At 55.9% G+C, this 67,135-nt stretch overlaps 4 protein-coding genes and 1 non-coding gene across 8 annotated transcripts in view; 3 read left to right on the top strand and 2 right to left on the bottom strand.

The window, feature by feature from the left end:
- PIP4K2B (phosphatidylinositol-5-phosphate 4-kinase type 2 beta) overlaps window positions 1-13,425 on the top strand; it is a 25,927-nt gene extending 12,502 nt beyond the window's left edge. For both annotated transcript variants that reach the window (XM_030294764.1, XM_030294765.2), the window contains exons 3-10: window positions 754-850; window positions 3,103-3,255; window positions 4,153-4,299; window positions 5,276-5,314; window positions 5,829-5,942; window positions 8,250-8,508; window positions 8,605-8,708; window positions 9,291-13,425. In XM_030294764.1, coding sequence (XP_030150624.1) covers window positions 754-850; window positions 3,103-3,255; window positions 4,153-4,299; window positions 5,276-5,314; window positions 5,829-5,942; window positions 8,250-8,508; window positions 8,605-8,708; window positions 9,291-9,371 — 994 coding nt within the window. In that variant the 3' untranslated portion in view covers window positions 9,372-13,425. The remainder of the gene's footprint in view (window positions 1-753; window positions 851-3,102; window positions 3,256-4,152; window positions 4,300-5,275; window positions 5,315-5,828; window positions 5,943-8,249; window positions 8,509-8,604; window positions 8,709-9,290) is intronic.
- Window positions 13,426-15,325: 1,900 nt separating this feature from the next.
- PSMB3 (proteasome 20S subunit beta 3) lies at window positions 15,326-24,362 on the bottom strand. The gene is made up of 6 exons (XM_030296097.1): window positions 24,246-24,362; window positions 23,753-23,937; window positions 21,891-21,998; window positions 17,912-18,089; window positions 16,354-16,448; window positions 15,326-15,440 (listed from the first exon to the last, which is right to left on the bottom strand). Exons 1-6 carry the CDS (start codon window positions 24,246-24,248, stop codon window positions 15,392-15,394), a joined length of 618 nt encoding a protein of 205 aa, XP_030151957.1. The 5' UTR covers window positions 24,249-24,362; the 3' UTR covers window positions 15,326-15,391.
- An 839-nt stretch (window positions 24,363-25,201) lies between these two features.
- On the top strand, window positions 25,202-25,275 carry TRNAN-GUU. The gene has a single exon. It is a non-coding gene; the product is annotated as a tRNA-Asn (tRNA).
- Window positions 25,276-34,830: 9,555 nt separating this feature from the next.
- On the top strand, window positions 34,831-40,496 carry PCGF2 (polycomb group ring finger 2). The gene is given in 11 exon segments (XM_030297035.1): window positions 34,831-34,934; window positions 34,936-34,996; window positions 35,612-35,708; window positions 36,009-36,037; window positions 36,040-36,063; window positions 36,147-36,197; window positions 36,396-36,504; window positions 36,678-36,731; window positions 36,828-36,918; window positions 38,184-38,264; window positions 38,806-40,496. Coding segments are annotated over 11 exon segments (1,029 nt in total). The 5' UTR covers window positions 34,831-34,880; the 3' UTR covers window positions 39,184-40,496.
- Window positions 40,497-40,714: 218 nt separating this feature from the next.
- Window positions 40,715-66,894, bottom strand: MLLT6 (MLLT6, PHD finger containing). 3 transcript variants are annotated; one of them, XM_030297034.1, is made up of 22 exons: window positions 66,690-66,894; window positions 65,402-65,481; window positions 64,875-64,929; window positions 64,535-64,644; window positions 63,454-63,557; window positions 63,131-63,224; window positions 60,673-60,831; window positions 59,907-60,005; window positions 57,242-57,467; window positions 56,113-56,727; window positions 55,482-55,669; window positions 55,160-55,268; window positions 53,895-53,961; window positions 53,550-53,695; window positions 52,835-53,032; window positions 52,643-52,731; window positions 51,180-51,529; window positions 50,652-50,742; window positions 49,285-49,635; window positions 43,724-43,780; window positions 43,039-43,158; window positions 40,715-41,105 (listed from the first exon to the last, which is right to left on the bottom strand). In XM_030297034.1, the coding sequence occupies exons 1-22, from the start codon at window positions 66,796-66,798 to the stop codon at window positions 40,926-40,928; spliced, it is 3,597 nt and encodes a 1,198-aa protein (XP_030152894.1). In that variant the 5' UTR covers window positions 66,799-66,894; the 3' UTR covers window positions 40,715-40,925. The 3 variants fall into 3 exon arrangements, with proteins under 3 accessions (XP_030152894.1, XP_030152893.1, XP_032447110.1); XM_030297033.1 differs by lacking the exons at window positions 40,715-41,105; window positions 43,039-43,158; window positions 43,724-43,780 and adding an exon at window positions 44,770-48,668; XM_032591219.1 differs by lacking the exons at window positions 40,715-41,105; window positions 43,039-43,158; window positions 43,724-43,780 and adding an exon at window positions 44,770-48,668 and having other exon boundaries at window positions 57,329-57,467.
- Between the last annotated feature and the right edge of the window lie 241 nt (window positions 66,895-67,135).

Below are 67,135 nucleotides of genomic sequence, written 5' to 3'. Positions count from 1 at the left end.
GGGACTTCCCCAAGGAAGGTGGCCATTTTAACGACGGAGGATTTGGAGGAGGCATCCCTTCAAGGCGATTCTCTACCCTCCTGGGAGTCTGAGTTTTTGACCAAGGAGTGGGAAGGGTTGAGGTTGGTGCCAGCAGCCCACAGACAAGGCTTCCTGAAAAGAGAGGATTCCAGTCATTTGAGATCTCTTTAATCCGAAGCACCCTTGTCCTCTGTCCCGGGGGAAGCCCAAGGCAGGGCCTCAGGATGTGTTGGTAGCAGCGTCCCCGAGGAGAGGGTCCCTTGGTGGAGAAAGTCCGCTCCCTTTAGCAGTCAGACTGCTGTCTGCCTCACAACTGCTGTTCCCATGCAGCCATTGACAGGTAGCAAGTACAGCTCTCGTGCAGGAAGGGCCTGCACTCCGTCTCACTTCTTGGCAGCTAAGGTTTTTTCCCTTTAATGTCGATTTCGTCTAAAGATAACACACAGGAAAAGTACACAGATTGTAAGTACACAGCTCGACTAATTTTTACCAAGTCAACACAAGGGATGTAAAGTTTTAAAACTCTTACATGCTCAGAATCACCAGGAGTATTTGTTAAAAATGCAGTTTCCAGACTCCTCTCCAGAATTTCTGGGGCCTAGAAACCTCCATTCTAAGCGCCACAAATTGTTCCGATTCTGATGACCTGTGGACCAAACCCACAGAAGTTCTGATGTAAGGATTAGATGGGCAAGGAGAGGCTCACAAAGACATTTCTCTGCTTTGCCCTAGGGAGAACCTTCCCAGCCGTTTTAAGTTTAAGGAGTACTGCCCCATGGTGTTCCGGAATCTCCGGGAGAGGTTTGGGATTGATGATCAGGATTACCAGGTACCGGGTGTCTTTGCAAAGTCGGAGGGGTCAGGGAGTGAAGTGGGGCCAGGAAGCCACAGGACGAGGAGAGGCAAGACTGGTCCACCGTTCTTATGCTACATCTTCCTGTCCTGTCCTGCTCCCGCCCACCCGGCGGTCTTTCCCCCGGTGCTGGCAGGCTTCTGGAGGGGTGAGGGCCCTGGAAGTGGTTCTGAAACTGCCTCGAAGGTTCAGGCTGTCTCCCTGGGAGGGAGAGGCGCGGGAGGGAGAGGGCTGCGGAAGCTGCTTCATCTCAGTCTGACATTCCCAGTCTAGGCCGAAGAACCCTTCTCCTTCGTAGTTTGACTTAAAAGAGAATTGTTGCCAGCGGGAGATGAGGCCTCTTAAAGCAGATAAGACAGAGTAGAAAAGGAAGACTTCAAGGGTAGTGTAACCTTGCCAGGTATGAGTGCCACCTCCTAAACTTGTCCCCTGTCCTCTGTTGGGAGGGGGGGATTGGCGAGACTGGTGACTGCCCCCTCCAGGGGCTGATAATGCCATAGAGGCCTTTGGCCTGCTGAAAGGAATCAGTCCCAGTATCAGGGACGTTACAGTCTGACTCCTAGTGTGTGGTTTCTGTTACTGCTCCGCCTAGCACCTTCCTTGGACCTTCTCCCCCTGGCAGATAGCCTGCTGGTGATGGTGGGAGAATTTTCCACTTCACTTTGGTAGCAGTTAAGAAATACAACTGACTTTCAGTTGTCTGGGGGGGCGGGGGGGAAGAAAAAAAAGGAGTGTACAGCCTACTGAAATCGAAAATGGACGCCCGAATCTTTTTAGAGACCATAACACCTCCCGGCCTGGTCCCAGTAAGCCCTTCATAGCGTAGTTCCTGAGGAGCAGAACGCGCCTCGGTGAGTCCCCCTGCCCTCCCCCTCCGCTCTGGAGGGCCTCCTGCAAAGACGCCATCCCCGAGAGGAGGGCACGGGGATGTGGGAGGAGGAGATGCCAGGCCCGGAACGGTCAAGAATGGCTGTGTCTAGGAGGTACTGGGAGGTCCCTCCAGCCCCGTCTGTTCGGACTGAGCCCTGAGCTGAATCACGACCTGATTGGAGCTGGAGGTTTTCTGAAAACTCTTGCCACTACTGCAACCCCACGTTGCTCGGACGTCTTCCTTCCGCCGTGGCCCCTTCCCTTCCCCTCGGTATTCTAACCACATCCTCTCGGTGTCTGCATTTTTCCTCTAATAACCTTGTGGGCGAATGATTGTGCTCACAACTGACAGAGGCAGGGCGGGCGTAGTTCAGAGAGGGGACTCGAAGGATTTGGAGTCAGAAAGCGCTGCCTGCAGACAAGGCAGCAGTGGAACCTTCCTTCGCACCTGGGCTGGAGGCCTGCATGTCTGACTGGGAGAAGGACCAGGCTGGGAGGGTGAGGCCCTCAGCTGTGTAGCCTACTCAACATTTCTGGGTCGGGGACACCCTGCTTTGGGGATGCCCTTTTAATTCAGTGAGCATCTCACCATGTCACATTTCAGTCTCCCCATGACGGTGGTGCTCCCTCCTTCCCCCGGGGTCCCGTGAGGAGGCATTCAGTGAGGGGAAAGCGTCGAATTCTACGTAAGAGCTGAGGAAAGGGCTTGGAGAGGAGGCGTTTCTGTGAGCAGATCCCCACACGTGTGCTTGGGAACGGGGACATCTGGGACCTCCCTCTCTGCCTCGCCTTGCAAAGGTCTGCTTGGTGAACACATCCCTTCGGTTGACTCACGTGTCCCCCGCCACCCCCTCTAGAGGCTTCTACTGCTCTCTGATCCTAATGGGAGTAGGGCCTCAAGGAGGAGCAGTGGCACTAAGCTTTGTCTTTGTCGCCCCAGGAAACTGGGAAAATCATCTCCGTCTGCCTCGTGTTCCAGGTCAGGGAATTCAGGAGTGGACAAGTTAAATGGCTCACCCAAGGTCATGTTACCCGTGAGCGTCAGGATTCAAGCTCAGCCCCAACGTCTGAGGCAGAGATTTAGTTTACAGGGCAGTTCTAGGGGGTCAGAATGAGAGGAAGTGTCTCATAGTCAGCCCTCTTCCCACCCAGTCAGGGATTAGGAGCTGGTGGAAAGGAACAGCTCTTGTCACTGTGCAGGAGGACTTTCGGGAGAGAGGTGAACTTCCGGTGAGGCAAGGGGTGGGTAAGTCCCTGCCTGTCTTGGCGTGGCTGGCTTCAGAGCAGTCTGGCCCAAGTAAAGGTCAGAGTCTTTGTTCCCCTCCCAAGACCAGCCCGCTTTTGTCTTGGTCCGTCAGAATTCGGTGACGCGCAGCGCCCCTATCAACAGTGACAGCCAGGGCCGATGTGGCACACGTTTCCTCACCACCTACGACCGGCGCTTTGTCATCAAGACCGTGTCAAGTGAGGATGTGGCTGAGATGCACAACATCTTAAAGAAATACCACCAGGTATGGTGAGTCCCGAGTCTGGGCGGTAGAGGAAGGATGGCAAGAGGGAGAAGAGAGCCCCTGGGGAGGGACGGGTCCTCTCACAGCGGCCCACACCTCCTGAGAACCAAGCACTTGGCCCTTCCCGGTGCCATGTGTCTGTGAGCTGAAATGCCTACTGGAAAAAAGGGAAAGAGGAGACATGAAGGCGTGTTACCGATTCAGTCCCATCGAACAGCTGCTTCTTGTCAGAGTCGGGAAGTTTCACACTCGGGCACCTGCCGCGTGTCTTCTAAAAGAGGCCCTGTGGGCTCGGCAGGCTCGCTGCTTTTCCCCTTCTGACTCCCCGCTCATCAGGAACCGGTCCCGGAGAAAAGCAGGGGGCGGTGCGGCGGCCTGCTTGCGTCTTCAGAGAAAGCTGGCTTGTCTCTGGGGCCCCTGAGAAGTGGTGAAAGGGACTCCTGGTCTTTGGGGGGACAACGAAAACCCTGCCCGTGGCATGGCTAAGGCCTCCCGGTGCAGGGCCGTTCATTTTTCCCGGACAGCCGGACGGCAGCCCCGCCTCTGCACGCCCCATGCCCTCCGGCTTGCCCGTTCAGGCCGGCGGAGGAGAGGCCAGACCCGTCTGAGGTGCTGACACATCTCTGAAATGGAAGACACGTTCAGTGGCGTCCCAGTAGTGCGAAACCAGAAGGGCTCTGGAACTGCCCCAGCCTCTCCCTCTGCCATGCCCGCTGGGGGCGGGGGTGGCCGTGGCCCGCTGTATGTCCAGGAAACCCCTGTGACTTCACAGGACCCCTTTGAAACTGACCGGTCTGGGAGCTAGACTCCCTGGGAGCGTCTGAGCCTGGGGCGAGCCCCGTCCGTCCTGGCACCTTCACACGTTCCTCAGCACCCGCCTTCCTCCCTTCGCTCTAGTTCATCGTGGAGTGTCACGGCAACACCCTTTTGCCGCAGTTCCTGGGCATGTACCGCTTGACCGTGGATGGCGTGGAGACCTACATGGTGGTCACCAGGAACGTGTTCAGCCATCGGCTCACTGTGCACCGCAAGTATGACCTCAAGGTAAAGGGCTCTGTGGCCGCCCTCCCACGTGTCGGGAGAGCCGGGGCACGGTTTTGGCGTGGACGGGAGACTCGGGAGTTGATGTGCCTAATTCTTACGGGTCAAAGGCTGTTTGAGGTCCAGATGACAGTGACAAGGGGTTATTTATCGTACCATATTTATGGCACGGTCGATGTGCTTCAACTCCTGTCAGTGGGACATGCACGCCGAGGGCAGCGCTTTAGGGACAGGCTGTGCTGATACACGCACTCAGGCATGTGTCCGGGCCCCGTGGACTGACAGCACAAGCACGGTTCTGGACATGGAGAGGAACACGCTTGTGACTGTGAGCCACCGTGCTCCACTGTTCTCGAAGCTGGCTTCCTGACGTGTCCCCTCACACCTCTCTCTCCCTGCTACAGCCACGAGGGTTTCTTTCCATTCCAGTGCCCGTGCTCTCCTCCTCCAGCAGCTCGCGCGGGCTGCCTGGCCTGAGTTCCCTCCCTGCCCTTTTCTCTGCCTCCACCAGCTCCCACCTCATTGCTTCCTGCTTTCCCTTCTGGGCTCAGCTCAGATATCACTTCTTGCAGGAAGCCGGCCTTGGCCTCCACCGCTGTCCCTCCCCAGTCTGGACCCGCCCTGTGCTAGTGCTCTTGGTGTCCTCCTCCCTCGTACCACCTAGTACTGTTGTAACTAACGGATTAATCGCATAACTGCTTCTTACTGCCTGTCTCCCCTGTTGGAAGGAGAGTCCCCTAAGGGCAGCGACCGGGTCTTGGTTCGGGGCTGTTGGCCGAGCACGTGCCTAGTGTCCGATCAGGGCTCGGTCAGTGGTCCGTGACACGGGAAGTGAACAAGTTGCTGCCTCCTGGCCTCTAGGACTCTAACCAGCCTCCTTCAGTTCACCTGCTGCCTCTCCCCAAAGACTGGTGCATGTTTTCTCACTCAAAGGACTTTGCCTCAGCTGGACCTCTCCTGACGGCTCTTATCCTTTCAGGGCTCCACTGTTGCCAGAGAAGCGAGCGACAAGGAGAAGGTATGCCGGGACCTGTACTGAGCGAGTGTGGAATGGGCTGCTTGGAATCAGAAACACCTTCTGTCGGTCACCCTGTCCCTTCCTCCACCACAGCCCCCAGCCCCGTTCCCAGACGTGTGGCCTGTCGGTGCTGTGTCACCAAGCTCCCGCCCGTCCTCATCTCGGCCCCGGCCTCTCTTTCCAGCCTTTAATCTCTACCCTTGCTGGGTTGGTCATCGTCCTACAGGGCTGGCGATCTCTGTCTCATAGTCCAGCCTGAAGTGGGGAGTGGCTGCCTGAGCCCCGAGGTAGTTCCGGCTCAGCAGGAAGACGTGCTTTGGTCAGTCCTCAGTGTCTGACGTATGTCAGATATTTGCCATCCCTGCCTGCCCGAGGCCTGGGACTGTAGCCTCCTGCACTGAACCTATTGATTGGGCAGGCGACCATCTGTGCTCTAAGGACCCTTCCCTTTTCTGTACCATCACCTCTGGGGGTGAATGGTACCCAGCCTAACACACTGCTGTTGCTCTCCCAGGCCAAGGACTTGCCGACATTCAAAGACAATGACTTCCTCAATGAGGGGCAGAAGCTGCATGTGGGAGAGGAGAGTAAAAAGAACTTCCTGGAAAAACTGAAACGGGACGTGGAGGTACTTACTAACCCTCGTTTTCACCTTGGTTGAGGAGGCCCCCTCTTGTCCTCAGAGCAGGAGCCTGTTCAGCCTTAAGAAAAATTGAATTCACTACTTTCCAGGAGTGTGGACAAAAGGAAGCCTGGTGATTTGAACAGTGTGGGTGCGAATGAGTATTCCATTGCGGGGGAGACATTTGTGCCGGTAGAAGCTTTGTAACTCAAGTTGGAATGCTTTCCTTCACCTCTTCACTAATCTATTCCAGCACCTTTTTCAAACGCCCCAAAACTTTCTTTCTGGAGGTGTCCCTGTAGTGGAGAGGGTGGCAACGAGTTGCTGAGATCCACCAAGCAGGCCCTTCTTTGGCTCCCATTCTCCACTTACCCAGCAGCCTTCTGGTGGAACGGGGCTTCCTGTGGAGAAGTTCTTCCAGGGCGGGCAGGTGCTAAGTAGTGAATGCGTTACTGGACCGCTTGATAACTCAGTGTTTCCTATTTTAACAAATTGGGAGCCTGCTCATTAAAACGAAACCCTACAAACTTTTAATATGTTTACTTTTTTTTATTATTGTGGCAAAATACGCATAAGATAAAATTTGCTGTCTTAACCATTTGTGAGTATATCGTTGAGTGACATTAAGTACATTCACGCTGTTGTGCAGCCGTCATCACCATTCATCTCCAGAAGTTTTCATCTTCCCAAACCGAAACTCTGTACTCATTAAACACTAATTCCCCGTTTCTCCTTCTGCCTAGCCCCTGGCAGCTGTCACGCTGCTTTCTGTCTCTGTGAATCAGACTTTTTTTTTAATGTTTATTTATTTATTTTTTGGGGGGGGCAGGAAATGTGATTGGGGGAGGGACAAAGGGAGAGGGAGAATCTCAAGCAGGCTCCATGCTGTCAGCGCAGAGCCCAACATGGGGTGTGATCCCATGAACCACAAGGTCATGACTTGAGCCAAAATCAAGGGTCATATGCTCAACTGACTGAGCCACCCAGGCGCCCCGTGAATCGGGCTATTTTAAGTGCTTTATATGTAAATGGATTCATACAGTTTTTGTCTTTTGCATCAGGCTTATTTCACTTACCATCATGTCTTCAAGGTTCATGCATGTTATATATAACACATGTCAAAGTGGCCTTCCTTTTTAGGGCCGAATAATATTCCACTGTATGTTTATACCACATTTCGTTTACCTGTTCATCCATCAGAGGGCAATTGGTTAAGGTTCTCCAGAGAAATAGACTAGGGTGCCGACAGATAGATAGACAGACAGACAGACAGATGTTTATTGTAAGGAATCAGCTCACAGCTGTAGCTGGCACGTTAGAGACCCAGGAGAGTGGGTGGTTGAGAGTGTCGCCTGGCTGTGGCTTTCTTTTTTTTTTTTTAATTTTTTAAATTTTTAAAATTTGAGACAGAGAGAGAGAGAGAATGAGCGGGGCAGGGGCAGAGAGAGATGGAGACAGAATCTGAAGCAGGCTCCAGGCTCTGAGCTGACAGCTCAGAGCCGGATGCGGGGCTCAAACTCATCAGCTGTGAGATAGTGACCTGAGCCAAAGTCCGACACTTAACCAATAGAGCCACCCAGGCAGGCGCCCCGGCTCTGGCTTTCTTATGGGGTGTTTGTTCCCTTTTCTTTTCCTCCTCATTTTCATCCTGACTGTTAAAGGAGCTGAATTACATAGTTTTTCAAGCTTTGCCTGTGCCCCTCAATTAGAAGTACATTTTACCTCACAGCCCAACACGCACAACTGAAACACTGCCTGCCTACGTCGTGTTACATATGTTTTCTATCCTGTTCCATAGTATTTAATAATAAAAACTGCCTAGTCCCAGCCAACTAAATTGGATTTCCGGCTCCCAGTGGGTTGAGACCTGTGGCTTGAAAGCCACTGCCCCGTCACACCCACCTCTCCAGCCTCCGTGCAGTGTGGGACTCCTTTCTTCGCTGGGACTCACCACAGCGTCTCTCGGGCGGTTTCCTCTTCCCTCAGTGTTCTACGTCCTCCCGCAGCTTCTGCCTGCCTGTCTGCTCCTCCTCCGTCAGGCCGCCTGGGCTCCTCTCCCCAGAGAGGCCCCTCTCCTTGCTGCCCTGGCTCCCGCAGCTACTTCCCTTGAGGGACGGCCTCGTCCCTCGAGGGACAGCCGTCTTCCCCACTGGGCACTGAGCTCACTGAAGGCGGAGACTGATGTTTTATTCTCACCCGGGGCTCAGAATCGGAGAATGGACTTGAAGGGAGTGCCTTTTCTCCTCTTTCCAGATGCCACTGGGGTGTCCCTGTAACCTCTCCCTCCCATCTCTCCCTCCTCACCCTCCCTAGTTCCTGGCCCAGCTGAAGATCATGGACTACAGCCTGCTGGTGGGCATCCACGACGTGGACCGGGCGGAGCAGGAGGAGATGGAGGTGGAGGAGCGGGCAGAGGACGAGGAGTGCGAGAATGACGGGCTGGGTGGCAACCTGCTGTGCTCCTACGGCACGCCTCCGGACAGCCCCGGCAACCTCCTCAGCTTCCCCCGCTTCTTTGGTCCTGGGGAGTTCGACCCCTCTGTTGACGTCTATGCCATGAAAAGCCATGAAAGTAAGTGGGAGCCGCGTCTGTCTGGCCACGGGGCCAGCTGCTTACTGCCCTCCTCCCTGCCGCCTCTTCTTCCTTTCCTGCTTCCCTCCCCTGCAGGTGCCCCCAAGAAAGAGGTCTATTTCATGGCCATCATCGACATCCTCACGCCATATGATGCTAAAAAGAAAGCCGCGCACGCTGCCAAAACAGTGAAGCACGGGGTGAGTCCTCCCTGCCACGTCGAGGCCCGGGGCGGGCAGCCTTGGGCCTCCTGCTCTGAGCCGCTCCCCACCCCGCCCCCACAGGGAGCAGGCCCCCTCCCAGCCTCCCGGTTCTCCCTGCCGCCCACCCCTGTGCTCTCCCCACCAGCTGATCTGCCCAGCCCAGTGGCCCCTACTTCTCAGCTTATTGGTTCCGTTCCCAGAGCTGCTGGGCAAGTTGTGTGTCCTGTTGCCTGCAGGGAATAGCTCTGTGTACACGCCCACGCTGCTCCCCAGAGGCCCTTTTCCCCATGGTCTTGAAGTTACTGTCTCCAAACATGGACCCCGCCCAGAGATCCAGTCGCTCCACCACCTCCCCACCACCTTGCCGCTACTCAGTGGGTTTAGGCGGGGGCTTGTGAGTCAAAGGAGCAAGGCCACGGTGGTTCTGAGACGGGAACTGCTCCTCGAGGGCCTGCCCAGGCGGGGGTACAGGATTCAGTTCAAACGCTGGGCCAGAGACTTCCGGATACCCAGGCTCCTCCCGGCTGTAGGCTCTCAGGGCCAGGGAGCTCGACCTGAGTCAGCCTCTGTGTGTTACAGGCGGGGGCCGAGATCTCGACTGTGAACCCTGAGCAGTACTCCAAACGCTTCAACGAGTTCATGTCCAACATCCTGACGTAGTTACCTTCTACCTTCAGCCAGAGCCGGAGAGCCGGATGTGGGGTCGGGCCAGAAAAGGGAGAGGGTGTATTTGGACTAGATGGGAGGGTGGGGAGCGTGGGGAGCAGTGTAGGGGGAGGGGAGGGCTTCAGTGATGAGACTGCAGCCTGTGACATTGAAAGACTCTAGCTGGGGAGGAGGGGATGTGCTGTGTGAGCACGTACCCACAGGGTGTAGCCTTGATCTTTCCCCCATTTGACCCAGGTTGAAAAGGGGTTTCCTTTTTGTTCCCTTGTAACCTTTTTAACAATACGTTGGGGCTAGAGATGACTTTGTGGGTTTATGTGGGTTTTGTTTCTGAAATCTCATTGCTCCAGGTTTGCTATTTATAATGATGTGTGTCATCACCCCATCACCCTCCCCATCCCTGCCCTGCTCTCGGTTCCCTTCAGTGAAAGAGGCACCCCCATGGACCCGGCCAAGGGGCCTCTCAGGGCCAAGTGCTCTGATGGCAGAGGAGAGGTCAGACACTTCAGTCCTGCTGCATTTGATCTTGTCTGGATTAACTTTTTCATTTTATGGAGTATCGTGCACAAACCTCCTCCACCTTTTCACCTTGGATCCAAGTGAAATGTTACCTGATTCCGCCATCTAAATGCTGTCCTCCAAATCAACAGCAGGCATCTTGGATCAGAATCAGAGATCTCACAGGGGCGTGAGTTCATCCTCATGGGATGGTGAGGGGTGGGGGTAGCGGCTGGGCTCTTGGACAGCTGGTTCTCACAGAACCCTGCGATCATCACCCACGCCTCTGAGCTCCTTTGGCTGCTGGAGTTCAGATGTCCTCTGTCTAAAGCCTGCCTCCCGTTGGTCAAGAGGAACTAGAAAGCATCTTTAGGTACAGCAGGAGCCTTCATGCTTCGATGGTTATTTCCCCTTGGGAAACCCCCAGAACCTGATGAGTATCCAGTGAGGCCTTGTGCCCTCCATCCATTGACTTCCTCCTGACCTTCTCCCACGCACCCTCCCTTGTAGTTGAGCTTTTAGCTGGGGGAGACCTCCACGTGCCTGGGATGCTCCTTGCAGAGAGGCCTCCTCAAGCCCCAGGGCCACCATGTAGATAATCTGATGCCCTGTGCCTGTGGTCTGTCCCCCTGGACAGTTTTGGCCATCAGGGAGTGCCGCCCCCCACCGTGGAGTGTGGCACCCAAGCCTGAGCTTGCCGCGGAGTCACCTGAAGATGTGACCCAGGAAATCCAATGTGGAGGCCTGAAACGGGATTCGACCTGGCCCAGCTTTGGGGCTGTTTTCCTTGATGCCCCCGTCTTAACTTTGAGCAGATCTGCCACCCCAGGGGTGCTTCGGGAGTGGCTTCCTGCAGGGTCCCCATCCACCTGCTGAGCTACCCAGGCCTCAGAACTGAGCCGGGTGTCATTCTGTGATGCCATCAGAGCAGTCTGGTCTGGCTCAGAGAGAACAGCCCTGTGTTGGGGGAGGTACATTCCTGCGCCTTCTCACCCCCTCACCCGGAACTGGGGATTTGGGATGATCTATGGTAAAACTTTTGTAGATAACCCCACAGGTGCGATGAAAGTTTATGGAAACATTTCAAATGGATGGATTGGTTTCCTGCGGCTCCCTCCAAACCTGGCCAAGTTCAGCTTCTGGAGCAGGAACCACCGCCTCCGTGCCCTACCTGCAGCGTTTAGGTGAGGGGGGAATGGAGGCAGCATTCTTGGACTCCAGTGAGGCTGCTGGAACTGTTCTGGAAGAGGCAAATAGGTCAGACAACCGCCCCCCGGCCCAGGAAGGGGCCGTAGGCAGCTCTGAATGATCAGCAGCAGCAAGGCCATGAAGTGACTTGGGGAAGAACTTGGAACCAAGTGGCTCACGGAGAAAACAGATCTGACTTAGGACAGGATTACGTAGGAACGATGTTTGGACTTGATTTCCCCACCTCCTAATCAAGAATGGAAATTTGGATCTGTCCCTCGGGAGGCCCGCATCTTCCGAGCTTGGCGGGCTGTCCTCCAGCAGAGGCCACAGCCTTGGGCTCCCACCGGCTTCCTGCGTTTGGTCTGCTGATTATGTTGCCATCATGTGTGTGAAAAGTGTAACACAATCCATCGGTTAAAAATGAGCTACCAGGTATCTAACTTCTTTAACATTGAGTTTTGTGTTTTTTGTGGGGTTTTTGGGTTTTTTTTTTTTTTTTTTTGTATATTGTTTACATTTTGAGAGTAGCATTCTGTTTCAAATGCTTTTTTTTTTTTTGACAGTATTGTTGTTTGGGTCAAAACATTTGAGCTGTGGTCGGGTGGACTTTAGATTTTTTTAAAAGGTCATTCTCTGTGCTATCTTCAAAACCTTGGGTTTGGCCCTCTAATTCCTTTGGCATTCAAATGTTTAAAAGCTATTTATCTTGGTTTACGCCAGTTTTTTTTTTCTCTTCTTTCTGTAATGATGCCGATGTGTTTGGTTTGTGGTCTGAATGTGGAGAAAGTGAACTGATGGCCAAGCCTTTGTCTGCCCCCACTCCTTTCTCAGAGCCCCACCTTCCCGCTCTCCCTACAGAAGGCATCCAAGAGCAAAGGACTACCCTCAGCCTTCCTCTCTGGAGCCCTGAAGAAAAGCTCAGCTGTCCCACGGCACCCTAGAATAATTTGGGGGTCTCCTAAGAACCAGGTGTAAGGATAGGACGTGACGGACTGGGTGAAGCCCGGGATGGGGGTCAGGGCAGGATTCCTCTCCATTCCCCCCACCTTGACCACCTAGCCAGTCGCAGCTTCACCCGTCCTGAGAGTCTGGGGCTGAGAAACCCAGGCTGGTCCTCTGAAGACTCCGCGTAGACCACTAGATGAAGGCCTCTGGCCCTTGTTCCTATTAGTGAACCACTGAGTCTTTGTCTCCCCCCCCCCCCCCCCCCCCCCCGCCCAGTGCAAGCTCCTTCCCTGTGCCCTGCGGTTTGGGGGTACAGGGCGGGCTGGGAAGCCAGCAGTTCCGGGAGCAGACTGAAGCAGCGCTCCATCTCTCCTTATCTAGCTCAGGGGTTACTGGTCTGTGGCGGGTGCCACGAGTCGCCCCTGTGGCTGTTCTCAGTGGCACCTTCTAAGTTCCCACCACAGGCAGCTCTCCCTCCCCTCTCCCTACTCCTACTGTTTCTCTTGCCTGTGCTTTAGGCCTCAAACAGGTCCCCTGGTAGCGCTCAAGGCTTGGGACTAGACTCCTGCCCTAGTTGACTTTCCCTCTTCAGTCTGCCAGGGTCTGCCCTGGGGAGGTGGACCAAAGACACAGGACTTCTCTCAGTAGCCAATCTCCACCCCCCCAATTGTCTTACCAATTCAAGTTGGGAGGGAAAAAAACTTCAGCACTCCCTAGCGTCTGAGCTACTCGAGTGTTAGGGGCCAGAAGGGACAGTGTGTTTAAATGGCCCTTACAGCTCTGGCCTTATATGGCTCCCCCGAGTCTAGGGACCTCACTTCTTTCTGGCAGAAATGGGGGGGGCGGGGGTCCAGCCTGAGCACAGAAATCAAAGGGAAAACACATCCAAACTGCCCCCAAACCTACCAGCCACGTGCAGGGGCAGTGACTGCCTAGCTTTCCTCTGAGATGTGCCGCGTACGAAGAGTGCCTCCAGAGGGAAGGGGAGACTCAGCTGTCCCCAGCGAGTTGTGCCGAGATCCTTCAGAGGCTGGGGAGGAAACTTCCAGAGGAGTTCCTTCCCCCTCGCTCAGAGCTATTTTGTGAGTTGTGAACCAACAAACAGCCTTTAGGGGGAGGCCGGTGCCGCTCAGCACACCTCAACATCAGGTCAAATCATTGTAATCAAAAAATGTGAATGAAGCTGAGATTCAGCTTTTGGGGGAGCAGGATAAATACGACCCCTTCACGTGTGTGTCACTTCTCGGTTCTCACCGCACTCTCCATTTTTTAAATAGGAATTTTCAACCCCTTGTGCTTGTCTAATGTCTGCTCGGAACAGTTCGAGACACTGTTACTGTTTAAAAATGCATGCATGTGAAGATGAATCTCCAACCCAAGGAACAAATAAAACTCAAAAAACTTTGTGTACACATCTGTCATGTGTCAGTCCTTTGGAAACGAGCCTTTATTTTTCTCAGAATTAAAAGGTTTTGGCCCCAGTTTCAAAGGCTGCTTGGGTGAAATCAGTGTCTGGCTTGAGTTTGGAGAAAGAGTATATACAGGCCGTGACTTTGGCCGCCTGCTTTCAGATGTGGCTAACAGAGCAGCGGTTGAGAGCACAGGCACCAGAACCGGGCAGCCGTCGTGACCTGACTGCGCACATTGAGAAATGGACAAACCACCCGCTTCTCGCCTCTCTAACTACGTAAAACCAGCACTGGCTAAGAGCCACACACAACTTCCACCCCTGTCCCAGCTCTCCCTCGACTGGCTATGTGGCTGACTTTGAACAGGTGACCTCTGTGTACCTCACGTTCTCCATTTAGATTGAGCTTAAAAATCTAGCGATCAGGGGCGCCTGGGTGGCGCAGTCGGTTAAGCGTCCGACTTCAGCCAGGTCACGATCTCGCGGTCCGTGAGTTCGAGCCCCACGTCAGGCTCTGGGCTGATGACTCAGAGCCTGGAGCCTGCTTCCGATTCTGTGTCTCCCTCTCTCTCTCTGCCCCTCCCCCGTTCATGCTCTGTCTCTCTCTGTCCCAAAAATAAATAAACGTTGAAAAAAAAAAAAATTAAAAAAAAAAAAAAAAAAAATCTAGCGATCCTCCCGGTGTGGTTCTGGGCGAGCAGGATCAGCAGCACCTGGGAATCAGAAATCCCGGGTCCCTCTGCAGATCTGAATCAGAAACAGTTGTTTTTGTTTTTTTTTTAATTTAATTTAATTCTATTTAAATCCAAACATGAGGTGTAATAATGGTTTCAGGTGAATCAGAGTTTTAACAGGTCCTCCAGGAGACTCTGATGGAGGCTCAAGTTTGGGAGCCGCCACCACAGGTTGGAAGCTGGAATAATTTGGGGAACTTTTTGGAAAGACAGGCACCCAGGCCTTTAAAAGCCAGTTAAATCAGAATCTTGAAGGATGGTATCAAAGTATCTTTGTGGCTAATGTGCACCCAAGGTTAAAAGACACCTGGGTGGCTCAGTCGGTTAAGCGTCCGACTTCGGCTCAGGTCATGATCTCCTAGTTCGTGGGTTCGAGCCCCATGTCGGGCTCTTTGTGGACATCTCGGAGCCTGGAGCCTGCTTCGGATTCTGTCTCCCTCTCTCTTTCCCTTTCCCCTGCTTGTATTCTCGCTCTCTCTTCCAAAAATAAGCAAACATTTTAATAAAAAACAACAAAACACTGATCCATAAGCCTATTACTTGTAGTTACTTAGCCAAATTTCTACCTGAAACTATGAAAGATTTAAGGGTTTTCCTACAGAGGTGCCTGGGTGGCTCAGTTGGTTAAGGGTCTGACTCTTGATTTCAGCTCAGGTCACGCTCTCATGGTTTGTGTGTTGGAGCCCTGGGTCAGGCTTGTTACTGACAGTGCGGAGCCTTCTTGGGATTCTCTCTGCCCCTCCCCTGCTCATGTGCTCACTTTCTCTCTCTCTCTCAAGGAAAAAAAAAAAAAAAAAGTTTTCCTGTAGAATTGAGTGCAAAGCATTCTAGGCTTTGGGGTCAAATAGAATATGGGTTTACATCTTTGCTTTACCATTTATTAAAGTCACCCTGAACAAGCTAACTGCCCATAAAAGAAGATTACGTCAGCTGCCTTAAGTCACCATGATGATTAAATTCTAGAATGTGTAAAGCACTTTGTGCCGGGCCTACCACACAGCAGACACTCAGCAAGTGACGCGTCGATGTTCTCCCCGCTGGTGTACCGGTAGAGTTGGCTGCAAGTCCAGAAGAAAACCCAAGGGCTGAGCTACACCCTGAGGAGCTATCTGTAAGTGCCTAGCGGGGATCAAAGATCTCGGGTAAAAGTCCCAAAGACAAAGAAGCAGAAGTGAAAGAAAAAAACTATTTTATTTAAAAAAAACAAAAAAAAAAAAGTAGGCTCTGAGAACAGAGGGTTAGTCCATGCGGGCCTTCAGTGTCCTGGTGGTAATCCTGTCCTTCTCACTGCAGAGGGAGAAAAGTCACAAAACATCTACGCCATTCTAGACTGCAGAACGGAGCTGTCCAGCCAATTCTAGGTTTGACTGTCTTGCTCATGTTCCACTAACCTTAGCCTGTCTCCTCAGCCTGGGATGAGGAAGGGGGGAAAGACAGGAGACTAGTGACAGCTCTCCAGGGCTGGAACCACCAAGAGTAAGAGGACGGCCTGACTGCACAGCCCGCCGAAGAAGGGCAGGAGCTCCCCCAGGCCCGGAGGACCAGTCATTTAGGAAGGACGTTTCATCCCAAGGAACATAAAAGGGCCCGAGGGTGAATTGTCTGCTATCAGCCCCAGTCTGTTTTTCGTGATAATTGAGCAAGCTACCCCATAACTAAAGGGTCCAAATGCTTATTTGGGGATGTGCCCGAGGAAAGCTGTCGGGAGGACATCTACTTCATCCATTCGGGTTCCTGGTGACAGCTCCAGACGAGAGGAAAGGGGATGGCAGTTAGGGAGCCGGCTGGGGCTGGAAAATCATTCCCAGCGCCCGGAGCACCAGCCAGTCGTGGCTCAGAATGTCACCCAGAGGCGGGAGCTGGGAGAGGAGGGAGTCACCTAGAGTCTTGACCAGTCTGCAGTAGCGCTGCTGTGGCTCATCCCCACACAGGTCCCTGAGACTTTGGGGACACTTCCTACTGTGAGCAAGTAGGGAGGAAACTCAGGGTCACGGAGCCTCACCTGACAGAGGCCAGGGGAACCGCAAGAGGCTCCTTGCCACCACCCGTGGAGAAGCATGGATTTCTGCTATCCCAAGCCTGCCACAAGCACCTTTCCTCCCTCACTCCTGATCAGGGGGATGGGAAGATGGGGTGTTTGTGGGGGAGGGGAGAGGCAGGTGTACGCAAAGCTTCTAGACTTTTTCCAGCTCATACTCACATGACGTGGACAATGACTCCCATGCCTGACACTGCATCCCGATCCACGGCATTCAGCATGGCTTGTGAGATGGTTTCAAACAGGTGTTCTGGATCCTGCCAACAAGCAGAAGCCTCAGACCCTAACTTGGTTGAACCCTTTAACTCTCTCTTTTCTAGGCTCAAGATCCCCAACTCTGGCCACCCTCACGCCTAAAGTGAGGGACGGTTCCCGGGACGTGGGAAGCCCCCTCGGCTGCTCAGAAGGAAGCAGGTTACGTAAGGGAAAGCGAAGCCCTGAACTGCCTCTACTAACCAGCAGTGTGACCTTGGACAAGTCACATGTTCCTCCGCTAAGTTCAATCCCCCTTCTGTAAAATGGGGAGAATCCCTATTTGACTTCCACGTGCTTTAGGAGTTGTCTATGGGCTCTCCTCCTGGGTGTCACACAGGTACCTCAAAACTCGATCTGTCCAACCGTCAACCCACTCCCCAGCCCCCCAAACCTTCTCCTTCTCCTACGTCCTCCATCTGGGTTGGCTTCGTGAGAAAACTCAAGACACCCTCATTGTCTCCACCTCCCTCACTTCTGGTTGAAATGACCAAATGCTCTAGACGCCAGAGGCACCCCTGCCCCTCCCCTGACGATCTTTGCTCAGGCCTCACTCAGCGCCTCCTGCAGGCGAGCACGAGAGCCTATGGCATCTACCTGCGGGTGCCGGTTCCTACCTACCTTTGACATCAGGTACCGGCGAAAAGTTCAGACTCTGGAACGGCATTCAAGGCCTTTTGAAGTCGCAGCCCACTCTTGCTCTCCGCCATCATCTCCCCCCACAGAGCAGCCACAGCAAGCTCTCTCATCACCGAACACACTCGCCCCTCTGGTACCTTGGCACAGGCTGTTTCTTCCGCCAATCAGACCTTTTGTTTCCTCTCATCCTGGCAAACTGCATTTTTTAACACGCGTTTGGGGGTCTGTCTTGCTTCACCAGACTGCAGTGAGCCCTTGAAGACAGGCCAGCGGGGCCCGGCAGAGCTGGCACGACAGCCAACCCTTCCCGACAGGGACCGTTCCAGTCTTCATGTGTTTCCCTCACACTGCCCCTCCTAAGGTAGACTACGCCGTTATCCCCATTCTACAGCCGAGGTAATGGAGGCACAAAGAGACAAAGTGACATACCTGAGAACATAGCTAAGTGACGGGTGGATCCAGGTTTCCAACCCAGACAACCCGGCTCCAGAGCCCATTCCGCTGACCCGCCTCGGCTGTGACCCTACACCTTGTTAAATGTTTGTTCAACGAACGGGTGTGAAAAGCCCGTAAGGAGTTACTCCAAGGTAAAGAACCATCTGCTGTTGCGGCAAATATCTGACCGGGGTCTCCTGACAGATGCTGTTCTCCCTGGAGCCAGCCTGCACCAAGGCCCGGCCGTTTCTGGACACCGTCCCGAGGCCAAGCAGCTGTGGCTCTCTCCTACCTGCGTCACTCTCTTCATCGTGTGCCACATAAACACATTCTTCCCCGATGGCCAAGGGGTGGACACCTCAGAGCCCGGCCCCACTCCAAGCCACCAACTCACCATGTTGGGCTCCCAGAGGGACTCGCACATCCCATACATTTGTTCGGAGCAGGTGCCGCTGACCACAAAGTCGTCAGTCACCATGGGGCAGCCGATGAGGTCTAGGGAGCAGATGAAGGGCTTGAAGGTCTTCGGGTCCAACCCGGCGATGACTGGCTCTGTGTAGTAGGGGCCAAACCTGTGCAGGCCAGGAGCAGAGAGAAACCAGGACTCAAGAACAATCGCCTTCTTGTTCAGACCTACCCAGAAGACTTTTTTTTTTTTTAATGTTTGTTTATTTTTGAGAGAGCAAGAGAGCAAGAGTGGGAGAGGGGCAGAGAGAGAGAGAGAGAGAGAGAGAGAGAGAGAGAAGGAGGGAGGGAGACACAGAAACCGAAGCAGGCTCCAGGCTCCAAGCTGCCAGCACAGAGCCCGACGCGGGGCTCGAACTCACAAACTGTGAGATCACGACCCGAGCCAAAGTCGGTCGCTGAACCGACTGAGCCACCCGGGCGCCCCTCAAGACTCTAAGAGTCACATGCTCTACTGACTCAGCCAGCCAGTTGCCTCCCATAGGGCCAGCTTTGATTCACCCTTCCCCACCTCCTGCCATCTGACAGTGCTTTAAGACTTCTTTTCCCTGACACCTGCCTTCATAGCCTCCGCCCCCCTGACCCTCTCTTCCACTTCCTATTTCTGGGAATTCTGAGTTCTTCTACTCTTCCCTATACTCACCAAAGTCCTAGCACCATTCAATTCTCTATTCATGTATCTACCTATACCTCCACTCCTTTCGAAAACGGACTTGAAACAGTTTATAGGAAACACACTAAAAAATAAAAATCATTAAAACAGTGACAAGACACCCAGACTGAACACAGAGTTTTGTTCTGAGTCTCTTGGCAGACAAGGCAAAGAAGGATACTCAGGAAGCTGGGTTATTTTCGTTGTCTGCCTACAGGAAATAGGAGATTATCGGACACTTGTCCTAGACCCTGAGCTCTGAGTAGAATTAATCTCAGAAATCTATTATAAAATACTCAAAAGCTGGGACACCTGGGGGGCTCAGTTAAGCATCCGACTTCGGGTCAGGTCATGATCTTGCAGTTTGTGAGTTCCAGCCCAGAGCCTAGAGCCTGCTTCAGGTTCTGTGTCTCCCTCTCTCTCTGCCCCTCCCCCACTCATACTGTGTCTCTCTCTCTCTCAAAAATAAACATTAAACCAAAAAAAAAAAAAAAAAAAACCGCAAAAGCTAATGGCCGTTATTCTCAATAAAAATAGTAAGTAAAGATGTCTTATCTTTATTTTTAAAAAATGTTTATGTATTTGTTTTGAGAGAGAGAGAGAGAGAGAGAGAGAGCAAGCACGAGCAGGGGAGGGGCAGAGAGAGAGGGAAAGAGAGAGAGAATCCCGAGCAGACTCCCCGCTGACAGTGCAGAGACCAACATCGGGCTAGATCTCACGAACTGAGATGATGATCTGAGCCGAAATCAAGAGTCGGACACTTAACTGACTGAACCACCCAGTCGCCCCATCTTGTCTTTATTTACCCATGTCTTATATTGGCTCTCAGTAATACCTAAGAGCATGACCTTAAATTATAGCTCCGTAAAAAATAATTCTAAAAAAAAAAAAAAAAAAAGGTTCTGTCCACTGCTCAAGTTTGCAAATCACAGAATTAGTCGATCCTGCTAGAAAATCCCTGACTTCAGGTGGGCTTGTACAGAAAGCTCCCGGTTAGCGGAGAAGCTAGGACTTACCAGGTCAGCCTCAAAAATCCTGTAGTTTTCTTTTTCTTGTTAAAAGATTGTTTTAAGTTACCTCTACGCCCAGCATGGGACGCAGACTCATGACCCTGAGATCAAGAGCCGCGTGATCTACCGCCTGAGCCAGCCAGGTGCCCCCGTATTTTTATTCCCAATAAACACGATGGGGCACTGGCTCAGTCAGTAGAGCATGTGACTCTTTTCTTTTTTAAGTTTACTTACTGAGTTTAAGTAATCTCTGTACCCAGCACGGGACTTGAACTCACTACCTTGGTTGTGAGTTCAAGCCCCGTGCTGGGTGTAAAGTTTGCTTGTTCTGCGCTGACGGTACGGAGTCTACTTGGGATTCTTTTTCTCTCTCTCTCTCTCTCTGCCCCTCCCCTACTCTCTCTCTCTCTCTCAAAACAAATACATAAACATGCTAAAAAACAAAAACAGAAACATGAGCCATTATTCATATACTTAAATGTGAGGTAATTTTTACAGGTGTGAAAGACATTTCCCCCATCTACAATCAGTTTAAAAAATTGTTTAGGGGCACCTGGGTGGTGCAATCCGTTGAACATCCAACTCTCGAATCCGGCTCAGGTCATGATCCCAGGGTCATGGGATCAAGCCCTTCATTGGGCTCTGCGCTGAGTGTGGAGCCTGCTTAAGAGTCTCCCTCTCCCCCTCTGCCCCTTCTCCCTGCTCTCTGTAAAATAAAGTTTAATTTTTTAAAAATATTTATTCACTTTGGAGAGACAGAGCATGAGTGGGGGAGGGGCAGAGAGAAAGGGAGACACAGAATCCGAAGCAGGCTCCAGGCTCTGAGCCGTCAGCACAGAGCCCGATGCGGGGCTCGAACCCACAAAATGTGAGATCATGACCTGAGCCGAAGTCGAACACTTAAACAACTGGGCTCACCCAGGCACCACACTCTAAAAAGTCATCTAAGGAGCACCTAGCTGCCTCAATCAGAGTGGCGTGCTACTCTTGATCTGGGGGTTGTGAGTTTGAGCCCCACGTTAGGTGTAGAGATTACTTAAATAAAAAGACAAAAATCATTTAAACCTTTTTCAATTCGGGATTTTGATAAACACAGTTACACGTGGCAGACAATTCACAGCTGAGGATATTAAAATACACCTAAAAAAAGGTAACCCTTCTTACAGTTTTTAGCTTTTTAATACAACAAAGGCAACAGTATTGATCCAGGTATGAAAATGGCAATGACTCAGTTTTGAAAGCTAAAGAGTACTTCTGTGACTTTCCATAAAGTTCAAAATTATTTCAAACTAAATGATTTAAAAAGAAATAAAGGGGAAAAAAAAAAAGAACTCCACTTGTCAGTTTGCTACCCAGCTGTGCCCAGAGATGAGTGGAAAAGTCCCTGTGGGGGGTGCCTGGGTGGTTCAGTGGGTTAAGCGTCTGACTTCGGCTCAGGTCATGATCTCACGGTTTGTGGGTTCGAGCCCCGTGTCGGGCTCTGTGCTGACAGCTCAGAGCCTGGAGCCTGCTTCGGATTCTCAGTCTCCCTTTCTCTCTGCCGCTCCCCTGCTCGCACTCTGTCTTTCTCTCTCTCAAAAATAGTTTTCTTTTTTTTTTTTTTTTTAACGTTTATTTATTTTTGAGACAGAGAGAGACAGAGCATGAACGGGGGAGGGTCAGAGAGAGGGAGACACAGAATCTGAAACAGGCTCCAGGCTCTGAGCCGTCAGCACAGAGCACGACGCGGGGCTCGAACTCACGGACCGCGAGATCATGACCTGAGCTGAAGTCGGCCGCTTAACCGACTGAGCCACCCAGGAGCCCCTCTCTCAAAAATAAATAAACAGTAAAAAAAATTTAACAAAAAGAAAAAAAGAGAAAAGGAAAGTCCCTGTGGGGCTCTCCTTTGCTTCCATCCCAGCTTCTGCACTGGATTCTAGAGCTAGGCCTCTGCTTTCCTCGTCACAAAGTCTTCAAAGAAAACGGACAAAAATTCAGGTACCCAATTCCTAGGTCCCGAGACTCTAGGGCACACTTTGGTGGGGTCAATTCTGCTGCCTGGAAGCAAGTTTGTCTGCTGTGTGGATTCCCTGCCTTCTTCTGAAGTAGCCCTTTCTTTCCTGGTTGGTCGTCAGGCCCACAGAAAACAGACCCATAAAACAGGGTTATCACCCTGCAAATGAGAAATGGGAGAGGGAGGAGGAGGAATCATCCTCCAGCCATGACCACGTGGCCACAAAGTCCCGGGCTACACTTCCACTCACCGTTTCTCATACAAGAGGTTGGCCACCATGCTCATGAGGGTGTAAGGCTTGATCTGCCGACCTTCCTTCAGCTCATACAGGTTCAGCCGGAACTTGAGGCGCTGGGCACTGTGACAGGAGGAGAAAGGAGTTAGGACGTCACTCCTGAAGGTGCCCGAGTGTCCACCCTGCGGAGGGCAGGAGGTACGTAGGTAAACACACAATCGCCGCCCTTGCCAAGCAAAGACTCCTCTCTTCCTCTCCCGGTGATTTTCTCACCAGAAGTCCGGCCTCATGTCCACGTTTCAGACTTGCCCAACAAAGGCCACACGGCCTCCAGTGCCACAGCTCTGAGCCCAGGACAGGCCCCGGCAGGGAGGAGGAGCAGACCAATGCCAGAAGCAAAGCTGCTGAGTGGGTCAAAGGACGCCAGAACAAAGCGCCTGAGACACAACCTGAGCTTCTCTTACAGGTGAGGAAACTGAGGCCTTGCAAAATTAGCAGTTACCTCCCACGAGCCTACAAAGGCGGTGAGAAAGCCTCCAGAAGAAAAGGAAACGGTGTGAGAGGCGGAGAGGAAGGCTGATGGAGGCCTTTACAGTGACGGCAACTTGAAGCTGTTGCCCTGATGCCAGAAGGAAGCATTTCCAAGTCACGTGTTCTTGAGACTTAGGGAGCTTCGACGGAAACGAGAGAAAACGTTCTGACCAACTTCCACCCACATTAGTGAACTAGTCTCTTGATCTTCTAAGAACTAAGTCCAGGAACTGCTGTTCTTTGGGCCACCAGCTTCCTGGAGGGCCTGCCACTTGTGACATCTTCCCTCTTGAAACCCTAACCTGATCCTTTTCCTCTGGCCTCTCGTCTTCCCCCACCACTAAATGTACAGTTCAGCTCTCGAACGGCAGCTAATTTTTCTCCTCTACATATTCTGTCCAAAATCTGTTCCCAGAGGTTTAAAAGATCACCGATGCCTCTCTAGCCCTGAGATACGATTTCAAGTTCCCAACTGCCCGAAAGATGTTCCTTAGGTCGCCTCGTCCCTTCAAAATTGGTGTCAAAATCAGTCATCACCTTCCCCTAAAACTAGCCCGCCCGAATTTCTGGATTTCGGTCAACACGTTCAAATCAAAAATCATCTTTAAGACATTTCTGGATCACCTATATGCCAAGTAGTAATCTAGACACTAGTAGCAGATGAAAAAGACACAGAGCCAACCCTCAGTGAATGACTCTTTGGCCTCACAATAGCCAAGCAGCCACTAAGGCTGCTAAACTCTCAGAAATGCCTTCCTTTCCTTTCCCATCACTACCATCCCATTAGGACAATAACCCTCATACCTTTTTTTTCTTCTTTTGGACCAACACAATAGCTACCTCTTTCACCTCCCAGACTCCTCTTCCTCTTAAATCACAGGGCTTCTATCCACTAGATGAGGAATCTAGCAGTTAATACGCACTCATCTTGGATCAGGTATCTTTCTGTATCCCTTTCCCAACTAGACCTGAAGTTATTTAGGGACTGAGCACAAGCCCCAGGAAGACCTGCATTGAGATCCTGAGTGACATTCATCAACTTGCACCTTGGGCAAGAAACTCTAAGACCTTCAGTTTCTTCATCTGCAAAATGGGACGGCAGCATGGTAATGTACTTAAGCGGTTTAAATGAGTCCCTGCATGTAAGGTGCTCCGTGCAGAGAAAATGAGTAAATGCTGGTGAAAGTTGGCTAGGGTACAATTCTTTATGGCTTACGGTGCGTCCGGCAAAGTCTCTGATTCACTGGTGCTGTTTGGTAGATGACTGATACCTGGGCCACTCAAGACACCAGGCAAGGCTAGTCCAAGAAGAGGCCTGCGTGTGGGCGGGGACCCCCGACACTTACACAGTCTGGACATCGGTGGCCAGTCCGGCCAGGCCTATGTACAGCCGATCGCCCATGGGAAAGATCTTCTGGAAGTCCGTGGTCACCATCTGGGCCTGGATCCCGAAGCGTCTGTCGGCAGCGATGGCCACACAGTTCTTCCCCTTCATGGCCATGACGGCCCCTCCGTTATAGGACATAATAGACTGCGGCAGACAGAGCGGAGGAACTCAGCGTGACGGGCCAAATGCGGCCAGAGCCCCCGGCGCAGCCCCTGATCCGAAGGCTCCTATGTGCACCGTCCTCCCCTCTGGAGGCGCCTGGACACCCCGCAGCCCAGCTGTGACATTAGCGCTGTGCAGCTGCGGGGAGCCGCCTTCGAACCCCTGGTCCTCACCGCGGTCGGCTTCCCTTCAAACGACTACCAGGCCCTCTCCGCCTCCCAAAGCTCCCGTGCCCCCTCCCCGTTCTTCAATCCCTACCCCGCGTCCCTTCTCCTCGCTCCCCATCTCACCATGACTGCGGCGTACTGGGACCTGCAATCGCCACAATTCCACTCAACCGGCTGAGGCCCCCCCCCCCACTGCACAACCACTCTTGCTGCCTTTTCCCTGTTCGCCCAAAGGCCGACCCTTCCGGGACATTTTGATTTCCTACTGGCTGTGCCTATCTGTCAGTCATCAGAACCGGAGTTTGGTTGAGAAGCCAAAACCGAGAATGGGAAGGCGGAAAGTGAAAAGTCACTGTTGAGTGCGGAAGAGCCTGGCGCCGCGGTGCAAGCTGGGATCGCGGCGGACCGGGACTCCCGGCTCGGAGGACCTGGGCTGGGACCTGTGTGCACGTGGGCTGGTGAAGCCCAGAATAGGGGCTGCGGTCCCAGCTGAAGGACCACGGTGTTGTGATCGCGCCGTGTGGCTCGGGTGTATTACGCTAGCTTGTTTCACTTATTCTTTCCAGAAATCCTTCCGTCTCTTATGTGCCAGGTACTATGCTAGGCTCTGCACATTCGCTGGCCTAGAACGGTGCCTGGTATTTAGGAGGCGCCGATTCAGTACATATTTAATGTTTCGAGGGGGAGGGGCAAAAGGAGGGCGTCGCGGATGGGCTGCGGCTGCAGGGGTTCAGGTTCAAAGGGGAGGTTTGGAGACCAAAGGTGGTTATGCTTTTTGAGACCCCCCTCCCCACGTATCCCCAAGACTCAGGTCACCCTAAAAAAAAGGACGTTTCGGGCTTTTCCATCTTCTTATCTTCCCCTAAGAGCGATCCAGAGGAAGCCCCGACTACCCCTCCCAGAACCAATAGAGGAGGGACGTAAAGGTCCCTCCTCCTCCCTTTCCTTGATTGGGACCCTTTCCTTTCTCCCCAGGGCCTGACTGCTTTCGCCCGATTGCAGGGTTTCCGCTGGATTCCTGCGCCGTCATAGGCTCGCTCCCATTGACTCGGCTCACCGCCACGCTGGCAGTTGTCGCAGTCTCTGTGGCGCAATCGGTTAGCGCGTTCGGCTGTTAACCGAAAGGTTGGTGGTTCGAGCCCACCCAGGGACGCTGCTTTTTTTTTCTCCCCCCCTTCTACTAAAAGAAAAACCTAAGCGGTATCCTCCCAACATCTAAGATGCCAAATTCCGTTTTGAAACGGCAGATGTTTTTATCTATAGCAAGTCAGAGGGTCATTGTGATTGAAAATTCCTTGATGTTCAGTCAATGATGGGATTATTTCTCCAGCACTTTCCTCCACCGCCTACCTCCCACCCCGCCCCCAGGCTGGATTGCAGGAAAGGCAAAGACAGAGGTTTTTGTCTCGCTGTGCAATACGTTTCAGGTTGCATTTTTCGTAGGATTAAGAATGAATTTACAGTGGAGGTGGGACAGTTTCCCATTGTCTGCCTCAATCGATGTTACCCTCTCGAAATATTATGTTTGGAAGGGAAGAAAGTGGCGCCAGAGACAAAGGCAGGGAGAAATTGTGGGATGAAGCAAAAGGTGAGAGACAACAGAGCTGTGATACAGAGAGACAGAAAAGGGAGATGACAGGGAAAAATAGGTGCAGTGAGTGGAAGGAAGACACCAAGAAAATGGAGGGAAAAGAGAAGCAATTCATATGCGAAGCCTCCAAAAAAGGAAAACAACAACAACAAAACTATTTTTTCTAGAAATACAGAGCAGTGGGGCAGAGAAGGAGAAACAGAAGCAGAAACTGACAAACGACATTGTCTTGGGGAGAGAGAAGGAGCGAAGGACACAGAGGCAAAGACAGTCATAAAATCCCTAGAGGAGCCACCCTCTCCTGCCCTTGTCATCATCTTCTAGGGGATCTTAATTTCACAGTAGCTCTTGGCATGTGCCAGAAATAATTAATTAGATTTCCCAGGGTTCCTGCCCTCTGGAGGCTTCTAGTCTGTGCCAGACACAGTGATTCTTCTGATGAGAAGTCGTCAGCTAGAGACCCCTGTGAGGTCCTACAACTAGCACAGAAGGCAGGGGAAGCATTGGCACCTAATGGCAGCCGGAGGCACATTCCAGGAGGAAGAGCTAAGCAAAGGACTCAGGCAGTTCTCTTGGATATCTGGTTTCTCCTCAAGATTGGGCCCAAAGGACACCTCTTGTGAAAACCTTCCCCAGTGCTTACCCACCCTTACCAGGTGCTCACAGGGCTGGTGGGGGCAACCTGGAGGGATACCCAGTGCCATGGAAGCTAACGGGACAAGCTATGTAAACCCACTGGGCCGTGAGTTCCTTGCAGGCTAAAGCCTGGCTCATCAGCTTTAGGTCTCCAGTACCTCGTACAGTATTTCACATTGGTACATGACAGGTGCTTCTTTGTCAAGAGACCAGAGAGCTTCACATGTGAGAAAGATTGGCTCTCAGAAAGTTCTCCTGATAAGTCAGAAAGGCCAGGGAGGTGGGGACTGGTTGCCCAGGATGGAAACGATTTAAAACGAAGTTTCAGTGAGTAGTGGGGTGTTCATCCCTCTGTATTGTGGTTTGCTAGTGACTGACGCTTAATAACTCTCTGAGGAACGAGTGGATGGACCCGCGTGGGTGTGATGGGCCCCCTAGCTGCAACACTCCGGGATGAAAGGACCAAAGTGTGGATTTACCAGCCCTCCTCCTCCTGGCTGATACCTGTCCCCCACCACCGCCCACTCCGGTACACACACTTGGAAAGCAGCCCTAGGTGCCCCTGTGGATCGTGTGTAGGATGGAGGTCTTCGGGAAGCCCCTACAGGTTTCTCTTGCCCCAGGAATCTTTTAGCAGGAAAGGAGTGACACTCCCTGCTGCGCTCCCCTCCCCACAAGGCAACTGGGGGACAGTAGAGGATGCGCGAGGTCTTCCCTGGCAGAATTCGGGTTGCTGTCGACCCACTTGCCCTGGGGACAGTGGGTGTGTCCATGCCAAAAGCCCCCTTTCCAAGAGGGGCGGCAAACTCCTGGTATTCCCGCGTAAGGACAGGGAGTAGGTGACCGGGCTTTCTAACCCTCCCCACATCTTCTCCCGCGATTTCTCCGAGCACCCCCTCTAAGAGGAAATCTCTCCCGCCCATCCTCTTCCTCTCCGCCCCATTTGGCTGCTGTGGGCTGAAGGCTGAAGCTTCTGAGGTCACTTGGCGGCCAATGTCCGCAGGTCTCCTTGTCGCCGGCCAAAGGGTGAGGCATTCAGTCCAGGGGGGCCCGGCTCGGGGCGGCCTGAGCTGCGAGCGCATAAGGAAGCAGGAGGCAGGCGCTACGAAGCTTGCGGAATATTTGTCTCCTAATTTCCTAACTCGAGCCACCCACCGCCAGTGCGCTTAATGGCCCTTCTGGCCGGAAATCAAGCTCTCTGGAGGGACAGACCCGGTGACCATCCTAATAAATCTTGAATAACGAATAAGCGAATCGACCGTCCTAATGAGGCAGGGCCCGGGTCGTCGCCGTAACGGAGTATCGATTGGCTTTCCCGGCGCCAGCCTCAGCCGCTCCTCCCTGCCTTTCCAAGCCTCCCTCTTCGTTTTCCCCTCCCAGCGGGAGCCAATGGGGACGGGAGCCCGAGCGCTGGGCGGAGCCGGGAGCGACGGTTCGGAGGCGGACTGGCACAGCCGCCTTTGCGCTCGCCCGGCTCCTCCCGCCGCCGGGGCGAGGGAGGCGCACCAACCGCGCAGAGCTCGGAGCGCCCGGCGAAAAATGCGGGAAGCAGCGCAGGGGAGGAGAAAAAAGCGCGGGCCCGCTTTCGGGCCCCGGCGCCTGGTTTTCTAGTCCAGTCGGGCCTCTTGCATTCGAGCGGGTGATTGTGTCCCGGACCGGGAGTGAGTCCCGGTCTTCAGATGGTCTCCCAGCCCAGGTTACGTTTCCATTCTTCTCCGCTCGAGCACGCGGGAGGCGCCAGCCTCCACCCCAGCAAACCGAACCCCCCCCCCCCACTCAGACTACCCCCCTCGGCCTCTCCCTCCGTCCCCCGGCAGTTCGCTTCCCCGGGGCGCCCTGGCTGGGTCCCGGGCGGTGGCGTTTTAGAGCCAGTGATCCCGCCCGCCGAGAGGGGCAGGGGGGTGGGGAGGACACGCTCTCTTCCCACCGTTGCAGTTGTTAATTTTAAGGGAGTGTCACTTAGAGTGAATGAAAATACCCTGGACGCGTGGCCGGAGGTGTCGGGTCCCCCGCCGGAACCCAGCGCCCTTTGGTCCAGGCCGTGTAGGACTGCAGAACGAACCACATCTCAGCCCGGTCCCCCTCATTTCACCATTTTCCAGGCGCCCCAGCTTAGGGGCGGGGATCGCAGGGTCAGGGGGTTGGGGGCACACACACAACTTGGGGGGGGAGGGTTAATTGCAGAGGTTAACAGAGAAGAGGATACATCCTCCAGGGTCAGGGTCTGTTTGGGAAGAGTGAGGGTCGCGTCCTAGTTTAGGGGGCCCGGCACCAGGTTTGTGGGGGCAGCCGCGTAGCCTCTCCCCCTCTCCTCTTCCCCTCTCCGCAAACACCCTGAAGGAATGAGGTCACGTGGGTGAGTAGTGGGCGGACCTACTCTTGTCTGGAGGAAAAAGCCATTTGTACCACCCCAGCACCGGTCCCTCCCCTCCCCCCCTCCGTCCCATCCACTCCCCTCTCTCCCTCCCACCCCAAGCCGCTTCACAAACTCCTTTATTACCGTAGGTTTCTCCCCTCCCGCCGCCAGAGCGAGCGACACGGCTGCGGCCCCCCTCCCCCCCCTTCCCTCCCTCCCTCCCATCCCCCCCTCCCCGAGACCCACCGGACCCCGAAACCAGGTAAGTGGAGGCAGACTCCCTGTCCTTTCCTTCTCCGCAACTGGAACGGGGCTGGGGGGCCGGTCCATCCCTCCTTACACACCCCTGCGGGAGGGGGAGACTCCGAACCGGGCCTGCTTCTCGCGTCCCCGCCCCACCCCGCCAGCCCCTATCCTAGCTCGCCCCGTCCGCCTTTCTTTCTCCCTTTTCTCTCCCCTTTTCCCTTTCCTCCCTTCCAAGATGGCCGAAATGGATTCCCCCTTTTAGCGATTTGGCGTCTCCCTCGACCACCACCTCTTTGTGCCCGCAGCCCCCTCGCAGACCTGCTCCTGAGGTAGCGAGGGGGAGGGTCCGAGGCAGCCACCAGGGCTGTGGGCTGCGCGCGGGGCCGGATCTCTGCCCCCCTCGCCCGCCCCACGAGCCAGAGCGGCCTCTGGCCCTGCCCCACTACCCCTTTCGGTCTGGGGAGGGGTCGCTCTCTGCTTCTCCGTGGCACTGGGGCGTCGTGGACGCGCAGGGACTTGAGACCGGGAGGAAAGCGACCATGCCTTTTTGATCGCTGCGGGGCCGGGGGAGGGCGCTCCTCCATGCCCGGGTCCCCGGCCTCTCGGGCACCTCCCCCAGCGGTCCCTTTCCCCCCAGCCCCGGACTGGGCGCCCCCCCCCCCCCCCCAACCACCCGGGCAGAGCCTCTTTCTCCGGAACACCCCTCCTTGGGCTCCGCCGAAAGTTTGACTCTAGGGAAGGTAGGAACGGCCACCCGGTAACTGAGGTCCCTGATCCTCTGACCCAGGCTCCGGGGGAAGCCCGGGAGGAGGGAGGAGAAGGGAGAAGGGGGGAGAGTTATCGCGATATTTCCCATCGCCAGCGGAGGCAGGAGGGGTCTGACCGACGGGCCCCTCTTCCACCGAGGAGCGGGCTGCCCCCTCCCTCCCCCGGCCCTCCTTCCTCTAGCTCTGAGGGGGTGGGACCTCTTGGCCAGCAGACACCCCTGCCCCTCCTGTCTCCACAGTGGGCCTAGGCATGCCTCTCCCCCTCCCCACTGCCCCCATCTGCCCAGAATTGCTTCGGATGGCTTGAGGTGGGGAAGGAAGAGGCCTTGGGGGTGGTGGATTTGCCTGTAAATATCGTGGAAGTGTTACCCCGCGCTTCTTCCTGGTCTTTGTCTCTTAGAGGAACCCCCACCATACGTATATATGCCTCAGTCTCTCCTGAGCTCCCTGTTGCTTGGGGTGCGAGAGGGGGGGAAGTAGGGGGTTTGTCTCCTGGTTGTCTCCCGGCTGTCTTCTGATGCCTCCTTCTCTGGGCCTCTCGCAGTTTGTATCTGTTCCTGAAACTCTCATTTCTCTTCTTCTCCCCGTCTCCACTCTGTTCCAAGGTGTTAGTACTTGCAGAAGGAGCATAAAGCCGGCTCTGTTGCAGCTTTTGGGTAGGGAGGTTTTCCCAGGGGCTCCCTGGTTTGGAGTTGGAGGTTGTGGCCTTAGAGCTGTCTTTGGAATGAGGCCGGAAACAGACCCCAGGTGAGACCTGGGACTCAGTATCCACCCTGTGTGGCTTGAGTGGAGTTCAAGTTGGAGTCTTTGGGGGTGGGCAGGAGGGCGGGGGGGCTCTCTGCTGCCCCTGGCCTTGCCTGAGAGGTCTAGGTTGATGGAGCTGTTGCCATGGAAATGGAGACAGCCTGAACAGGAAGAGGCTACATCTTTGTGCAGGTCAGATGCCCACCTACTCCTCCAGCCTCTGGCCCCCGAGTGGAGGTTGGGAGCTGCACTGCCTTGTTGCTGGAAGACTTATGTTATAATTTATCCTGGGTGGACCGGGGATGCACAAAAGGTTAGTGTGTATTTCCAGCTCTGGTTTCAGGCAGGGATGTCAGACGGTGTGCTGCTGGGGTGGGTGGGGGTGGCTTATACATCTGGCAAGTGTGGGCCTGGCTCTGGTCTGGCTGTATGTGTGATGGGGTGTGTCTGGCCTGGTGTGTGTGTGTGTGTGTGTGTGTGTGTGTGTGTGTGTGTGTGTGTGTGTGTGTGTGTAGTGTCTGTCTGGCCTTGTGTGTTGTGTGAGAGAGATGGAGGGGGTGTGTCTGGCTTTGTGTGCCTCTGTGTATATTCGGCAATGTGTAGCTCTGGGTGTATATTTTGGGTTTTGTCTTTGTTTGATCTTAGGAAGCTGAGGGGGGAGAGCAGAGAGGGGACAATGAGCCCGGCTTCAGGAGACTAGAGGATGTTTTTGACGCCGCTGGCAAGGAGGGGCAGGTCCCGGGGTCAAGGATCAGGGAACATTGAGAGGTTGATATTGTCCCCAGGCGGACCCCTGTGCTCCCCCTCCATACACAAATACACAGAGCTTGTGCAGTTGGACCCACACAGCTACCAGAGGAATGCACCTAGTGCATTCTGGCTCACTGTGCTTCCATGGAGCCTCAGTTTCTCTAACTGTTCCGTGGAAGTGGGGTGAGGCAATTAGTCGCTGTCCCTCTTCCTACTTCAAGGTGAGAATGTGTGCTGATGGTCATGTTTGGGCCAGACTCTCCCCAGAAGGCTCACTGAGCAGTCTTCTAAGGAACTGGAGTCCTTCTGCCTTCCACCTGCCTGGATGGAGTCAGGCCCGGCTTATTGGTTTCTTAGATGAGAGGGGAGCCTGGCCTGGGTGCCAGTGTGTAGAGAGCACTGGAACAGGAGCCAGGCAGTTTCTACTCCTAGGACTGCCACTGCGTTACTGCATGACCTTAGCTAAGTCACTTCTTTCCGAATTTCTTCATCTGGAAAATGAAAGGATTGGACGAGACGCCTTCTAAGATCCCTTCTACTTCCGCAGTTCTAGGTGTCTGCATGGACCTTGAGTGACTTTTCCTAAGACCTGGTGATTTTCTAGTGGGGAGTGGGGCTAATTTCATGTGCAGGAAAGGCAGAGCAGAGAATGCTGTCGTGGGGCATCTGAAGGAGCAGAGACCTCTGGGTTATCAAAGACAGCCAGTTTTGCAGAAGAAAATCAAAACAACACAAAACAAAAACAAGAGAGCCCTAAAGTGCAGAGAGCTTCCAGAAAAGACTGGCTAGAATGGAGAGATGGGGGTGGTCTCTAATAGTAGGGGCTTTGAAGAAGAGGAAAGACAAAGGTCAGGCTTGAATGGCAAGGAGGAGCTGGCGGTGGGTGCTGACCCGAGCTCCTTTCTTGCCACTGTGGCCAAGACCCGTATCCCCAGGGGCCAGGATGGGCTGCCCAGCCATCATGCCCTTGCAAAGAACAGTGGTTTGGGGACAAAGGTGTTGAATGACTTGGCTGCAGTTGGGCCATGGGGGACAGGGCACAGGTCCGCTGTGGTGGTGTCAGTGGGACCGACCTGTTAAGGCCCAGAGCTCCACAGAGGCCACTTCCAAATGGCCCTTGGCTCCCTTTTCTGCTTCACGGAACTTCTCTCTTTCTCCCTCACGCTGTTTCCCATCTCCCAACCTCTTCCCTAACGTGATGACAGCCAGAAGTCCAGCCACCGTCACCCCTCTTCCCTCTCCTTCCCGCGATACACCGGCCAGTTGCAGCTGGGAAGGAATTGGGTGTCAGGTGTGGGGGGCGAACAGTGGGGGAACCAAGCTCCTGTTTACAGTTGTTCTTGGCACCTGCTGGCAGGGCCCTGCAGGTAACCATGGCAATCAGGTGAGGAGCCAATCAGTGCTTCTCCCCACCCCCAGCCCCAGAGGTAGCAGTCTGAGGCCCCTGGGGATAGGGTGGGGGGAGCTGGGAGTGCGGGCGAGGGGGGCCTGCTCTTATACCAGACAAGGAGGAATATTTCTATACAGTCAGCTCCACAGCTCCTTCCTTCTCCCGCGCATCTAGAAAGGAGCTTGAGAGATGATCTTGGCCCGAATTCTCACAAATGCTCGTGGAAGTGAGAGGGGTAAAGGTCACGGCCCCTTGCCTAGGAACTCCTGCGTGTTGAGGCCACAGTCTACCAGGCAGGAACTGCGTGCAAGTTCCTAAGAGTCAGTGTGTGTTGTGAAAATCCAGCCAGTGTGTGAATGAGGTGACTGAGGCAGTGGGAAGCGCCTGTGTGTTTTGTGTGTACGTACGTGTGCATACGTGAGAGGGAGAGACAGAGCCGGGTGTGAGATGCGCTGATAGCAACCACCATCGACCAGAATGTGTTGTTTCTGTCTGTGCATGCACACAGAGGTTCATTTGGATACACACACACACACGCACGCACGCACGCACGCACAGGTCAAGCAGTCGTACAAAGTAGTTTTGGAAGCCCAGACATCACGTACCATCCAATGGATATACACACACTCAGCGAGACAGCCACTTGGAGTTTGTTCTCTCCTCTGGATGGTTGTAATAATATTTGGGCATCTTGCCAGGGACAGGGTTACTATGGAAACGACCAAACAGTGGAGTAGCCAGCAAGCCTTCTGCGTAATTGTTAAGGGGGGAACCCTTGCAGGGAGGCCGGCCTAGGCCGCCCTCCTTGGGACAGGAGCCCCTTTCCTTCCTTAGGCCGCTGTGTCTCCGCTGGCTCTCTGGGCTTGCTTGGTCCCCTCTGTCTGCCCTGCAGACTTGGTGTCTCTCCCGCGTGTGGCCTTGTGTCCTGTCTCTCCATCTCTTTGGGTCTCTGGCCAGCCTCTGTGGCTGTTTGGGTCCTGGCCAAACTCATCCTGGGGTCTCTATAGAAACTGTTGATCCTGGCTGTGAATTTCTGGTCCTAGAAAACCCAATATGGTGGCTTTAGAAATCTCTCTGGAAAGGAGAGAAGGGTGTATGTTGTGAAGGAGTCATTGGGGCTTGGCCACTCTCCCAAGCCCATGCCTTGGGCTTTTACTCTGGGAAAGAGGAGGGAGGGAGGGAAGGGCCTTCCCTTCTAGGTGCAGGTTTGGTTTTTATACCGAGAAGTTAGGCATATCAGCCAATTCAGAGTTGGGCTCTGACTGACCTCCCAGGTCCCTGCCAAGGCCTGGCTGGGTGCTCGGGGCTGCTGCAGAGAGAACTTTCTGCCCAGCTTTGGCGGGCATATCTCTGAGAGCCTGTGATGTGTCACTGGACAGCCTGGGGACAGGCAGCCGGAGTGGCGGCAGTGTCCACGTGGAGAAGTTGCTGTGTGTGCCTGGGAGGGAGGTCCCGGACTGCGTGTGGGACCGGGGGACTTGCACGGTGGGCCGTCCAGCGGGGACTGTGCAGAAGGGGCAAGAGCAGTCTTTTTTGCCCAGGCTCTTTGCCACTACCTGCAGGGTCGGGGCTGGGGTCAGGCTGGAGCTGCGTGCTCCCAACTTCGGGCGTGTAAGGACCATCCTCCGTGTTTCCTGCCTGAGCGCCAGGCCTGGAACCTGCATGGCCAGCGTATGGTGGACCTCCAGGGAGCCACTCTGGGCCCAGTCTGGATGTAGAGCTAGGAGGACGAGGTGGTGGGGTGCTCCCTCTAAACCTAGGGTATCCCGTGGCCACAGTGTTTCCGGGACTGCCTTCCTGGGGGAAGGGTGATGGGGTGGAAGGAGGGGAGGATGGAGTAGAAAGACCGAGGCAGGGGCCTTGCACCTGGGTAGAGGGGGGTCTAAGTGTCCTCAGCTCCTAGCACTCACTTCAGTGAATGTGGATTGGGATCAGAGACATTTTGAAAAACTCTGTCTCTTCAATTTCCTGCCTCCTCTGGAGAGTTGGTCTAACTTCATCTTTCCTCCTGCTCTTGAGATGGAGCCGATGGTGTCGCTCAAGGTGGCACGCGTCTCCAGAGCCCCGTACCCGGTGAATACTCAAGAGGGGCCAGGAGGAGCCAACCCCATGCACGTAGCCAGTCTGGCCTCGGAGGCAGAGAGCAAAAACCTTGCGCTTCGGGACAGACGTTGGGTGGTGTGGACTGTGGGAGGGGCTCTTGGGCCTCTGGGTTTCTGATTCCACTTCATTTCTCAGGGTGACGCTCCCCAGGCCCCCTGCCCCCCACCCCGGCATCATGCATCGGACCACACGGATCAAAATCACAGAGCTGAACCCTCACCTCATGTGTTGCCCTCTGCGGGGGGTACTTCATCGACGCCACTACCATCGTGGAGTGCTTGCATTCTGTGAGTTGGGCAGAGGGGCCGCTGCTCAGGACGGGCAGCCTTTGGCCAGGTCGGAGGGGCACTGCCTGGGGAGGGCAGAGCACAAGGCCCTGCCCTGGAGAGCACCGCGCGTCCGTGCACCCCGTGGCGGTCCCTGGCCGCAGAGAGACTCCTGAGGGGCAGGGGGAGACGGGAGGGGTCAGCCCGGAGGTTTATTTCAGGAGCTTTCACCTACCTGACCCCTCGGTTCCCTCCTCATCCTCTGGCTGGAGCTGCAGCCCCTGAAGATGCACGTGCCCCCCCACGTGCACACTGGGCTTGGTGGCAGAGGTCCAGGACCCTGGGAGGTGTCCAGCAGGCGGGCTGTTGTTTTTGTACTCATCGGACTTGGGGCTCCCCTTCTGCTTGGTACATGACGCTGGCCTGACACCCGCACGCACGCACTCCCCGGCCCCTCCTCCCCCAAGGACGGAGGAGGTGGTGAGACCAGGAACCACGTTGAGCCTTTGAATGGGCTGAGCTGCGGGGACAAGGTGGAGAGGAAGGGATACCTGAATCTGAGCAGAGGCCGTCGGGGGCTGGTCCTGGATTACGAAGGGGGCTCTGACTCTCCTTTCTTTCTCCACCCCCCACCCCCAAGTCTGCAAAACCTGCATCGTGCGCTACCTGGAGACCAACAAGTACTGCCCCATGTGTGATGTGCAGGTCCACAAAACCAGGCCGCTGCTGAGCATCAGGTGGGCCCGGCACTGTCCCTCCCGCCCACGCCGGACTCTCTGGGTCATCTGCCCTCTGTCCCTCAGCCCTCTTTGCATCCTATAGCCAAGGTGGCAGGTGGGGGAGAAGCAAGGCCCCTCCCCTCCCTCTGTGTCGTATCCGGCTTGTCTAGGCTGAGAAGTACTAGAGGGGTAAAGACCGTGCCTCTGGGGACCCTGGTGCCTGTGCCCCGGATCTAAGGAGGGGAGGTGGGAATAAGGGTTCCTGGCTGGGGAGGGCAGGGTGAGGTGGTTGCTGACGGGACTCCATGCTTTTTCCAGATCTGACAAAACCCTGCAAGACATCGTCTATAACTGGTCCCTGGGCTTTTTAAAGGTATCTACCCCCGTTTCATCCTGCCCACAGCCCCACGCTTCCCTGCCTAGTGCTCCATCCTCACCCTGCTTTCCCTCTTCCAGATGAGATGAAACGACGGCGGGATTTCTATGCAGCGTACCCCCTGACTGAAGGTGAGCGTGTTCGCTTGCCTGTTCCCCTGAGCAGGTGGTGCCGCCCCGGGCTGTCCGCCCTGTACGTGCCGCCGCGTCACCACCCCGGCCCAGAGGATGGTTGCGCTCACCACCCCCCCGAGCTGTGAGATCCAGGGTCCTTGGTGGGGCTCCTGTCCCCGTCCTAGGCCAGCCCCTCAGCTCTCTCTCCTTCTGCAGTCCCCAACGGCTCCAATGAGGACCGCGGCGAGGTCCTGGAGCAGGAGAAGGGAGCTCTGAGCGACAACGAGATTGTCAGCCTCTCCATCGAGTTCTATGAAGGTGTCAGGCAAGTCTGAGCCACGCCTGGTTTTGGGGGTCCTAGGTTGGGTCGCCCCTCTCTCCCACCCTGGCCCCCTTCCCCTAGCAGGAGAAGGTGTCTCCAGGAGGTCTTCTGGATGTGTGTGTTGGGGGATCCTGCCTGCTTCAGGGTTTCCTAGCTTCATGTTTCTCCTCCCCCAGGGACCGGGAGGAAAAGAAAGGTCCTCTGGAGAATGGGATGGGGACAAGGAGAAGGTGAGTGCTGGGGACCTGCCTAGGGGTGGGATGCAGACTGGGAGAGAGTGCCTGGGGCGGACCCCAGCCCTTGGGTGCTTCTCCCTCAGCAGACAGGGTGCGGTTCCTGCAATGCCCAGCAGCCATGACCGTCATGCATCTCGCCAAGTTTCTTCGCAACAAGATGGATGTGCCCAGCAAATACAAGGTGAGTCCCTGGGCCCTCTCAGAAACTGAGTGCTGTTGTGTGGCTGCATCTGGCAATCTGTGCATCCCAGCCACTGTTCTGAGCAGGCTGGGTGACACGAGGACCTGTGTGGTTGTGTAATTGAGCTGAGTAGAAGGGTAATTGAAACCAAGATTAGGGTGGAGTAGTCTTTGTCTGTTGAAGCCAGTGTGCAGAGATGCACGGGAACCAAGACGGAGTGTACGTGTGTGTGTGTGTGTGTGTGCATATGTGTGCACATGTGCATGCTTGCATGTTCAGAACTGTGGCAGAGGTATGTGTGCAGAAATATAGGGGGTTGTCTGGGGCCACCTGGCTGAAGGAAGGCCAGTCTGAAATTCCACTGGAGGTCTTGGACAGCACTTCTCAAATTCGAATACGTCACTGGTTCTCTAAAGATCTTGTTAAAGCATAGATAGGTTCTGCATTTCTAGCAGGTTCCCAGGTGTTGCCAATACTACTGGTCTGTGTACCACACTTTGGGTATCAAGGCTCTAGGACAACGGATCCCAAACTTTGCTGCAGATCAGAATCGTGTGGGAGGCTTTAAAACTTGACTCATGTCATACCAATTAAATCAGAATCTCTGGTGAGATCCAAGCATGTGTTGTTGTTTTTTTTTAATTTTTTGTTAATGTTTATTTTTGAGAGGGAGAGACACAGAGCGTGCGTGGGGGGAGGGACAGAGAGAGAGGGGGTGCAGAATCTGAAGCAGGCTCCAGGCTCTGAGCTGTCCTCACAGAGCCTGATAGGGGGCTTGAACTCATGAGCGGCCAGATCATGACCTGAGTTGAAGTCGGACGCTCAACCGACTGAGCCACCCAGCTGCCCCAAGCATGTGTTTTTTTAATGCGTCCAGGGTCATTCCACTGCAGCCTGGGCAAGAGCCAGTGCTCTGCGAGATCTTTCTCACCTGGGCTTTTCTTTGCCCCCTCCCCCCACCCCCCCTTTATCTCTGGAGGACCTGCCAGAGATTGAGGGATTCAGACAGCTGTGTGGGTGGTGGGAGGCAGGGGTTGTTAAGATGCGGGTATCCTCTCTGATCCTTCCTTCTCCGTCTGGTGGTCTGGAGTTCGGTTGGGACTGGGAAGTCAAACCCCCCACGAAACCCCAAAGTAGTAAGGGAATACCTGCAAGTCCCTCCTCCCCATCGCCCCACTTCCCACCCCTAGCTAGGAGCCTCTCTGCCAAATGGCTGGAGCCTTGAACCTGAACCGGGTAATGGTGTTCTCCATCTCCTCCTCCAGGTGGAGGTTCTATACGAGGACGAGCCACTGAAGGAGTACTACACTCTCATGGATATAGCCTACATCTATCCCTGGCGGCGGGTGAGCTGGGCGGGAGGGTGCAGGGCGGGGACAGGGCCGGGAGGGGAGCCCTGCAGGGTCTGGCATTGGTCTGTGGCCACAGTGACCACATAGTGACCAGTAATCACGGTTCATGCCTTGTCCCATGATCTGGGCATGTCCAGGGTGGTCTGCCACAGCAGGCCGGCCGCTTCTGGCCGTCTTCCGATGATGGCCTCCCACACTCTAAAGGGAAAAAGGACCCTTTGGCAGATGACATGCCCTGATTTGGGGCAGAAAGCAGGGTCGGGTGGCCGTGGAGGAGCGGATGCTGCTTCCTGCCTTCCGGCCTCCTCTCCGGTCTCTGGCCTTGCACGTTCTGCCTGCCTCTCTGGGTCTTTGTGTGCCCCTGTATCTCTGGCCTTGCTTGGTCAGTCTTGTTTGCCTATCTGCTCCTCTCCAAGGCCCGGACCCCGTTCCTCTCTATCTGGGCATTGTGGGGTGAGGGTTGGGCAGCTTCCTGGGTGGCCTCTTTCTCCCGACACCCTCCCCTTCACTGCCTCTCTGCCCCCTCTCCCTGCAGAATGGCCCTCTCCCCCTCAAGTATCGGGTCCAGCCGGCCTGCAAGCGGCTCACCTTGCCCACAGCACCCACCCCCTCGGAGGGCACCAACACCAGCGGGGCATCTGAGTGTGAGTCAGTCAGCGACAAGGCTCCCAGCCCTGCCACCCTGCCAGCCACCTCCTCCTCCCTTCCCAGCCCAGCCACCCCCTGCCATGGCTCTCCCAGCTCCCACGGGCCCCCAGCTACCCACCCTACCTCTCCTACTCCCCCTGCGACAGCCAGTGGGGCCACCACAGCTGCCAACGGGGGTACCTCGAACTGCCTGCAGACACCATCTTCCACCAGCAGGGGGCGCAAGATGACTGTCAACGGAGCTCCTGTGCCCCCCTTAACTTGAGGAAAGGGACCCTCTCCCTCCTTTTCCAGCCATGCCTCTCCACCCCTCCACTTTTTCTGGGCCCCTTTTCCACCTCTTCTACTTGCCCGAGCTCCTCCCGCCTTAGGGGTGGGGGGCGGGTTTTATAAATAATCTATATATATATGTACATAGGAAAAACCAACATATACATACTATTTTCTATGGACCAACCAGATTAATTTAAATGCCACAGGAAACAAACTTTATGTGTGTGTGTATGTGTGGGGGGTGGAGTGTTCATTTTTAGGGGGTCTTGTGTAATTTGCCCTGTTCTTATTTTGGGGGTGTCTGGCGATGGACCCGAAGGGCCACTTGAGGCTCAGTAAAGCTCTACTCCATCCTCCTGTTTCCCAAGGCAGATGGGGTGTTGGGGGAGCCCCACCAGCCCCCAAAGCTTTAGGCACAACTCCAGCCGGCTGTGAATGGGGTCTACCCTCTCTCTTTCCCCATTTTGGCTGCTGTCCGGCCCCACCAGCACCCCCCCCCCCCATTGTTGAATGTCCAGAGACTTGCTAAGACAGTGCCTTTTACAAATGCAGTCTATCCCCTGGTTCTGAGGAGTGAGTGGGTGGTGAAGATGGCATCTCCCTTACCTCCTCCTCTTGCAGTGGAAACTTTGTGCAAAGAATAGATAGTTCTGCCATTTTCTTTTTTTTCCTGTGTGTGTGGCCTTTGCATCGTTATCTCGTGGAAGAGAAGATTCGGGCCACGGGAGGCCTCAGCCCTTGAAATTCCACTGTGGCTTTAGCAATGTGAACTGCTTCACCCCGTTCTGCCCCTGCCCCCCACCCCACCCCGAAACTCTGACTAGCAAGGCTGGGAGGAAAGTCCCATCTGGGGGCCTGGAGTGCCGTGGAGAGGCGGAGTGGGGCTAACCTCAGACAAGCACAGACCCCAGATTGTGCCAAAGGCCAGCAGCCCTCCAGTCCCCTCCCCACCCCCAGCTGAGGCAGAGTCAAGAAAGAGCGACAGAGGCATCTAAAAGCACAAGAAGACAGAAGCCTGTAGGCTCTGACCTCTGCTCCGTCCCGCGAGGTCAGTGGACTGCCCCCTGAAGGGCAGACCCCACCAGATTCCTGCCCACCTGTTTTCCCTCCAGTGTACATAGCTCAGATCGGGGAGGAGGTGAGGAGGCTAGACTTCCTTGCAACCTAGGTGTTTGGGGTTGGGAGCCCCCCCCATCAGGTTCGTCTGTGTTTGCACCTTGTCCTGTGTCTGAGGTGCTGTGACTGTACCCTCCTGCCCTGGGACATTTGTATCTCCTGGCTTTGTAATAAATGCTGCATACTCTCTGGACCTGTAGTTCTTTGGGGGACAGGGAAAGTGGCAGGGGGGTCCTTTGCCCTCCTCCTCGTGTCTCTCGTCTCTGGGCTCAGCCTGCCTTGGGAGACCCCGTATGGAATGAAAGTGAGCTGCTCCCTCCCTATGGCCAATGGGATGCCCCATCCCAGGTTAAGATCCCGAGCTGGGGTAGGCCACGCACCTCACGCCAGCGACCACAGGAGCACTATTCTGGGTGGGTATTCTGTTTAATGCCATCTTCACCAGCAGGCGTTGAACCAGGGGCATGTTCCCCGGCTGCCCAAGAGACCTCAGGTATTGGGAGCAAGCCCTTCACAAGCCAGCAGTGGGTACTGGGGTCCCTGGGTGGTCCCTTCTTGGGTTCAGCAGTTTCCTTCCCCACAAATGGGGTACCTGTCAGAGGCCTGGGAGCCACGCCCTCAGAGCGGGGAGCCCACTTCTGCCTTCTGCACCCGCTCACTCCTGTGAGTGCCATCGCAGTACGGGGGTTTCTGGGTGGCCTTGCAGGTACAGAGGGCCACTACACGGGTCTCCTGGGCCTTGAACTTGAGTGGGGATAGGCCAGTGCGTTGGAAGAAGTGGGAGCCATCACAGAAGGGCTGGTAAGGGAAAGAGAGAAGTTAGAGACGCAACCCCACCTGCTGGGCTGAATAGCACACAGTGTTTAGGGCTCAGGCTCCTGAAGGAGACTGCCTGGGCCCCCTAGTTTTACCTCCTTCATCTGCAGTGTGAAGGTAATAGGAGAGCAGTCCCTAGGCAGTAAAACAAATAATGGTTCTTTTGCATTTTGCCTGTAGGAAGCGTTAGGTAAGTATGAGTCTTTAATGCATTAGTCTCGGGGATCCAGAGGGCCAGGATAAAAGGGCAGAATTTTCAAGGTGAAACAGCACTGATAGTTTTTTTGATTTTTGAGGGTTTATTTATTTAATTTTTGAGAGAGAGATGGGGCACAAGTGAGGGGGGGGGCAGAAAGGGGGAGAGAGAGAGAGAGAGAAGCTGGGCTCACCCGAAGCGGGGCTCAAACTTACCCAATTCGGAGCTCAAATTCCCCCGATGCACGGCTCGAACTCACAAACTGTGAGATGATGAGCTGAACTGAAGTCCGATGCTCAACTGACTGAGCAGTTAAAACCCCACTGATAGGTTTTTCTAAAACATCTCTGATGGGGAGTTTGGGTGGCTCAGTCGCTTAAGTGTCCCAACTCTTGGTTTCGGCTCAGGTCATGATCTCAAGGTTCGAGAGTTCGAGCCCCACACGGCATGGAGCTTGCTTGGGATTCTCCATCTCTCCTTCGCTCTCTGCCCCTCCCCAGCTTGTGTGCTCACTCACTCAACTCTCTCTCTCTCAAAATAAGTAAACTTAAAAAAATAATAAAGTAAAATGTCTCGGGGTCTCCACCGGCTTGTGAAATTCATTTCCATCCACATATTCTATGGGTAAAAACTTCTCCGTGTGGGAGACAGCCTGCCATGTACAACGCTTTAAGACTGGGGTATCAGTTTTGTTCGGCTCCAGGAAACATGGGCTCATGTTACAGGGAGTGGATGTTACAGGGAGGAAGGGGATGTCCCACAGGGAACTGGCTGCCTGTTGTAGGAATATATTTCCCATCCTTCCGAAAGCTGCTCAAGCAGAGACTGGGTAATGGAAACTGAGGCCTGCCTTGACTTGCTAGTTAGTTAGGCAGGCCTCCTGACCTTGAGGTCAAGGTAGGGTAGGAGACGAGATGAGAGAAGTATACAAATAAAACCCAGCAACCTGTCCCAGAGGGCAACAGCCAAGAAGGCAGAGTGCCAGACTGTGCTAGGCCACACTATGGGTGGCATTCCCTAGAGCTGCTCCACCCTCACGAGGACCCGCTCAGGGTCAAGAGAGTGGCAAAGTAGGACTTGGGACCCTGGGCTGGGGCACCACATGACACCGCTTGGAGGCGCACAGTTCAAAGCTCAGTTTAGGAAGGAAAGGGGCTCAGAGGCTAAGAATGTGGGTCAGGTTCCTGCTGGAAGGAAGGCTCCTGGGGCGGAAGGGAGAGGAAGGTGAGAGCAGGCAAGGCGACCAAGGAAGCCCCATCACTAGAGGCTTTGCAGAAGACACTGGCAAGGGGCACCTGGGGGTCTTCCCAATGTTGGGGTCCAAAGCCTGGGAGCCTTTGGCTCAGATGCTTCCTGGAAGGGGGAAGAGAGGGGGAGAAAGACAACCCAGCCTCTCTCCTTTGAGCGGGGAGTCCAGACCACGCCTCCGAGGGGTCGCACCAGAAGAGGGCAGAGCCCTCTCAGAACTCAGAGAGACTGAGTTTCTCTCTGGCCTTGTGTCAAACAGTGGATACAGAGAACAGGGAGCTCAGGGCTGTGGGTGGTGGTGCTGGCCAGACAGCATTCTTTCACCCCCAGCCTCCCTTTTTGTGTGTGTGTGGGTGGGCGGGGGGGAGAGGGGGGAGGAAGAGGAAGGTCTTGGGCAGGAGCTCCCAGGAGATACCTGCTGTCCCAACCAGGGGTGTCATATGTTAATGACAGGGGGTAGGGGTCTCTCACCTGCTGCTTGCTGCGGCCACACACACACCACCTGTAGGTTTTCCCAGCCACCAGCTCCACCCTAATGGGTGTCTTCAAGGCCACCACGGACTTGGCTGGCGTTTTAGGGAACCATCGGGCCTGCGGCAAGGGAAGACGAAGGGCTTGGGGTCAGCCCCATGCCCAGCAAGCACTTTCCTGCCTTTGGACTTGTCCAGTTTCCCAGTGGCTTAGGGCAGGCTTCCTCCGCAAGAGGCTGATCTGATGCCACCCCACAAGGACATTCCCCCAGGTTCCCACAGGACACCATAAGGACCGTGAGCTCCAGACAGGGAAGAGATTTCAAGCCCATGTAGGCGCTCCAGCTGGCTTCTGGGCCCAGCTACCTTCCTTTCAACTCCAGGCTCCCACTTGGGGACTAGGAAGGGAAGGGCCAGGATCCTGCCAGCCTAAGCAGGGTCACCTGCACCTGGGGCTGTGTTTATCAGGCACTGCTGTTCCCAGCGTGGAAGCCTGGCTCCCTGCCCTGTGCCCTCTGGTCACCCTACCTCCCCTGAGCCAGTGGGAAGGTGGCTACAGTCAGGGCTTTCTGAGGTTGGAGTCTGGGAAACAGGGCTGACTCTCTCGTTCCTTCTCTGATCTCTAGTTTTAGGGTCTCTGGGACTGGGGGGACTTGGGTGGAGGCAAGGGGAAACTGGGTACTTACCAGCCAGGAGGAGACGCCCCGCCTCTGATTCAACGTCTGCAAGGTATGTAGGCATGACTAGACGGTGGTTTGGAAACACACAAAAAGAAAAGAAAGAAAAAGTCAGTGGAAAGCGTTGGACTTCCAAAAGGGTCATCTGGGAGGGACGACAGGACCTGGCGGGGGAAGGGGGAGGTAGCAGAAATAAGAGGGTAAGAAAAAGGGGTCACAAGACAGGAAATGGAGTTGCTGGAAGGTGCGGGGGGCACCCAGCCTGCGCTCAGCGAGGGAGGGCCGCAGGGCGCCAGGCGAAGCGGGACTTGGGGACGCGCAGCCGCGGGACAGCGGGGCGGGGCCCTGGAGGGGCGAAGGGGCGGGGGTGGGCCGGCGGCCGGCGGCCGGCGGCGCGGGCTCGGGGTGCTCACCCAGGCCGCGGGCCGCAGGGGCGCCCCCACGCCACCCATGCCGGTCCCCACCGCTGCGCCGCGCCGGCTCCGCCCCGCGCCCGGGTCACCTCTCGCTCCCGCCCTCCCGGCCGGCCCAGCCCGCCGCGGCCCGGAAGACGCCGCGGGGCTCCGCGCGGGTGGGGGCCGGGGCCTGCGCGGTCCGGTGCCCGCCGCCGCCGGAAGCCAGGCCGCCCTCCCCCCACCCCCACCCCGCCCCGCAGCCTCCCCGGCCCCCCCGGGGGCGTGTGGCGGGGGCCGTCCCGGCGTCCGCTCCGGTTGCTGCGTGCGCGCGGAGCCACCGGCGGGGAGCTTCGCCTCCGCCTTCCTGGCGTCCCCGTGTGGGCGGGGACCTCCCGGGCCGAGGCAGCGGCTCCGTCTCCTCACCCAGGGAACCTGCTTTTTCAACAGATTCCCGCCTGGCCCAGGCGTACACATCACGTCCCTGCGGGTGGGCACAGGTATTTGGGTCTTTGGAGCATACCGGTGCGCGAACTACTCATTCTAAGTGCTTAGAGAAATGGAACCGACCCCCCCCCCCGCCCCGCCTCCCTCCCGAGGCTCCCACAGTTGGCACGCCCCTCCCTTTCCCTTCAATAAAGCCAGACAATGCAGGGGTCTTTGGATTTTTTTTTTTTTTTTTTGTAAAACATTCTTTTATTAAAAGAACAAGTGCTGTTTACGAACTGCCCTTCGTACAAATAACATCCGTTATACAAAGATACAAGATCCGGGTTATGCACAATTCCAGGCTCGGAAGTGAAAGGAGGGGGCATTGCCTTTTGGGCTGAGGATATAAAGGAGGTTCTAGAAAGAATGTAAAAGGAGCCCCTGGGTTTGCAAACTCTGGCTTCCCCTCCCTGCTCCCCTAGGAAGGGTCTGCTACATTGAGACAGGCTGGGATGGACAGAGGGAAATGGGGCTGGGAGTCAGGGTTTGGGTCTCCAGTCCTGCCACCTGAGTCCCAAGTTGGGCTGGAGGAAGTGAACAAAGGACAATGAAGGCACCCCTCAGTCCCCAACTTTTCAGTAGATCAAGTCAAAGTGGCCGGGAGCTGGACACACTTTGAATCCAGATTGATGTGACTGGAGGGAGCCAGGGTACTGTGCCCTGCCCCCTCCACATTCCCCACTGAAGGGACCTTAATCCCTCTGGGCACCTCTCCCCAGGAAAAATACATTGAGATAGAGGAAAATTGGGAGCAAGCTGCCTACTCCTAACTTTGGCCCACCGCTCACCAGGGAAGATGCTCGAAGTTGGCCAAGGGGAGCCCGTGCCTCTGAAAAGTTGTCTGCATTTCCAGCTCAGGGGGGAAAGGGAAGTGTGGAGGTTACCCTTTCTCAGAGCTGGCCCCTGGCTCTGGCTCCCCTCACTTGTCTAGGCCTTCCCCAGGAGTACTTCCCTAGCCCTCAGTACAGGAATGGGTGGGGTGCTCTCGGCCTCAAGGTTAGGGCACCAGGAGGCAGCAGCAGACCCAGGAGCCTGAGGGGAAGACACACACAAATAGGAAAAACTTAAAAAAAAAAAAAAAAAAGCAATCTTTAAAGTGTCATTGTCTATGGAAAGGATCCATCAGCTCTGAGCTAAGACAATCAGTGCTACATAGATACCCTCCCACCTGGGCACAGCCCTGCACTCACACACACAGGGACAGACAGACAGCCACATGGAGGTGGTGCAGTGGGGGGCAAGAGAGCCCAGGACCAGGAGGCCTGGGTCCTGAGGGCTGGTCCTGGCTCTGCCCCGAGCCCCTGCCCCTCCTAGGCTTGGAGCTATCACCTGTGAAGCAAGGAACTGGCTCAAACCACCCCTAAAGACAGGTCCCTTCCAGCTGTGACATTCATGCACCAGTCGTGACTGTGACTTCGGAGCTGGACAGGGGTTCTGCATGCACAGCCCTCACACCTCCACACTGAGCGTGATTACACACGAAGCTCTGCTCATGCATTTTCAGACTTCATTTCCGCCCTGCAAACCACATCCTTTCGCTCTGCTAGGTAGAGATATACAAATCTGTGTCTTTTTCCCACTCCCCATCCAAATTCGTCCTGGAAAAAGGGACCAAGGCTGGGAAAGGAGGGTGAGGTCAGTATAGCCATTCCCCCTGCATTGGGACCCTGAAGATCTCCAGAACTTTCTTATAAAGCTCCCTCCGAAGAAGGGAATGTACTCTCTCTCTCATGCCCCTCTGTCCCAAACTGAGGGACAACAGCAATCCATACCCAGCCTGGGTCCCTTCTTCAAATCTAACCTACCTGGTGCTGCACCCCAGCCTGGGGAAAGCTGGAAAACAAAAGACTCTTGGAGATGAGAACCCCAGACTCTCGGGTGCTGGGAGGGAGCGGGGAGGTCTTGGTTCCAGTGCACTAAATCATAGGGACCTCTCACTCTCTGCCCCAGCAGCCTTGGAGCGGGTTTACTTTCCTCAGCATCCAGAACAGAAGTTGACTTCAGTTCTTAGAGGGCCGGCCTTGGGCAAGGGTGTGAGTGTGAATGGGCAACTCTTCTAAGAACCTCTGAAGGTTATTTTTCTTTTCAGTGGTTCGGGGGCAGGGAATTAGAGAGCTTAATAGATGAAGATGAATAAAATGCTGAATTCTATCGTTTCTTCCTAATTGATATTTAGCATTAATAAAAAGTGAGTATTTCTGAGGTCATCACAACTGCCTTCCCCCCTCCCCCCAAGCCCTTGCAAGTGCCTAAGAAATTGCCTCTGAAGGATTCCCACCCACCCCCTCCTTTATCAGCTCCCTAACATCTTACAAAGTCTTATCAACAGGAATATTAATATTATTTTCAGTATCAGAAAAAAACCAGTTGAGCAGCACAGGCAAAAATATATCTGCACTACGTTTCTGTCGTTGCCAAAAATATACACATCTTCTTTTCTTTATTAAAAAAAAAAAAAAAAACCAACAACAACAAAAACCCAAACGGAAACACACACAAAAAAATCCACACATGCAAACACTGACGAGACATGAGCTTCAGGGAAAGCTGGAAAAGCCTTCTCCTGGCTCCAACCCCAGTGCAACTGAAACACAGACACAGGCTTCACCCTTGCCCTTCTCTCCTGGCTGCCCTACTGGCCCCTCACTCAGCCTTTGCCACCAAAGGCTCTGAGCAGGTGGGGGCTCTTTAAGGTGAGAATTGCCCCCACACCCTGAGGGGGCGAATAGCTGGTGGGTGAAGGGACAGTTGTCAGGTCAGCTCAAGCTGAAGGCTCCCCTGGTTGGTGGGGGCAGGGGTGGGGGTAGGGTGCAGGGGAGCAAGCTGGCTAATTCAGGGAGGGAGGTTTTCACTAAAGGAAGTGGCACTTTACCCCCCCCCCCTTTGCCCCATCCCCCCATCCCTGGGACTCCCTTCGTGCCAGGGAAGCAGGACAGACCATCAGCGGCGGTGGGGGGGCGGGGGTAGAGGGGAGGTTTGAGGGGGCACTGAGACCATGTGGGGTCTGGGGGAGGGAAGGCAGGATATTACCCTGATTCAAAGCCCCCAGCCCCCGGTTACTCTCCAATATTGGAGTACTGTTCTGGTTTTGTTAACCATTCACGCCCCAGAAAGGGACCAAAGTTGGTGAGGTGGGGAGGGTGCAAACAGAAGCTGGGAGCCCCCTTCTGGTGCCGCCTCATCTGAGCACTGCTCCTATCCCTGCCCTCGGCTGCCCCAGGTCCAGGGGGAGTCAGACAGACAGACGCGAGCACACACACACACATACACACACGCACGCAGACACACATGCACAGGCTCACAGGCACACGCTCTCTGAGTCAGGCAGCTCCATCTTCCCACCCTCCGCACTCCTAAATCCAATAGTGCAAACAAGGGACAGGGCACTAAAGGGGGCTGGGCCTCCTCCCCTGCCCTTCCCCAGCCCGTCACTGGGGGCTCCAGAGAGGTGGGGAGGCCTGGGCTGAGTTTGATGCCATCCTGCCCCTTCCTCAGCTCCCTAGTCTGTGGGCTTTTACAAGCTCAGCTTGTAACCCTTGTTGGGGCGCAGGGGCAAGGGACCGGTGAGACACAGTCCAAGGGATCTCTTCTGCCACCTGCCCAAGCTGGGAAGAAACTGCAGGTAAAGCAGGACTACTCAGGGCCTATCCCTCCCCGCCTCTCCCCACTCAAGTGCTGATCCATTTTATGTGGAAGGTCCAACCAACCCCCCACTTATGCCATGGCCCACTTTGCTCTTGGAGGACCTCAAAACATTTGCTGAGAGTGGGGGCTCCTAGGTGGGCTTGGAGCCTGTCCTCCCTCTGAGCCCCTCACAAAGGGGTCAGTGCAGAGGGAGAGGGGGCCAATGGAAGGGGCATCCCTCTCCGTCTCAGTCCTCGGCACCAGGAGCACCCCACACTCCCCAGGCCTCGGCACATGATCTGGGCTGAGGCTCTCCAGTGTCTGGGTGCAGGTGCCTGCTCCAGGCTAGGACCCCTCAGGCCAAGATCTGCCCCCTCCATCTGGGGGTCAGGAGGGGCTGGGTGGATTTAGCCTTTTTCCTGGTTGGCTGAGGTTCCTTTGTCAGCGGTCTGGAAAGAGAGGAAGGGAGGCTGGGGGTTTAGGAGGTGTCTGGTCCTAACACCCAGTTGAGAACAGCTGCCTGGGTCAAGGAAGCTGTTGTAGGGTACAGTGAGGGAGCCCCGCTGAAGCCCCTGCCCTGGGCTCTTGGGCTAACGTGTTCTTTATTTCGTGGGTGTTCGTGTGTGTGGGAGGGGGGGAAGCGGGGAGGGGGGGCAAGTTGCCCTGCACAAGGGCACCCAGCTAAGCAGGTATGTTCCAGCCAATACCAGCACCCTGGGCTCTGCCTGTATACCTTAAGAGGAAAAAGAGAGGACCTTTCTCCAAATGGGCCACCCAGAGCATCATCTTTTTCTAACTGGTCCACTCAGAGAGGAAACAGACTTTTCTAACTGGTCTTCCCAGAGGAACACTATTTTCTAATTGGTCCTTTTTCTGTTAGCCCATGCTCAGAGTTTATCGTGGATCTAGCCCAGGCCCTGGGGTCTGGGGCAGGGCACTTTGCTGGCCTAGGGGTAGTTTCCTTCCTCCTTCTGATGACACATCTAATGATGTACCTTCTGATGTTCCACCTCTGCCCATCCCGGAGAAGGGAGACAGGAGGACGGCCTTGGGCCCCCTACTCACCCCTCCTTTGGGACCACTGCCGTCCGCCCCCGACAGGCTGAGGAAGGGGTTGGTCTGGGCAGTGAGGACTGGAGGTCCGCCCGCTGCTGCTACTGCTGCGGCCGCAGCTGCTGCAGCCATGAGACTCGTGTTGTTGCCAAGCGAGGGAGCCACCAGGGCTCCGGCGGGCAGCAGAGGTGGGGCAGACGCCGTGGGCAGCAGGCCAGGGGTGCCCGCGGACAGCAACGGGGTGGAGCTTCCTGCCAGCAGGCTGGCCATGGGCAGCTGGGAGCCCCCGGCCATCTGCAGCCGCTGCAGCTCCCGCTTCTGCTGGATCTGCTGGATCATCTGGTAGACAACAGTCTGGTGTTCCTGCAAGGGGGCCACACCACTCATGGGCCAGCGGTCCCCAGGGCTAGCTTGCCCTGCTTGGCCCAGGCCCCATCCCATCACCCTGGAACTATGAGGAAGGAGACCTGGGGGACCGTCAAGTTTCTGTTTCCATCTCCCTACCTGGGGACTCAAATCTTCCCATCTGGATCAGAAAGCAGTCACTGCCATCAGTGTTTGGCAACTGGGGCACTACTGGCCAAGTGCTGGAGGATGTTTAACATCCTTGGCCCCACCCCCTCACTGAATCAGTTCCTGTTGTTATGACAACCACAAATGCCCTAGGGGTGGCACGACCCCAAGTTGAGATATAACTAAGCTAGGTCAATAGTATTCCAGCCCCCCCACCTTTTGTTTTGTTTTGTTTTGTTTCATTTAAGACTCATTTATTTTTGCTTTAAATAGGCAAGGCATTTTCAGTGTTCCAAAAACCAAAACAAAATATCAAGGTTTACCTTAAGAGATCTGGCCCCCACCCCTGTTCCCATCGGGCCCCTATAGGTAACCAGCTGAATTGGTTTCCTGTGTATCTTTCTAATGTTTCTTTAGGGGAAAATGATTATGTTTTCTATTTTTTCAACTCTCTCCTTTTTAAAAGGAAGAACTCCTTTTCTCCACAGGAAATCTTAGCAGAACCCAGCATGTAAGACAGACCCAAAAGGGGCTGCTCTGGTTGAGAGGGTGTCACCTGCTCAGCCACAGACCCTGAAGATCCCCCTGAAGATCCTTGGGGCTGGGATTGGAAACGCTCAGTAACTGAGGACCCACCACCCTCCAGACCTTCTCACTAGGATGTTATCTGGGGCCACTGGAGCACCCCTTCCGCAATGCCCAGGGGCCTGAGAGCAACCCTCATCCCCTTTGCCCCCACATGCCCCACAGGGGCCCAGCCTGGGGCTGCCCTCCCTCCTTCTACGCCGGCCTGGCCCAGGCTGGCCCCGCCCCTGACATGGGCCCTCCCCACGGAGCTGGAGCAGGCTGGGAGGGGCGGGCATTACCGGGGTCAGCTGTGGGGAGGCCAGGAGCTGTTGGAGCTGCTGAAGCTGCTGCTCTTGCTGCTGCAGGAGATGTCTCTGCTGCTCGGTTAGGCTGAGACAGGGGGACAAAACACACACTATGCAAAGGGGCAGGGGCATACGCCTCCCCCCTCCCCGCCAAGTTCCCGGACTCCCTCAGACCCAGGTGGAGAAAGGCAGGGATGTGCGGTTTTGGAGGGCTAAAGAGAAACAGAGCGAGCTCAGATACTGCCCTGGGAGGGACACAAGTCAGATGGAAGAGCTTTCCCAAAAGGGAAATCAAGATTGGGGGTGCAAGAAAGAAACCGGCGACTTTGTCCCTGGAGAGCTACCATCCAGAGGGCACTCACATCTGACATCTGGGGAGTACCTGGGACCAAGAAGTGACTAGATTCTATACCTCGTGAGACTGGAGAACATTTTTCCTTTAAGGGGGACTGTGGGTGTTTGGGGGAGTCCCTCCCAGAGCCAGCCTCCCCGTTCCCTTCCCCAGGCTGAGCTCTCCCTCACCTGTTAAGACAACCTGGCAGCTGCAGCGTGGGGGCCCCGCCAGCCTGGCTCAAGCCCGCAGGGTTGGGGGCGGCAGCCCCATTCAACCCCCCCAGGAGCCCATTGAGGGGCAGGGCCCCGCTGCCCGCCAGCCCCCCCAACAGCCCCTCAGCCATGGGCATGGCCCCCAGTCCCGCTGCCCCCGGTGCCCGACCCAGCCCGTTCTGCGGCTGGGGCGGGAGCGGGGCAGGGGCCCCGGGCAGGGCCAGGGGCAGAGTAGCAGGGCTCTGCTGGAGCAGGGGCAGCGGTGGGGGCGTGCTGTGGAAGGACAGCGACGAGCTGCTGCGGCTGGGGCAGCCTGAGTGTGGGTCCTGGGGAGGGAGGGGGAAGGGAGGGGTCAGAGGGGCAGGGGGCCAGCATGACCTCTCTGGCCCCCGGCCCAGCACCCACCAGCATTCTCACAGAGCACAGCCCCCCTCCACCTCACCCAGCAGAGCCACCCAGGAGAGAGAAGCAAGGCCCAGGGATAAAGGCTAAGAATCCAAAGAGTCCTTCACAAATCACGTTTACAAATCACTTCCTGGGGGCCCAGCACCCCTTGCAATCCTGGTTTAATCATGAACAGTGACGATGGTGGTGGCCATCTAGCGAACCAGAGCCAGGGTTCAATGTGTGACCTGTACCATCTCGTTATTCCCACACGTGGGTGAAGCCATTGATTCTTAGACAGGCTCTGTTACCTCTGCAGGCAGGAGAGCAGTGGCTGGAGTGAAAGGCTCAGGTTCAAACTCTACGGTCCACAATTCAATGGCTTCACTGGCTTCTGTGTTAGTTTACTCACAATGTGGGGGTGATGGCAGTCCCTACTCCACAAGGTTATTGTGAGGGCTAAACAAGCCAATGCTTTGAAAGCCTCAGCACAGGACGTGATTTCAGAGGGCGAGTCTCTCATTAATATTCGCTATGATGATGATGGTGATTGCGCAAGTATGTTAAGAAGCCAGTTCGATTCCAGTAGCAACCACCACATAACAATAGCGACCGGTACCCCAACCCCCACCAATTACACAGGGATTGTTTTGTGTGAGGCACTGTAATAAGCCCTTCGCAAATACTTCTCAGGGACCTTCCCTAACCACCTCATAACTCCAGAAGAACCCCACCCCCACTCTTCCTCACCACCCTCAAATTATTTCCATTTTAGCCCCTTTCCTGGTTCGTGATTATCATTTTCTTGGATTTACAGTCTACCTTCAGGAGCAGGACTGCGTCCGTTTTGCTCACTGATTGCGTAGCCAGTGCCTGGCATCAAAAGTAGGCACCTCATAATCATTATTTATTGAAGGAATGAACGGATCAGTCAACCAATTGCTCAGCCAATCACTTCACTGCCCAGCCTCCAATAGCTGTAGGGTGGAGATGAGACCAGAAGGCCCTGGCGCTTCCCCTCCTGCCCCCCGCTTGCCTCTCCCCGCGGCGCCCACCTCGGAAGACGTGGACAGAGAGTTGTCCAGGCCAAGGCTGTTCTTCCCCGGGGGGCTCTTGCTGGTGCTTAAGGAATCGCTGCTGCCGGCTGAGGGAGGGGAGCAGGGAAGGAGGTCAAGGGCTGGAATCAGGGCCACGTCGCATCGCCCGGCAGAGGCCCCTACTCCCAGACTGGGTGGGAGTCCCCTTACCTTGGGGAGGCAGGCCATAGGGCCCAGGGACTGGGCCGTTGGCGGCAGGCAGGGCGGCAGGCAGGGCGGGGAAGGGCACAGAGAGCTGCACGTTGAGAATCTGCAGCCGCTCCTTCTTGGCCGTCAGGCTCAGAATCTGTTCCTGAAGCCGCTGGTTTTCCTTCTGCAGCGCGTGCAGTGCCTTCAGCATCTCCACGACTGCGGAGAGAGGGTGAGAGCGCCTGAGCCCGCAGGCCTGGAAACGGGAGGCCAGGCCTGGGGGCGGGGCGAGAGAACCGGAGGCGGGGCCTGGAGGGCGGGGCCTGGAGGAGGAAATCGGTCTGAGACCTAAAAAGAGAAGGCAAGGCGCCTGCCGGCGAGACTTGGGTGAGCTCGGAGAGGCGGGACCTCGGGAGCCGGAGGTGTGAGGACTGGGGGCGGGGCCTGAGGTTCGCGGGTAGAAGCTGTGATAAGGGTTGTGGAGGCCGGAGGAAGTTGGAGCATAGGAAGGTAAGGGCCAGGAGGCCGCGGGGGCCGAAGGCGGGGTGCACAGGTGGCGGGTCCAGGTGCGGGGCCTAGCAAAGGTTAAATACAGATCAGGCCCGGGTAGCCAAGAGTTAAGGCCGAGGCGGGGCCAAATGCCCAATCTTAAAAGGTCTGGGGACCTCGGAGAAAAAGGTGACCGAGTCTGGGGGTCCTAGGGCAGGTCTCCCAGCCCGGCTGCACCCCTCCTCACTGTTGACACCGGCCTCGCCGTCGCCCTGCTTCTCCAACAGCTGCTCCATGTTAGTTGTTCCGGGGGCTGCTGGGTCTAATTGGCTGCCCCCGCAGGATGCAGACGCTGTCTGGTCAAAGAGTGCGGGGAGGCTGCTGATGGGGGACCTGGGGTCAGAAGAGAAAACCAGGGTCAGGCTTACCTCACGTCCCCACTCCTGTCTCCCTCCTCCTCCCTCAGGGGTTCCAGTCGTCCCCTTTTGGACCCCACCCTCTCCTGGCGCCCTTCTCTCCGCCCTCTCCTCCCCTCAGTGTCCCTCCAGCCCCGCTCCCAGCCCCTCCCCCAAGCCGCCGCCCCCTCCCTCACATGGAAGACAGACTCTCCTGGGGGGAGGTCCCCCGACACCGGAAGCTGCAGTCCTCCAGGTCTGGCTCTTGGAAGGAGAAGGGGAGCAGGGATCAGCGGGGAAGGGGTGCCGTCGGCCTCACGGTCCCCGCCTGGGAAGTGGTGCGGGATCTGGGACTTTACCGTACACCCCTTTCCCCCAGCATCTCCCCCAACCCCAGACTGGCAGTTCTAGCTCTTAAGACGCTGGTAGCCCTGGCTTAGAAACCTGGCCCCTTGGGAGGCACAGCCAAGGGATCTGGTCTCTTCCCCTTTCTCTAGGCACAAAGGCGGCCGCTGCCTGGCTTCTTTTGGAACCCCCTCCCAATTTCTTTCCTGGTGTTTTCAGGGTTATAGAAATTCGGGGTCTACACAGTCTTGGATTGAACTTGGGCCCGATACTTGCTCTGTGACCTTGGGCTTGAAACTAATATCTCTGAATTGGTTGTGATGAAGATTAAAAATAAGGTAATAAATGTGAAGTGTTAGCTGTCCTGCAGCAAGCCCGTAATAACTGTAGCTATTATAGTTTTGTGCGACTTTTCACATTCATAAACTCACAAGTTGGGTTGCCAAACCTTTTTGTTGGGCCACAGAATTCCAATGTGCGGTTTGGAAAATGTAGTCACCCTGCGCTGTCGGGTCATTAATTCTGGAGTCGGATTCGGCCCCTTTTAGAAAGTTTACCTGAACTGGCGGCCGGGAGGTAGGCTCCGCCCCCTAACCGGCCAGGTGGTGTCTCTGTGCCAATCAGCTCTCTGGGGCTGGGACAACTCTCCCGGGAGAGGGAGGGGCGCCTGTGATCCTCCCCCTTAACTCCTAAATACCCGGAGAGCAGGTTGCCCAGCTAGTGGACTCCCTAGACGCCCATCCCAAGGACTTACTAAGAGGCCAGCGGGGAATTACGCTGCAGTGACCAGAGAACGGGGCTTGAAGTCAGGACCAGAATTGAGCTCCAGCTCTGCCCTTCTCTACTTGAACTGCCTTGAGCAAGTCATTAAGCCTTTTTCTTCTGTGAGATGGAGCAGTAGTAATTAATTCTGCCAGGTCCTACCCGTCCCATCAGGGGATTTTAACGTGAAAGTATACCCTGGTTTGCTGTGTGTGGATTTTTTTTTTCAGGGTGGGCAACGGCCAGAGGGAGGGGGCAGCCAGAAAGCCCTCCCATCCTTTCTGGGGTGACATGCAGGTGACGGGTGCCCCTTTGGTCTTTGGGAAGAAAGGGGAATGGGATCAGAGACACGTACCTGTGTGGCTGCTCTCGGCCTGGGTGAGGAGGGGGTTAACGGCACCCATGGGGGTTCCAAAGATGTGGGTAGAAGGAAGGCTAAAGGTAGAGCCAGCCAGAGAAAACACCTGAGGGAAAGGAGGTATAGTCCAGCCTGGTGGTTATTCTTGGATCTAGGGCACAACTGTGTCGGGGGAGGAGGGGATCAGGTAGGTGTACTGGGGAGGAGAGAGGGCCAGTGAGAGGAAGACATTCTCAATCTCTCCCATGGAGACCTGGGGTCCTAGGCAGCCTGTCCCCCACATGTCTAGGGATGGAGGAGCCCAGGAGTAAGGCCTCACCTGAGTGGTGGAGATAGAAGCAGAGGAGGAGGGGAGGGTGCTGGTGAATGGGGAGCGGCTGAGGCGGGGCAGGGCCGAGGTCCCTGGGGGCCCCAGCAGGCTGGAGGAGAGGGGGGTGCTGCAGACAGCTCGCAGCATTCCACCACTGCCGCCGTGGGAGATGGGGTCCTTATTACTGGTGTAGATGCCTACAGGCAGAAGGAGGACACAGAGGGAAGCTTAGTCACCATTCCCCCTCGCCCTTCCTCCACCAGGTGGCTGGGGCAGCCCCTCCCCAGAGAGAACACTCCCCTGGGTCTGGCCACACACAGCAGTCTAATGCTCTCGCTACAAAGATGTCACATCTGCCTGTGACGTCTGCTTGATGTACCTGCTTATTAGACTGCCCTGCCCAGACCTGGGGGAGTCCTGGCTTTTCTATTAGGTAGGTCCTGTTGGCAGTCTACCCCAAACTCTCTCACTACAAGCCTGCAGATGATGGGTATGGGGGAGTGTCTTAGAGGTGACTATCTCTTCCCTCCTTTATCTCTGTCTTTTGGAGCAGTTTCTATCATTTCCCTCTCACTGCATGTTTATGTCTCTGTTCCCTCACTAGACTGGCTGGGCCCTCAGATGTCCAAGGGTAACTAACCTGCCCCTAGTAGGGGAGACTCCAGGCTCAGGCTGGGAAGGCTCCCTGAAGGCCCAAAGGTGCGGGAAGCCAGACCACCCAGGCCAGAGCTGACCAGGGAACCTCCGGAGAAGGGTGAAGCAGCAGTGGCAGTAAAGCCAGCCAGCTGGGCACTGGGCAGCGAGGGAGCAGCTGGACCCCCAGCCCCCTCCTTGTTCCGGCTGCCCTTGGGACGTCCTGGTCCATGTCGGCTCCTCTTGCTAGCTTTGTGCTTCTTCTCCTTCAGGCCTGTCTCGGGGGTCTCCTCAGCAGGCGCAGGGGCAGCACTCAGTGTGGGCATCCGCTTGTGGGTGCCTGCTGAGGCCCCGGACCCCGACACGTGGGGAGACTTATAGTCTCCAGGGGACGGGGCCCGGGCCCGGCCCGAGCTGGAGGTGGTGGTGGAGAAGCGCATGATGGGCCCAAAGCCAGAGAAGACCACCTTCTGCTCAAAGAGATCAGCCTTGGGGGGCTCGGGGGCCGAGGGAGAGGGGGGAGCCGAAGGGGTGGGGGCTGCGGGCTTGGAGTACTTGTCCTCCTCTGGCTGCTCCAACTTGGGGAATGCCGAAAAGTCGGGAGAGCTCTGCAGGGACGAGACTGCACAGAGGGAAAACTGAGTTACAGCTGGGCCCCATGTCCCTCCCATCCCACTCCCAAGGGCACTAGCTGGGGAGAGCTCTGGGCAGGGATTGGGGAAGCCACCGTTCCTGTCCCAGCTCTGCCGCTGTCTCTATATAGGTCTTGGGATGAGTGTCCCCAGCTCCGGCTTTCCCACTTGTGATAAAAGGAAGGAGAAGAACTCCTGCCTAACTGATCTCACTGTACTGTACAGATTATAGGAGATCATTAGTGTTGACACTTTAAAAATGGCACCTTACGGCACAAGGGGATAACAAGTGCATACTGTTAGGGCAGCAGAGGAGTGGGACCTGAGAGGGACCGGCTGGGGGGTGGGGGTTGGAGAGGAGTCATTTGGTGGGGATCTCCCATCTTTAACCAATTTAAGAAGCAAATGAGATGCAAACCAGTATGCAGAGGCCCTTGCTAGAGAAGCTCTGGGCTGGCTGAAGGCTGTCCCACCCCCAGCTTCCTCCAGGATGCCCACACTCACCTGCAGGCTGGAAGGGCCCCCCAGAGGAGGAGGAAGAGGAGGAGGAAGAGGAGGAGGAGGAAGAGGCGGAGGTGAAACTGCTCACACCTTTCCCACTGCTCAGTTTCTTCCCCTTGTGACTCAGGCTATGGCTGGAAGACTTTTTCCCCTTCGAGTCCCTGCTGCTCTCAGAGGTCTCCTGAGTGCTGGCCTCATGGTGGGAGGAGGAGGAGGCTGAGGAGGGGACCTGAGAAAGGAGGAGAGGGAAGGCTCAAGGCCCGCTGTCCCCGCTCACCCAAACCCGGAAGTGGGGCAGGAGAACACAGGGCTCAGGCTCTACAGGGAGAGCCCAAGTTTGCTTTGGAAAGGACTCGTGGGTGGGGAGCCCAGAACAGGGAAGTGGGTGTGAGGAGAGAGGAGTTGGTCCATCCTTCACCTGAGGCAGAGGAGAGTGAAAATAGTCCCCAAGCCTGTACTGATGTGCCCATCTGATCATTCATCCTTTAAAGAAACGCTTAGTGGTGCCAAGAGGGCTGGACTTGGATGGGCCTGTGCTGGGGAGAGGGACCACTGCCCCGGCCCCATCCTTGAGGCCTCCAGTCACCACCCTGCCCTCCCCGCACACCCTGAGCTGCAGCCCAGCAGATACCCCATTTCCTGGCCACGCTTGTGCCCCTCCTAAACCACCTGAGCTTGCAGTGCCCAGCCCTCTGCCAGGACAGCCTGGCTTCGCTCTCCCCAGGAAACTTCTCATCCTTCCCAATTCAACTTGGAAGTTCATGAAATTCTTCCATGGGGCCACCTGGATCCCTGGGGTGGACCCAGTCACTCTTGTCCCTTAGTTCCAGAGCTCTGTGCACTCACATCAGCCACGTCAACAGTTGCCACACTGTTCTGAAATACACAGTCCCCGTGTCCGAGGCTTCCAGCAACCCCTCTGAGGGCAGCAGGGTACTGGCTGGAGGAGCATGGGCTCTGGGGTCAGGCAGAGCTGGCTATGAGCCTCATGGGCTGTACCATCGACTGCTGTTACGTTATTCGGTCTCTGAACCTCGCTGAGCTTGTGTCCTTACAAGACCAACTATGCCTCTTTGGAGAGTCACGAGGAGCACAGAGCCAGATATGTAGTATGGGGTCAATAATGATGATGGCTCTGATGCCAGTGGCTGCTATTATTATACCGCAGAGACAGTGTCCTGTGGTAGGTTAAGAGTACAGGCCCTCAAGACTGCCACTCCACTACTTACTAGCTGTGTGCTCTTAGGTAAATTACTTAACTTCTCTGTGCCTCAGCTTCTTCGTTTATTGGACAAGGTTAAAAAAAAAAACAAAACACCTAATTCATTGGATGACTTTAAGGATTAAATGAGCTAATAATCCCCACGTACTCCTTCCATCCCCCTGTTCTAGAAGTGACATTGGCATGTGGTGAGTGAGTTAAGGCTTCATATTACTGCCAGGGATGGTGCGTTTCCTCCTGGTAGAGACCAGGTATTTAGTACATGAACAAATGCTAGAGGAAGGATGGATAGGGCGATGAGAGCCACCCTTCCCTGGGTGGAGGCCTGGTCTCTGTCTTCCTCTTTGTTCTTTTCAACAGCTGGAGTTCTGAAGGGAGCCAGATGTGGTTCTGAGAGCAAGGGAGGAGAGGGGCTAGGGGGAGGGGTAGCTGAAATGCTGGGGTGGGTGGAGGGGGATGGGCAGAATGCTCCTACATGTCCAAAGGGACAGCTGGCCACTGGGAACTCCCATATCTCTGGCCATATTTCCACCTGCGTAAAGGCCCCGGGGAAAGGTCAGAGGGCAGGAATGACAAGCTTTTCCAGGTGAGCCCTGGAAAGCAGGCTGGGAGGGGGTTACCAGGAGGGACAGTTGCCACAACATCACCCTGGAAACCTGACACCTGAGCCTCCTGCTAAGATGCCCAGAGCTCCGCCAACCTCCTAAGGCAGGTGGAGGTGAGTGGGTCGTAGTGGTGACAGGAAGAAGCAGCTTTTCTCCAGGCCCCTGTGCTCCTTCTGTGGGTGGGTGGGTTGTAGGGGGCGGTGGCTGGAAGGAGGGGAAGGAAGGGCTGCTCTGGCTTGGATTAGCGACTCCCTAGCCTCGGGTAGGGCCTGCCGGTTGCTCCTCCAGATGTTGCCCATTTCTGGAGACAGGCCTGACATACCAAGCCCTGGGAAGGGTGGGAAGAGTGGGGGTTTTGGGGTGCTGTCCATGGGCCTGCCCCATGCCACCATGGATTTCGGCTGGGAGCCAGGCTCTGAGCAGGGTCCTGATGTGGGGGAGGGGGGAAAGTGAAGGGGTCCTCTCTGCCTATCCCTGGGGAAATGGGCCCCAGAGCTTGGAGAACCAGCTTGAGTATGGTGCCCGCAGACAACAGCCCAGGGCTGAGGCTCTGTCTGGACAGAGGCAGATGTAAACATCTGGCAGCCAGCAGGCAGGGCAGCACCCCCCACCCTACCCCACCCCTACCCTCCTGGTTGGTCAGTGGTTGGTGGGGCTGAGGAGTACAGGCACCCGCTGGGCTAGAATAGAGGAATGGAGAGGGGTGGGGTGGGGTGGGCAGTAGAGGCACATTAACCAGAAGCTGCTGAGGCAGTGCCCACAGTCCCTGGCTCACTCTGACCCTCGCGGCGTGCCTCCCTCCCCTACCGTGGCCATTCCTCCTGGGTGTGGGCAGCAGTACCTTGTCAGCAGTGGGGACCACAGGCGGGGTGAGGATGCTGGGGGGTGACTCAGGCCGCTTCTTGTGCTTCTGTTTAAGGCGTTCTTTGTCCTTTCGACTCTGGGGAGGGAGAAGTGACCAGATACAGGTTGTGGGGGACGGTCTGGGGGAGGATAAACATGACATGTGCATGAGGAGAGGGGTCGCCTCTCAGGGATGGCCTTTGTGGGCATCATCTCCCCCTGTGGAGGGACTGGTGGACTTAGGCTGGAGGAGATCGGCTCAGGCAGGTCGCTCTGAGAGCCAACAGCCCCTCCCCCTCATCCTCACTGCTTGCTAAAAATAGCCTGTCCCATTATCACGCCAGGGACACAGAGCACCACACACATGAGCGTGTACCTGTGAGGGTGTCCACCTGGGGCGTGGAGCCGTGCAGAGGGTTGGGGACCGGGTGCACCGTGATGTATGGTGCGAGGGGACATACAAAACTGGGCTGACACACGGCTAGACTGTGGAGGTGTCTGCAAACGTGCAGGGCCATGTGTTGAGGGCTTGGGAGACACTGTCACGTCACGGGGAGGACATGGAGATACGGAGAGCCCCAGAGAAGCCACGCCCTCATCTTACCCTCCATGCCCCTCCTGTGTCACTTTCTCAGCCTCCTGCTGGCCCTCAGTGGCCTCAGAGGAAGGAAGGGGGCACAGGGGCACCTTGTGGTGGCTTCTTAAAAAAGTTATGTGTTTGCAAGTGTGGGCAGGAGGGGGAGAGGAAGAAGACATTTATTTACCTTCTTCTGGCCCCTTTCGTGGTGGGAAGGGTGCTTCTCCTGCTGGGTGGACGGAGAGGCTGATCGGCTTCTCCGGCCAGCAATAAAGCCGCTGCCACCTGCCCCTGTACCACTGCCTCCTGCTCCTCCGCCACCCCCGCTGGCATGCCGGGATGTCTTCTGGGGAAAGAATAGAGACGAAATGCCAAACCCTCCTTTCGATAGCTTAGGAGAAGATTCCTGAAAGTCAAATGATCCCGGGGGCCAGTTCTTCCCACCCGCCTTGTCACTAAAAGGACCTTGTATCTTCAGTGATGCTCTGCTCAGCAAAAGGCATTTTCTAGCCTTAAATGCCAGCGCTTCCCAAGCTGGCTTATCCAATGCAGATTCAGCAGCCGAGGCCCAGAAGAGCTAGAGGCGTCTTGGCCCCAGCAAGGTACCACTGGAGGTAGGACGAGGACCTGGGGCTCTTATTTTCCACCCTCCTCTTTCCAGGGTGCCTCTCGACCCATCTCAGGCAGCCTGAGCCATGGCCCAAGTCTGCCTCTTTCTCTGGGGTAGAGGACAGAGGGGGGCCCTCACGGGGAGTCCCTGCTCCCCTGAACCCCATACCCCTCCTCCCCACCAGCCCAGACACTTCCCTCCAGCCATCAGCTCTTTCTCTCTTGATCCTGGCCCTCCCCCTCCACCAAACACAGTGGTTCCTTCCATCCCAAAGGACCTGATGCCCCTAAGAAGGGGGAAGTAAACATATGCAACAGCAAAAACCTGGATACATGATCCTCGTGCTGCCTCTCCCCCTAGCCAGGGCCTGCCGCCTCCTTCCCTTCACTGCTGATGACTGCCCCCTGCCTGACAGCTTCACCTGTGCCAGACTTGCAGGTGTTTCCTCTAAGGTCACCCACTACCTCCCAACTGCCAAATCCAAGGACTAATTGCAGGCTCCGTCCCACCCAGTTGCTCCCCCGTGGTGGGTACCGCGCCTACCTCGCCAAGCACTAGACTCTCCCCTTCACGGACCCCATCACACCTTGCCCCACCACGTCCTGCTGGGCACTTGAGGATTCCAGCCCAGCCTTCTATACTTGGGCCTGCCACCACCACCCTGCCTGGGGGACAGACAGCCACCAACGCCGAACATCCCCATTTGGCACCTCCTATTAGCCACACTGAGCTCCCTACCTTGTCCTAAGTCCTCATCGAACCCTGAAACCAAGGTGACCGTATGATTTATGATCCAAACCAGGACACTTGTGAAAACAAAAGGGGGAACTATTAATAATTACACCGGGGTGATGGGCATGAAATGGAACTATCGAGGCCACAACAGGACATGCCAACCCTACAGAAGGCCACTGCACCCCCTGTTCATAGCATTCCCAGGTGTCCAAGCACTGAGAGCCAGGATCCTACGTAGTACCCTGAAGTCCTCCTTCTCAGCCACCCCCACATGTGAGCCTGTCTACCTAGAAATCATTCTAGAGTCCAGCCTCACCCCTCCAGCCCTGCCCCCCCACCCCCTCACAGCTGTCTCCCAGCCACCAGCCTCAGCCCTTCGGATCCAGCTTCACAGTGGCTTGCCAGGGCAATCTTCCTAAAAAACAAACCTGATCATGTTACCCTCCTGCTTACGAGCCTGTGGCCCGGGGGTGAGGTCCAAGCTGCATTCCCAGTCCGGCTGCAGCCTCCCTTGCCAGGATACCCCCTAGTTTCTGGAACATACAGGTCTCTCCACAAACATGGAATAGAACCCCTCCTCCAGCCTCTCCTTGGGCCCCTGAAGCCTAGGGCAGAAGCAAGCCCCGCTCCGGCCCTGCCTGAGCGTCCGGTCATCTCCTGCCTCATCCTCACCAAGCACCGTGTTCTGTTCACAAGTTCTCTTTTCCATCTCAGGACTTTGCCCATGCCAGTCCCTCCCCCTAGGACTCATTTCTTTCTGTCTTTGCTTGGCAGGTCCCCAAGGAGCTTGCAAGTCAAACTGTGTGTTCTGATTCCCACACACTAGCTGTGGGATGTTGCACAACCCAAGTGTGGGTCTTAGTTTACTCATCCGTAAATTGGAACGATACGGTACACCTAGTTCTTCGGGTTGTGGGGAGGACCACATAAAATGACACATGGAGAGAGCTGAGGCAGAGGCTGGGGCACAGTAACCCCCTTGGATGTTGGCTCTTACTGCTTCCACCTCCACTCAGCTCAAATGCTGCCTCTTCCTTAAAACCTCCCAGGCTCTGACAGGCAGAGTCTGAGCCTTGTCTTCTGGAACGGACTGCCTGGTTCAGCCCTCTTTCGCCCACCTCGGGCTGGGCTTCAATCTGTTCCTTATCCAGTGGCATGCTCCTCGGGGCAGACACTGGGTTCCTTCCACCTTTGTCCTACCAGTGCCAGGCACCGGCCTGGCCCAGAGCCCACACCCTCTAAAGCTGACTTAGAGGGTATGGCTGACTGACCCACTCGTGCCCTGGCCGAGGAGACTCACCATTTTGCTGAAGTGGTATTTGCAGTAGCCGCAGTACTTGACGTTGTCTACCTCCAGCACTTCCTCCTCGCACAGCAGGCCTGCCATTTGGGCACTAACCGGAAAAAGGTCAGCCTGAGAAGGGTGTGGCCACAGACCAGACCAGCCGCCTTCTCCCCACCCTCCGGGACCACCGCTAGGGTGAGGCCCAGACCATCCGGCGAAATCACCGCCATCACCACCAAAGAGACAGTTGTCCATGGCAAACCTCGGAGCGGGTCGGTGCGGCCGGCCAGGGATCCCGGAGAACCCTGGAGGGGGTGCGGGATGGGCAGGGGTCTCACCAGGTGACGTGGAAAGCTTGCCGACATCCATGGCGGTTACAGGTCATACAGGCTCCTGAGGCTGCCTTGCTCTCCCGGCCCTGCTCCTCGCAGATGTAGCAGGTCTGCAGGACACAGTGCAATTGTCCCCTCCTCCCTTCTACCTGAGGGATCCCTTGGCCTTCTCCTCCACTCTATTCTCTCCCCGTGATCCTAGGTCGGTGCCATCCAGTGGGAGATTTTGCGATGATGGAAATTTTCCCTACCTTGCTGTCCAATACAGTAGCCACGAACCACACAGACTACTGAACAACTGACAGGTGGCTCGTGTGACTGAGGAGTTGAATTTTAAATTGTGTTTCATTTCAATTAGTTTACATCACCACATGTAGCCGGTGGAGACTAGATTGGATGGCACCGTCCTTGGGCGGGGAGCCCTGTAAGGCCGGGGACTATGTCTGCCTTGCTCACAGGGAACTTATGCCCACCTCTGGGACTCTGCACGTTGTTCCTTCTGCCTGGACCTGGAACCCCATCCTCCTCAAGGCTGGCCTCAGCCTAAATGTTGCTTTCCCTGACCGATTTATCTGATGTAAGTGCCGATGATTTATCTGATGTAAGTGCCCCCCCCACCCCACAAGGTATTTATTTCAGTACCTTGTTTGTTTTCTTCACAGCACTTACCACAAACTGCGTTTTTTTTTTTTTTATTTGCCTGTTTATTGATATTTACAGCCTTCCCACACAGAAGTGTGGGTTCCATGGGGCAGGGACCACATCTGTTTTGAGTACCTCAGCCCAGGTTCGGCACATAGTAGGCACTGAGTAAAACGTGTCCAGCCAATGAGCAAGTGAACTGCTTGCTAAGGTCCACCCACTGGACCGTGCAGTATTACCGCAAGGGAGGCTACTGCTTCACTTTGAGCCCCAGAGCATAAGCACGTGCCAGTCAGTGGCAGGTGCCTACCCACCTCCTGAGTCCCCCCTTCGGCTGGACAGAATCAAAGGACACTGGATGGAGAGAGAGAAATGGAGGGACCCAAGGACGGTGGGCCGGGGCGCGGAGCGGGGGCTGGTACAGGGCGTGGCACGGGCGGCTGACCTTGTTGAAGCGATCGTGAGGCACGTACTGCAGCACGATGGGCTCCATGGTGAGCACGTTGGCAAACTGCACCTCCGGGATGTAGAGGGCACATACCACGTGGGCCCAGCCTGGGGTGGCGGGGGGCTGGCCTCAGCTGCCATGGCAAGCCTCAGACCCTGGCCCCTCACAACCCCACACTGCGGACAGTCCCCTCCTCCACAGCCTTCCCATCAGACTCCAACCTCCATCCCCACCCTGCCCCCCTCCCCCCTGCAGTCCACTCCTGACTTCCCAGACCCTGCTCAGGGGGCCTTGCTGACCTCAACCGATGAACTCTGGGGCTCAGGGACCCCCTCACCTCCATTATCAGTCCTCTTCAATGCCCCGTCTTTGTGTGGGCACAGCTCACACCTCTGCCAATGCAAGGGGGCACAGGGATTTGGAGGGGGGTTCCAAAAAGGAGTGGGGGATCTGCTGAGCTGGGCCCTTCCTCAACACACTCAGAGGGCCCCAGGACAAAATAAGCTGTCTACGGGGGATGTGTAGGGATCTGGAAGAAACGGGGTTGCCCATGAGTGGTAACTGTCGGAGATGAGTGATGGGGACAGGAGGTTCGTTGTAGTATTCCCTCCACTTTTGCACATGTTGGAAACTTTCCATAATAAAAAGTTCAAACAAACTAACAAAAATAAAAAGCTCAGTGCAGGAGGTGGCGCAGAGTGAAGGATGAGCTGCGGGAGAGCTGGGTTGGTGATAGATGTGCAGGAAACAGGAAGTCCTGTGTGACAGTCCCACCCCAGCCTCAGCCTCAGCCTCAGCGTCCCCTAGTTTAACTGGGAGGAGACGCTCAGGTGTACAGAAGTGGGGAGGGAGTCTCAAACTCACCACCCTGGCTGCTCGCTCCTGAGATTCACATTTCCGGCAGAACCAGGGTCCCGTTGGCACCTGGACGATGCCATAGCAAGCTGGGGGTTGCGGAGAAGAATTGCCAAGTCAGCCCTGGTTTTTCCCAGAGCAACTGGGGGAAGAGGGTAACTCTAAAGGTTGCGTGGGGGGGGGGGGTTGTTGTTCCCCTGTCTGGAGTCACTCACTAGACAGCAGGACCACAAGGAATGCCCCACAGCACATGGCCAGCCTTCAACCACACAACCAAACACTCCTGGCAGGGGTGAGAAGTCTGAGCCCTTGACCTTAAACTTCTAGAAGACTCCCTACCGCATGCTCTTTCTGGACCTGTTTCCCAACTCCTGCCTGGGAAGAGTCCTCATCATCAGGAATAGAGGAAACCAGAGGGACAACATTTACAACAGTCAAACACGTTTTGTTGTTATGGGGAGGGGGGGGGCATTTCTTAAAGGGCCAGTAAGAGAAGAGGTGGGGAAGTAGGGGGTCCAGGGACCTCATCTTAAGCCTGTAACTGTAATAGGTACAGGTCAAAAGGCAAGGCCAAGGGCAGGTGCAAGTGCAGGTAACCAATAGGAGAGTGGCGGGAAGAGCGGGCAGCGATAGCATTAAGGGCTGTCCCGGGAAGGGGGGGGGGGCAGCTGGCTGTGCCAGACAAGCCGGAGATGCCAGCCTGCGCCCTCGGCAAGACTCCTCAAGGAGTTAACTCCCGAACCATGTGCTGTTGGGGGAAACTCCAAACCTCCCTCTTCTCTTCCCGGCCCCCTGCACAACCTCGCTCCTATCCGCAGCTCTTCCCGGAGGATTTTAGGAGTCCCTTCTCCCCTGGGACCCTTCTCCTCCCTTCCCAATTCCGCTCCTCCCAGTATCCGGAAGCGGGAGGGGGGGATGACCCCCCCTTGACCTCTCCCTCCGGGAGCCGGGACCAAAATAACCGGGCGGGAGGGGACACCTCGCAGGTAAACATTCCCCCAGCAGCCCCGACACTGGCGGTGTGGGGCGCCGAGAGTGCACTCACTGCCCCCTAGTCTGTCCCCAAACTCCCTCAACTTGGGGTGGGGGGCGCGGGACTGGAACAATAGGCAAGAAAACAATGCCTGACCCGGTCCTCCAGGACCGGGCGGGGGGAGCCCCCTGACGCCTCCCTTCCCTTCAGGTGGGGTGGGGGAGGGGCGCCCGAGCCCCAGGAGGTCCCCGGAGGGCGCGGCCGGGGGCTCCCTGCTCGCGCCGCCCCCGGGGTCCCGCCGCCCCCCGCGGGCCACCCCCGTACCTTGGTGGACAGCCACGCTGCACGCGTGCCCATCACAGTAGACCAGCGGGTTCTCGGCCCAGCCCCTCTCGTCCGAACATACGCAGCAGCCTCCTACCATCTCCTTCATACTCCCATGAGCTCCCTCCGGGGCTGGGGCGGGGGGCCGGCCGGCGGGGGTCGGGGGTCAGGGGGGGAGGGAGGGAGCGGGGGGCCGCGCGCCTCCTCGCTCCCTCCTCCTCCTCCTCCGCCGCCGCCGCTTCTTTTCTTTGCCTCCTCCTTCCTCCTCCTCGGCGTCCTCCTCCTCCTCCTCCTCGCTCGCTCTGTCTGGCCGCCCCCCCCGCCGTGCTCTCGCCCTCATGCCCCGACGGGCCCCCCCCCCCGCAACAATGAGACCCGCGCGCCGGGTTCGCCCCCTCCGCGCCGCGCGCCCGGCTACCAGGGCCGCCCGGCCGCCGCACAGCCCG

Source organism: Lynx canadensis, chromosome E1, assembly GCF_007474595.2.
Source record: "Lynx canadensis isolate LIC74 chromosome E1, mLynCan4.pri.v2, whole genome shotgun sequence".
Classification (NCBI taxonomy): domain Eukaryota; kingdom Metazoa; phylum Chordata; class Mammalia; order Carnivora; family Felidae; genus Lynx; species Lynx canadensis.
The sequence above is the reverse complement of the archived record's forward strand: the minus strand, read 5'-3'. Positions and strand labels throughout refer to the sequence as shown.

What these genes read in the sequence shown, in the direction of transcription:
- PSMB3 (XM_030296097.1), bottom strand. An exon ending in GCCACCGATGTCCAGACTGT is followed by an intron (nt 21,999 to 23,752) that starts GTAAGTGTCGGG and finishes CTCCTGTCACAG; the next exon opens with TGCCCAGCGCCTCAAGTTCC. An exon ending in CCCTCTGGGAGCCCAACATG is followed by an intron (nt 16,449 to 17,911) that starts GTGAGTTGGTGG and finishes GCTTGTTGGCAG; the next exon opens with GATCCAGAACACCTGTTTGA.
- MLLT6 (XM_030297034.1), bottom strand. Translation starts at nt 66,798, where the DNA reads ATGAAGGAGATGGTAGGAGGCTGCTGCGTATGTTCGGACGAGAGGGGC. An exon ending in CAAGCTTTCCACGTCACCTG is followed by an intron (nt 63,225 to 63,453) that starts GTGAGACCCCTG and finishes TTTTCCGGTTAG; the next exon opens with TGCCCAAATGGCAGGCCTGC. An exon ending in GGCCGAGAGCAGCCACACAG is followed by an intron (nt 53,962 to 55,159) that starts GTACGTGTCTCT and finishes TCTCCTTCCAAG; the next exon opens with AGCCAGACCTGGAGGACTGC.